Genomic DNA, 53,146 nt, shown 5'->3' on the forward strand with positions numbered 1-53,146 from the left:
GTTCAAACGGAACCCCTTGCAGAACCTTAAGACTAAATTTAAACTCCATGGTGGAGCAACAGGTTTAAACACAGGCTTGATTTCTAACTAAAGCCTGACAAAACGCCTGAACATCTGGAGTATCAGCCAGACGCTTGTGCAAAAGAATAGACAAGAGCAGAAATCTGTCCCTTTAAGGAACTAGCTGACAATCCTTCTCCAATCCTTCTTGGAGAAAAGATAATATCCTAGGAATCCTGACCTTACTCCATGAGTAACCTTTGGATTCACACCAATGAAGATATCTACACCATATCTTATGATAGATTTTCCTAGTGACCGGCTTTCGAGCCTGAATTAAGGTGTCAATGACCGACTCAGAGAAACCGCGCTTTGATAAAATCAAGCGTTCAATCTCCAAGCAGTCAGACGCAGAGAATTTAGATCTGGATGGTTGAAAGGACCCTGAAGTAGAAGGTCCTGCCTCAGCAGCAGAGTCCATGGTGGAAGGGATGACATGTCCACCAGATCTGCATACCAAGTCCTGCGTGGCCACGCAGGTGCTATCAAAATCACTGAAGCTCTCTCCTGCTTGATCTTGGCAATCAGACGAGGGAGCAGAGGAAACGGTGGAAACACATAAGCCAGGTTGAAGGATCAAGGCGCTGCTAGAGCATCTATCAGCGCTGCCTTGGGATCCCTGGACCTGGATCCGTAACAAGGAAGATTGGCGTTCTGATGAGACGCCATGAGAACCAGTTCTGGTTTGCCCCAAAGTTGAATCAACTGTGCAAATACCTCCGGATGGAGTTCCCACTCCCCCGGATGAAAAGTCTTAGAAAATCCGCCTCCCAGTTCTCTACTCCTGGGATATGGATAGCTGATAGATGGCAAGAGTGAACCTCTGCCCATAGAATTATTTTTGAAACCTCCAACATTGCTAGGGAACTCCTTGTTCCCCCTTGATGGTTGATGTAGGCTACAGTCGTGATATTGTCTGACTGAAATCTGATGAACCTGACCGCAGCAAGCTGAGACCAAGCTTGAAGAGCATTGAATATCGCTCTTCGTTACAGAATGATTATCGGAAGGAGTGCCTCCTCCTGAGTCCACGAGCCCTGAGCCTTCAGGGAGTTTCAGACTGCACCCCAGCCCAGAAGGCTGGCATCTGTCGTTACAATTGTCCAATCTGGCCTGCAGAAGGTCATACCCTTGGACTGATGGACCCGAGATAGCCACCAGAGAAGAGAGTCCCTGGTCTCTTGATCCAGATTTAGTAGAGGGGACACATCTGTGTAATCCCCATTCCCCTGACTGAGCATGCAAAGTTGCAGTGGTCTGAGATGTAGGCGGGCAAACGGCACTATGTCCGTTGCCGCTACCATTATCAGGTAAATCTTCATTTCTACAGAATCTATCAGAGTTCCTAGGAAGGAAACTCTTGTGAGAGGGGATAGAGAACTCTTTCCTTCGTTCACCTTCCACCCCGTAAAGATTCTTTGTGCCGTAGCTAACCCAAAGGAAAGAGCCACAAACTGGTAATGCCTGTCTAGAAAGGCAAACCTGAGAAACCGATGATGATCTCTGTGTATCAGAATGTGAATATAAGCATCCTTTAAATCCACGGTAGTCATATATTGACCCTCCTGGATCATAGGTAGGCTGGTTCGAATAGTCTCCATCTTGAAGGATGGGACCCTGAGAAATTTGTTTAGGATCTTGAGATCTAAGATTGGTCTGAAAGTTCCCTCTTTCTTGGGAACTACAAACAGATTTGAATAGAAGCCTTGCCCCTGTTCCTCCTTTGGAACTGGGTGGATCACTCCAATAACTAGTAGGTCTTGAACGCAATGTAAGAATGCCTCTCTCTTTATCTGGTTTGCAGATAATTGTGAGAGATGAAATCTCCCTTTTGGGGAAGAAGCTTTGAAATCCAGAAGATATCCCTGGGACACAATTTCTAAAGCCCAGGGATCCTGGACATCTCTTGCCCAAGCCTGGGCAAAGAGAGAAAGTCTGCCCCCTACTAGATCCGTTTCCAGATCGGGGGCTGATCCTTCATGCTGTTTTAGAGGCAGCAGCAGGTTTTTTGACCTGCTTTCCTTTGTTCCAAGCCTGGTTAGGTCTCCAGACCGGCTTGGACTGGGCAAAATTTCCCTCTTGTTTTGTATCAGAAGTTGAAGTTTCGAAAGGAACGAAAATTAGTCTGGTCCTTAATTTGTTGGACCTATCCTGAAGAAGGGCGTGACCTTTTCTTCCAGTAATATCAGAAATGATCTCCTTCAGTCCAGGCCCGAATAGGGTCTGCCCCTTGAAGTGAATGTTGAGAAGCTTAGACTTTGAAGTAACGTCAGCTGACCAGGATTTGAGCCATAGCACCCTACGCGCCTGAATAGCAAAACCTGAGTTTTTAGCCGTTAGCTTGGTTAAATGAACAACGGCGTCAGAAACAAATGAATTGGCTAGCTTAAGAGCTTTAAGCTTGTCAAGGATATCATCCAACGGGGTTTCTACCAGTAGATCCTCTTCTAGAGACTCAAACCAGAAGGCCGCAGCAGCAGTGACTGGGGCAATGCATGCAAGGGGTTGGAGAATAAAACCTTGTTGAATAAAAATTTTCTTAAGGTAACCCTCTAATTTTTTGTCCATTGGATCTAGAAAAGCACAACTGTCCTCGACAGGGATAGTAGTACGCTTTGCTAGGGTAGAGACTGCTCCCTCCACCTTAGGAGTGTGAAGATATGGACTAGTGCCTACTCTATTCCCTATAGGCTTGAGGGGGGGTGATACCTAGTAACCACCAATAGGAATCGACTAAATTTGAGAGACCCCCAAGCGCCTACCAGAGGAGGCAAAGGGATATGAGGTGATGGAAAAATGTAGAATGTAAAATCTTAATTTATAAAATCTTAATTTATAAAATCTTATTTAATTTACACATATTGCATTAAAACAAATAGGTACAATTCATGGATCCATGAAGAAAAAATGTTATACAATGAAAATGGTATACAATAAATGTCCAATGACAATATGTAAAAATGTAATAAAAACTGTAATAAAAACAGTAATAAAAACAATGGTTTATCACATGAATCACAGGCTCCAAAAAAAAGTCCAAATATTTAAATGTTCCAATGGTGTGGGGTCAGGGACCCGAAAGGAAATTTAGGAAAAATGTCTTTAAAATAAACTCCTGTGCGGTGGTGTCAAAAATAAACACAAATATAAACACAAATGAATCCGGTGATCAAAAAGGTGGTCAGTGCAACAATAAAGATTGGTGTGAAAAACTGGTGATGATGACAAAAAGGAAAAAAAATGAAAAAAAAAAATGTGTAAAAAAGTGTTAATCAATAAAAAATATATGTTAATCCAAAAAAAATGGTAAAAAACAGTAAAAAACAGTTGTTACCCAGATAGTACTCAACGGATCTCCAGAAGCGTTGCTGTGTTCAAATATGTGAGGGATGAAGAGGTGTGGGGCCCACCAAAATGGACCTGATGATCAAATGTCTATGTAAACCAAACAAGGAGAAATGGTATCCACCTAAAAATGTGAAAAAACAAATATAGTGCAGATAACTCCAGATTAGTAGTACATAAATGGAATAGAGCTTACCAAAAATCAGTCGACGCGTTTCGGCCTTAATCTAGGCCTTTATCAAGACTGATTTGTTTGGGAAGTGTGTATCCTTATAAAGGGTATCTTAACCAATGGGTGTGTGTAAATTTTGCGCCAAAAATGGGCTCATAAATGTGATGAAATATGTAATTAACATATGGTGCTTAAAACCATAACCTCAGTTGATAAATGCTATAACTTCGAGAGCGATAAACATAATACATGAGATTACACTTATCATAGATGGTATCATTTCTAATGTAAACAAACTGAGAACCGTATCCGGTTCATAAATGGTTTACTGTTACTTCCGGTTTCGGTACATCGTAATGTCATTTCCGGTTACGGCTTTCATTGTAAAGCCTTGTATGGGGATTTACTGTAACTTCCGGTTTCGGCACATCGCAATGCCATTTCCGGTTATGGCTTTCATTGTAAAGCCTTGTCTGGGAATTTTAGGACTCAATAATATGTTGATCCAAACCATAAACTAATGGATCAGGGTAAATGAAATCTATTAGCGCAAAAGAGATACCACGAGTGTAAACATTAGGTCACTTCCGGTTACGGCAAGTTGTAATAGTGGTATTTCCGGTATATATCGGAGAGGGACTTAGAATCGATCAGTACAAAAGGGCATTCAAGATAAAGCAGTATATGAAAGAACATAGATCCTATGTGTTAGTGTGCAGTTTCATGTTATCATGTTATAAACATGCTAGTCAGATCAGAGACCATTAGGGGAATGATGTCAATCCGGTTCCGGAAGTAAACAACTAATACTAACCAAATGAATACTTATCTAATATCAGATTCAGGTGGCAAAATGTTTTCCTAATATCAGACTTAGATGGTATATTTTATGCTGTTGGATGTTTAGTAGAAGAGTGGATCACCAATCATGTCAGAATAACACCAACAACAGAAATATTGTTTGGCAACAGAGGTATTTGCAACTATATAGATGATATAAATAATCATGAGGATAACATAGCCAGGAATATAAAAGAGTGGATTCTAATTTAGTATGTCCCATATTGTATAAATATGGGTTAATGATGCCCAAGGCCGTGACGTCACTTCCAGTGTGTTGTCTAATCAGACCATACTATCAAGTTTTCGATAACTAGTAAATTTAGTACATAGTACAGGGAAGACACCTGATTCACTTAGTACCAGGGCTAAATTTGCATACATGATTTAAAAGCGAATTATGCCAATCAATGGCTTCTTACATGGGTCGTGACATCACGCCCAAAATGCCAACTCTATTGGTGGTTAGTGCCTAGGGGTATGATCAACCTCTAGGGTGATCAAATTAGAATGCTTAGATTGATTAATTCATTGTGGCGATGGAAAGGACTGTGATGAATAGTCGATCATATTATGTATTGACACTATAATATTCTTATAATACTATATACCCATACGGGTCTAGACCTTTGCTACATTAAAGTTCGCTGTGTAGATTCATATATGTCTATGTATAGTGCCATATGTAAACTGACCCTTTATTTAAAGAGAAAGGTTATAAGGGTTATTCACTTTTTGTTTTCCATTTTCTGTTTTCCATTTTTGTTATAGAGAGAGAGGGGAGTACCATAATATCAGGGCAGTAAACTACTCAGAAACACAGCCTACATAATGTTGCTATCTTTTAGTGAAAGTGCTATGTGTTTTAACCCTGATCTTGATCTTCGGTTTAGGCTAAACAAGATGTTGATGTCTTAACGGGTATATGTTGGTAGGTTTTGGCAGCAGAGTGATCACAGACTTGATACGGGAGCATTTAGAGAGTGGCGAGAGTTATGTCATCTTAAAGAGGTGGGAGAAGTCGTCCTTGTTATTAAGTCCCTTTGGAAATAGACAGTCCAAAGTAAAAATCCATTTGGATTCGGTAATTAGTAGTTTCCTCTCAAAGTTACCTCCTCTCCAGCCTTTATTGACCTTTTGGATACCCATAAATGTCAAATCTCTAATGTTCCCATTGTGTTTCAGGGTGAAATGTTTATAGAGAGAAGTCTCCATGTTGCATTTTTCAATTAACAACAGATGTTCGCGTATCCTGTCTTTTAAAGGTCTCGTCGTTTGGCCCACATACTGAAGGCCACATGGACATTGCAACATATATACAATCCCTTTATCTTGGCATCGTATCATATCTTGAATCTTATGTGTCACCCCTGTATTGTGGCATTTAAATGTTGTCGATTTTAGTCCACATTTACATGCCTTACAGGAAGGACAAGGGAAGAATCCTCTTATATTTTTCCCGAAGACATCTTTTACCCTGCCAGGTTCTTTCTTACATATACTCGGTGCGATCTTGTTTCTTAAGTTCTTAGTTTTCCTATATATGAATTTCGGTCTAAGAGGTAGTTTCTTACCGATCAGCTCGTCATCCTTTAGGAGTGCCCAATGTTTATTGAAGATGTTCTCGATTATTTTTCTGTTCTGGCTGTACTCAGTAATCATTGGGATGTCTAGGAGGTCATTTTCCTCTCCTTTTGTTTTTATCCTGTACTTAGTTAGATCTGTGCGTTTTATCTTGCCTATTTCTGATATTTCTTGATCCAACAGATCTTCAGTATATCCTCTCTCTAGGAATTTTGATTTAATTAATTGGGACTGTTCTTCCCATTTTTCATGTGTTGAGCAGTTCTTTCTCATCCTGAGCAATTGCCCTTTAGGTATGTTCTTCTTCCAGGTACTGTGATGGCAGCTCATCATGTGGATATAGTTGTTGCTATCCACATCTTTGAAGTATGTGGAGGTTTCTATCTTGCCATCATTGATCTTTATCTTTAGGTCTAGGAAGCTCAATTCGGTATTGCTCCATTCATACGTGAATTTTAAGTTGTTAACGTTGTCATTCATCATTTCGATAGTGAAATCCAGATCTTCTTTAGTCCCTTTCCATACCATCAGGATATCGTCAATGTAGCGACGGTAGAGGACCAGGTCCGCGCTTGCTGGGCAGGACTCCCAGAATAAGTGTTTCCACCTCCCCATATAGAGGTTCGCATAACTTGGCGCGAACCTGGTCCCCATAGCCGTGCCACAGACTTGTTGGTAATAAATTCCATTATCATAAAAATAGTTGTGGTTCAAAATGAATCTGATACTTTCCAATATAAAATCCATCTGGTCTACTGGCATCTTCTGCTGGTGTGGGATGCTGGTGTACAGGGATGCGACATCACATGTAACCATGATGAATCCTTCTTCCCAGACCAATTCTTCTAATAGGTTTAATACCTGAGTTGAATCCTTCAGGTAAGAAGGAAGCTGTCTTACGTACTTTTGTAACTGAAGGTCCACGTATTCGGACAGGTTGCTACTTAGGGAGCCGATCCCAGATATTATCGGTCTCCATGGTGGACTCTGAAGAGATTTGTGGATCTTGGGAAGATGATACATCACTGGGGTAATGGGGTAGTTAACATTAATGTAGCTGTATTCTTTTTCGTTCAAAATTCCTATTTCTTTTGCTCCATCCAACATGTTTACCAGTTCTCTTTTATACGTTTCTACTGGGTTCGATGGTAATTTTCTATAAGTACTATGATCACCCAGAATCCTCTCATTTTCTTTTCTGTAGTCACTCTCATTAAGGATGACGATGCCTTTGTCGGCTGGCTTGATGATTATATTGTGATTTTTCTCCAAATCTTTAATGGTTCTGATCTGTTGGTCCGTAAGATTGTGTTTCTTAATCTTCAATTGCTTAGGTTGCAAATCCTTAATTTCCTTACAAACGATGGTTTCAAAAGCTTTGATTGCTGTTCCTTTACTGTTGGTCGGATAAAATACTGATCTGGGTTTGAGTCCAGTATGTAAGTAAGGATCTCCCTCTCCCAAATGAGTTTGTTTCTTTGATGTCCAAATTGGTCTCTCCATTGGTGATTTGGCAAAAAACCTCTTCAAAGTAAGTTTTCTGACAAATTCCTTTATGTTAATAAAGGTTTGGAATTTGTCGAGGCTTCTCGTGGGGGCAAATGATAGCCCAAATTGTAGAATAGATGTCTCATCTTGTGTCAGCGCATGACTACTTAAATTGAAGATGCCATTAGCATTCTTCTGACTTTCTGTGTCATTGTCATTCTCCTGATTTTTTGTATCTGTCATATTAACATTGGATTTCTTCTTTAATTTGACCCCTCCTCTACTTCCTCTATGGGTCCTCTTCCTGTACGTGAGGACGTCGGTCTTTCCCATTCCACAGTCAGTGGTGGTCTCGGGAATTTTTCTTTTTCTTTGTAATGGGTGTGATCCACCCCTAAAAAAGAGGAAGATGATTCTGTTCCAGTATCGGTATGGTTTATCCGGTCAGTCCTTGTTTCCATCTTTCTTATATGTTGCTGGGTGTTTGACTCATCTCTTATATTCATACTTCTTGGAGATCCTTCGGTTTGTTTATCGATGGCTCTCGTAGATCCTCCTTTCCATACAGGGGTTCTGTATGCATCTCTATTATCATAGTCATTACTGACTCAAGGCATATAACAAATTTAGTTAAAAAGTGCCCAATCCATAGCTGAAAGTGTCTTATACAATAAAAGTATATACTTACCGTGTAAGACACCCATCGACATATAGCAGACAGCCAAACCAGTACTGAAACATATCAACAGAGGTAATGGTACAAGAGTATATTGTCGATCTATAAAGGGAGGCAGCAGATGAATCCCTGCGACCAATTTACAGAAAGCCATCATGCAATACTCCCTTCACATCCATCATACAAACACTGCACTTAGAGAGGAGCTGGGCTTCAATATGCTTAGAAGCGCCTTTCACAGAAGAAATCAAGGAGGCAAAGTTTTTAAAACTGAGGTATGAGTGAGGTGGGAGGTTTATTTATAGGCATTTGAGGTTTGGGAAACTCTGCCCCCTTCTGGTAGGAATGTATATCCCATCAGTAACTAGCTTGTGGACTCTCGCCACCTATATGAAAGAAACAATATTTATGCAATATTCATTTTTAATAAAGTCTTATACTGTGTATTTATTGTAATTTTTTTAAATAGATATTCCTATATACCGTATTTGCTTGATTATTAGATGACCCTGATTATAAAAGACAACACCCCAAACTTTCATGTATCAGGGGAAAACGTTTAATATACATATTTTTTCAGCAATGACATTTGAGCACTTTAGTATATTCAATCACACTTTCTATTTCAAATCAATATAGACACATGTCCCAATGCTGAGCTGTATGAAACGAAGTGCAATTCTCAAAGTATTGTAAGAAATACCAATATTGTTAAGTTACCACACATACCGGTATATTATCTGATAGCCTACAGACTGTGTGCACTTCTCTTTACATTATATGTTGCCTGTAGGACCCCACCCAGTCATTAGTCAGTCTATCATTCCTTTTGCCCTGCACCCTCCATCAGGTAGGCTTTCCCAGGAAACAACAGACTTACAAGGTCAGTGCTTAGCAGGGTGAGCGGTAATGCGCTAAACAGTCTATATGTTTGTGAAAACAGGTAATAGAAGCGCTTTCCCACCCGGTTCCTGGAAACGTTTGAATGTCACTGCAGCTCCTGTGCTGTATGCTCTTCCTGTTCATCCTCCAATATGGGACCCGCTGTATGCTCTTCCTGTTCCTCCTCCAATATGGCGCCCTCTATTCAGCACTTCTCAAGTTTGAAAGTAAGACGACCTTGATTATAAGACAAGCTCGTTTTTTTCAGAGGTTTTTTTTCTGAAAAACAAAATTTATGCTTACCTGATAAATTTATTTCTCTTGTGGTGTATCCAGTCCACGGATTCATCCATTACTTGTGGGATATTCTCCTTCCCAACAGGAAGCTGCAAGAGGATCACCCACAGCAGAGCTGTCTATATAGCTCCTCCCCTAACTGCCACCTCCAGTCATTCGACCGAAGACAAGCAAGAGAAAGGAGAAACTATAGGGTGCAGTGGTGACTGTAGTTTAAAAATAAAAAACACCTGCCTTAAAATGACAGGGCGGGCCGTGGACTGGATACACCACAAGAGAAATAAATTTATCAGGTAAGCATAAATTTTGTTTTCTCTTGTAAGGTGTATCCAGTCCACGGATTCATCCATTACTTGTGGGATACCAATACCAAAGCTATAGGACACGGATGAAGGGAGGGACAAGGCAGGCGCTTAAATGGAAGGCACCACTGCCTGTAAGACCTTTCTCCCAAAAATAGCCTCTCGAAGAAGCAAAAGTATCAAATTTGTAGAATTTAGAAAAAGTATGAAGCGAAGACCAAGTCGCCGCCTTACAAATCTGTTCAACAGAAGCCTCATTCTTAAAAGCCCATGTGGAAGCTACCGCTCTAGTGGAATGAGCTGCAATTCTTTCAGGAGGCTGCTGGCCAGCAGTCTCATAAGCTAGGCGTATTATACTTCTTAGCCAAAAAGAAAGAGAAGTTGCAGAAGCCTTTTGGCCTCTCCTCTGTCCAGAGTAGACCACAAACAAAGCAGATGTTTGACAAAAATCCTTCGTAGCTTGTAAATAAAATTTTAAAGCACGAACCACATCAAGATTGTGTAATAGAGGTTCCTTCTTTGAAGAAGGATTAGGACATAGTGAACGAACAACAATCTCCTGATTGATATTCTTATTAGATACCACCTTAGGAAGAAAACCAGGTTTGGTACGTAACACTACCTTATTTGCATGGAAAATTAGATAAGGGGAATATAATTGTAAAGCAGATAACTCCGAAACGCTTCGAGCCGAGGAGATAGCTACCAAAAACAGAACTTTCCAAGACAAAAGTTTAATATCTATGGAATGGAAAGGTTCAAACGGAACCCCTTGCAGAACCTTAAGAACTAAATTTAAACTCCATGGTGGAGCAACAAGTTTAAACACAGGCTTGATTCTAACTAAAGCCTGACAAAACGCCTGAACATCTGGAATATCAGCCAGACGCTTGTGCAAAAGAATAGACAGAGCAGAAATCTGTCCCTTTAAGGAACTAGCTGACAATCCCTTCTCCAATCCTTCTTGGAGAAAAGATAATATCCTAGGAATCCTGACCTTACTCCATGAGTAACCTTTGGATTCACACCAATGAAGATATCTACACCATATCTTATGATAGATTTTCCTAGTGACCGGCTTTCGAGCCTGAATTAAGGTGTCAATGACCGACTCAGAGAAACCACGCTTTGATAAAATCAAGCGTTCAATCTCCAAGCAGTCAGACGCAGAGAAATTAGATCTGGATGGTTGAAAGGACCCTGAAGTAGAAGGTCCTGCCTCAGCAGCAGAGTCCATGGTGGAAGGGATGACATGTCCACCAGATCTGCATACCAAGTCCTGCGTGGCCACGCAGGTGCTATCAAAATCACCGAAGCTCTCTCCTGCTTGATCTTGGCAATCAGACGAGGGAGCAGAGGAAACGGTGGAAACACATAAGCCAGGTTGAAGGATCAAGGCGCTGCTAGAGCATCTATCACCGCTGCCTTGGGCTCCCTGGACCTGGATCCGTAACAAGGAAGATTGGCGTTCTGATGAGAACCAGTTCTGGTTTGCCCCAAAGTTGAATCAACTGTGCAAATACCTCCAGATGGAGTTCCCACTCCCCCGGATGAAAAGTCTGTCGACTTAGAAAATCCGCCTCCCAGTTCTCTACTCCTGGGATATGGATAGCTGATAGATGGCAAGAGTGAACCTCTGCCCATAGAATTAATTTTGAAACCTCCAACATTGCTAGGGAACTCCTTGTTCCCCCTTGATGGTTGATGTAGGCTACAGTCGTGATATTGTCTGACTGAAATCTGATGAACCTGACCGCAGCAAGCTGAGACCAAGCTTGAAGAGCATTGAATATCGCTCTTCGTTACAGAATGATTATCGGAAGGAGTGCCTCCTCCTGAGTCCACGAGCCCTGAGCCTTCAGGGAGTTTCAGACTGCACCCCAGCCCAGAAGGCTGGCATCTGTCGTTACAATTCTCCAATCTGGCCTGCAGAAGGTCATACCCTTGGACAGATGGATCCGAGATAGCCACCAGAGAAGAGAGTCCCTGGTCTCTTGATCCAGATTTAGTAGAGGGGACACATCTGTGTAATCCCCATTCCACTGACTGAGCATGCAAAGTTGCAGTGGTCTGAGATGTAGGCGGGCAAACGGCACTATGTCCGTTGCCACTACCATTATCAGGTAAATCTTCATTTCTACAGAATCTATCAGAGTTCCTAGGAAGGAAACTCTTGTGAGAGGGGATAGAGAACTCTTTCCTTCGTTCACCTTCCACCCCGTAAAGATTCTTTGTGCCGTAGCTAACCCAAAGGAAAGAGCCACAAACTGGTAATGCCTGTCTAGAAAGGCAAACCTGAGAAACCGATGATGATCTCTGTGTATCAGAATGTGAATATAAGCATCCTTTAAATTCACGGTAGTCATATATTGACCCTCCTGGATCATAGGTAGGCTGGTTCGAATAGTCTCCATCTTGAAGGATGGGACCCTGAGAAATTTGTTTAGGATCTTGAGATCTAAGATTGGTCTGAAAGTTCCCTCTTTCTTGGGAACTACAAACAGATTTGAATAGAAGCCTTGCCCCTGTTCCTCCTTTGGAACTGGGTGGATCACTCCCATAACTAGTAGGTCTTGAACGCAATGTAAGAATGCCTCTCTCTTTATCTGGTTTGCAGATAATTGTGAGAGATGAAATCTCCCTTTTGGGGAAGAAGCTTTGAAATCCAGAAGATATCCCTGGGACACAATTTCTAAAGCCCAGGGATCCTGGACATCTCTTGCCCAAGCCTGGGCAAAGAGAGAAAGTCTGCCCCCTACTAGATCCGTTTCCGGATCGGGGGCTGATCCTTCATGCTGTTTTAGAGGCAGCAGCAGGTTTTTTGGCCTGCTTTCCTTTGTTCCAAGCCTGGTTAGGTCTCCAGACCGGCTTGGACTGGGCAAAATTTCCCTCTTGTTTTGTATCAGAAGTTGAAGTTTCGAAAGGAACGAAAATTAGTCTGTTTGGTCCTTAATTTGTTGGACCTATCCTGAAGAAGGGCGTGACCTTTTCCTCCAGTAATATCAGAAATGATCTCCTTCAGTCCAGGCCCGAATAGGGTCTGCCCCTTTAAGTGAATGTTGAGAAGCTTAGACTTTGAAGTAACGTCAGCTGACCAGGATTTGAGCCATAGCACCCTACGCGCCTGAATAGCAAAACCTGAGTTTTTAGCCGTTAGCTTGGTTAAATGAACAACGTCGTCAGAAACAAATGAATTGGCTAGCTTAAGAGCTTTAAGCTTGTCAAGGATATCATCCAACGGGGTTTCTACCAGTAGATCCTCTTCTAGAGACTCAAACCAGAAGGCCGCAGCAGCAGTGACTGGGGCAATGCATGCAAGGGGCTGGAGAATAAAACCTTGTTGAATAAAATTTTTCTTAAGGTAACCCTCTAATTTTTTGTCCATTGGATCTAGAAAAGCACAATTGTCCTCGACAGGGATAGTAGTACGCTTTGCTAGGGTAGAGACTGCTCCCTCCACCTTAGGGACCGTTTGCCACAAGTCCCGTGTAGCGGCATCTATAGGAAACATCTTTTTAAAAACAGGAGGGGGAGAGAACGGTACACCTGGTCTATCCCATTCCTTAGTAATAATTTCTGAAAACCTCTTAGGGATTGGAAAAACATCAGTGTAAACAGGCACTGCATAGTATTTATCCAATTTACACAATTTCTCTGGGACTACAATGGCGTCACAGTCATCCAGAGTTGCTAAAACCTCCCTGAGCAACACGCGGAGGTGTTCAAGCTTAAATTTAAATGTAGACATATCAGAGTCAGGTTGAAGTGTCTTCCCTGAATCAGAAAAATCACCCACAGATAGAAGCTCTCCTGCTTCGGCTTCTGCACATTGTGAGGGTATATCAGACATAGCTACTAAAGCGTCAGAGAGCTCTGTATTTGTTCTAGCCCCATAGCTGTCTCGCTTTCCTTGTAACCCTGGCAGTTTGGACAATACCTCTGTAAGGTTATGATTCATAACTGCCGCCATGTCTTGTAAAGTATACGCAATGGGCGCGCTAGATGTACTTGGCGTCCCCTGAGCGGGAGTTATAGGTTCAGACACGTGGGGAGAGTTAGTCGGCATAACTTCCCCCTTGTCAATTTCCTCTGGTGATAAATCTTTTAAAGCCAGAATATGGTCTTTAAAATTTATAGTAAGATCAGTGCATTTGGTACACATTCTAAGAGGGGGTTCCACAATGGCTTCTAAACATAATGAACAAGGTGTTTCCTCTATGTCAGACATGTTTAACAGACTAGTAATGAGACCAGCAAGCTTGGAAAACACTTTAATAAATGTGAAAAAGCAGAATATAAAAAACAAACACATAAACTGCAAAACAGTGAAAAAAAGCAGTAAACTCTACAAAATTTTTACAGTGTGTATAATAGACTAAAATAGCATTGCACCCACTTGCAAATGGATGATTAACCCTTCAGACTAAAAAACGAAGCAGAAAAACGGGAAAACCGTTATAAACAGTCACAAGCAATCTGCCACAGCTCTACTGTGGCTCCTACCTGCCCATAAAATGACTTTTGTAGGCACAAAAACCCTTTACAGAGGTCCTATATGTCAGGGGACTCCTTCAGGGAAGCTGGATGTCTCATACTGTAAAAACGACTGCGCAATTAGAGTGCAAAACTAGGCCCCTCCCACCATGCACTCAAAGTGAAAGGGCCTTAAAAAACTACTCCTAGGAGAAATCTAGTCAGCCATGTGGAAAACTAGGCCCCAAATAAAGATTTATCACCCTCAGTAAAAAACGTTTTTTATATATCATGCAAACGTTTAACATACTAAGTAATAAGAGCAAGTAATATGACTATTACCCTTTACTGCAAGCATGATCCCAGTCGTTTGTTAAATCACTGTAATCAGGCTTACCTTAAATATATCAGGCACTGTCAGCATTTTCTAGACCTTATCGTCTCTCTAGAAAAAAAAATATACTGAGCATACCTCAGAGCAGTTAATTCTGCAGGCCATTCCCCCAGCTGAAGTTTTCCCATACTCTTCAGTTATGTGTGAGAACGGCAGTGGACCTTAGTTACAACCTGCTAAGATCATCAAAAACCTCAGGCAAAACTCTTCTTCTAATTTCTGCCTGGGGTAAAAACAGTACAACGCCGGTACCGTTTAAAAATAACAAACTTTTGATTGAAGATAAACTACACTATCACCACATCTCTCTTGATACTTCCTTTCTTGTCGAGAGCTGCAAGAGAATGACTGGAGGTGGCAGTTAGGGGAGGAGCTATATAGACAGCTCTGCTGTGGGTGATCCTCTTGCAGCTTCCTGTTGGGAAGGAGAATATCCCACAAGTAATGGATGAATCCGTGGACTGGATACACCTTACAAGAGAAACCTTGTTTTATAATCGAGCAAATACTGTATATATATATATATATATATATATATATATACACACACATACATACACAGTATATATACACAAACCTCATTTAAATACAGTTAGGTCCGTAAATAATTGGACATTGACACCATTTTCATAATTCTGGCTCTGTACAACACAACAATGGATTTGAAATTAAACAACCAAGATGCAAGTGAAGTGCAGACTTTCATCTTTAATTCAAGGGGTTGAACAAAAATATTGTATGAAACGTTTAGGAATTGCAACCATTTTCATACACAGTCCCGAAATTTTAGGGGCTCAAATGTAATTGGACAAATTAACAAATCATAAATAAAATGTTGATTTTTAATAATTCATTGAGAATCCTTTGCAGGCAATGACTGCTTAAAGTCTGGAATGCATGGACATCACCAAACGTTGGGTTTCCTCCTTTGTGATGCTTTGCCAGGTCTTTACTACAGCGGTCTTCAGTTGTGTTTTGTTCGTAGGTTTTTCTGCATTAAGTTCTGTCTTCAGCAAGTGAAATGCATGCTCTATTGACTGGGCCATAACATAATATTCCACTTCTTTGCCTTGAAAAACTCCTGGGCTGCTTTTACAGTATGTTTTGGGTCATAGTCGATCCCTATACACTTTAGAATTCATGTGGTTGCTTCTGTCACATCATAAACACTAGTGACCCATTGTCATTGGAAGCCATGCATGCCCATGCCATCACACTGCATCCACCGTGTTTTACATATAATGTGGTAGTCTTCAGATCACAAGCTGTTCCAAGTCTTCCCCATACTTTTTTCTTCCCATCATTCTGGTACAGGATGATCTTAGTGCCATCTGTCCAAAGAATGCTGTTCCAGAACTGGGCTGGCTTTTTTTTTTTATATTTTTTGGCATAGTCTAATCTGGCCATTCTATTCTTGAATTATATGAATGGTTTGCACCTTGTGCGGAACCCTCTATATTTGCTCTTGAGAAGTCTTCTCTTTATAATACATTAGGATAATTATATGCCTACCTCCTGGAGAGTGTTCTTCACTTGGCTGAATGTTGTGAAGGGTTTTTCCTTACCATGGAAAGAATCCTACGATCATCCACCACTGGTGTGGACTTCCAGGCCTTTCTGTGTTGCAGAGAGAGTGTATATTTCTCAGAATGTACCAAACTGATGATTTGGCCACTCCCAATGTTCCTGCTATCTCTCTGACGGATTTCTTGTTATTACAATTTAAATAAACAAGGTTGTAAACAAAACAGTGAGATTTTCTTTTTCAACTCTATAGTCAAAACCGTTGTAGATCTATAGTTGTATTAGGCAACATTTCTAAAATAAGCAGAAATTAAAAATAACATGGAGGCTCCAGGTGCTCCCTTGGCTATTCAAACCTACATAGGGACCCTGGATTAAAGTTACATTATAATCCAAAGGTTATTAATCCTGAAATATAGATTAGTTTTTAATTATATAGCAAGATGCTGTTTATTCATTACTGTAATGTTTTTATTAATTAATTCCATTAATCTATTCACAATATCATGCTCTCCAAAAGGTTTCTGTCAGATTATTTTGGAGAATTTTTTAATCTTAATGATATTATCACATGATTCATTCTGTAGTTCTCGTCCTGGGAACTTGTGTCTGCAGAAATAACATGCACAGCAAAATGTTCTAAAAAAATAAACATACAGAGTTGATAAATAGACCTTAAAGGGACATAATCATGAAAGATAACTTTTGGGTTTTAGATAGAACATAACATTTTTAGATTTACTTATATTATGATATTTGCTTCATTCTCTTGGAATCTTTTGTTGAAGGAGAGCAATGCTCTACTGGGGACTATCTGAATACAATGGGTGAGACTGTGACAAGCAGCTAGCTCACAGTAGTGCACTGCATTTTAGTGAGCCTACCTATGCAGGCTTTTTAACAATGGATACCTAAGGAACAAAGCAAATTAGATAAGAGAAGTCAATTGGAAAATTGTTAAAAATTCATGTTCTTTCTGAATCATGAAACTTTAATTTTGACTTCACTTTCCTTTAATGCCATTGCTCCCCTGCAAATCTATATACACATAATTAACCCATATTAAGTTTCAAGAAGCTCACTGAATAGAAGATTGTTTGGAGTGGAATAGATCTGCACAAGGACCTAAGTGTGAGGAGGGAGGGCCAAGCATTAAAAATGAAAAATAATGTTATTGTTTTAGTAAAATAAAACTATTTATATTGTTATTAATGTAATAATTTTCCTACTTCCAATAAAGTACAGGTGAAAAGTTGATAAAATGTGAATGATTAACCAATTAAACTGGAGATAATTCACCTCCAACTAATTTCATTCATTTCAATGATCTATCTATGCATATCTAATGATATATAACCAATTTAGTAATAGCCTGGTATAACTATAAACAAATAATCTGAAAACATTCTAAACATGAAAACCATGATCTAAATTGGTCTTACAGACTAGTGATTTAAATCATAATTTTTAAATCAAATCATCCCTGGGGTCACCTCATAAATGCTTGCAGAAGGGACCTCAAACAGCTCCAAAACTGCAGGCCCCAGGGGGTCACATGCAGTCATCAGCACTTGGTATTGTGTGGGTGACAACTACCATATTATTCCTCTTCAGTTAGAAGGTTAAACTCTGATTTCTTTTAATATGAGTTTTCTGATGCCTAATAAGATGTGATTTCAGGATAAAACATTTTCCACATTTAGAACATGTAAATCCTTTTTCCCCAGTATGAATTTTTTGATGAATAAGAAGAGTTGATTTCCGAGTAAAACATTTTCCACAGTCAGAACACAAAAATGCTTTTTCTCCTGTATGCGTTTTCTGATGGCTAAGAAGATGTGATTTCAGAGTAAAACATTTCCCACAGTCAGAACATGAAAATGCGTTCTCCCCTGTATGAATTTTCTGATGCCTAATAAGATGTGATTTCAGAGTAAAACATTTCCCACAGTCAGAACATGAAAATGCTTTCTCCCCTGTATGAATTGTTTGATGCCTAATAAGAGTTTGTTTCAGAGTAAAACATTTCCCACAGTCACAACATGAAAATGCTTTCTCCCCTGTATGAGTTTTCTGATGCATAATAAGAGCTGATTTCACAGTAAAACATTTCCCACAGTCAGAACATGAAAATGCTTTCTTCCCTGTATGAATTTGTTGATGCATAAGAAGAGTTGATTTCCGAGTAAAACATTTTCCACAGTCAGAACATGAAAATCCTTTCACCCCTGTATGAATTTTCTGATGTGTAATGAGATTTGATTTCTGAGTAAAACATTTCCCACAGTCAGAACATGAAAATGCTTTCTCCCCTGTATGAATTTTCTGATGCCTACTAAGATGTGATTTCAGAGTAAAATATTTTCCACAGTCAGAACATGAAAATCCTTTCACCCCTGTATGAATGTTCTGATGTGTAATGAGATGTGATTTCTGAGTAAAACATTTCCCACAGTCAGAACATGAAAATGCTTTCTCCCCTGTATGAATTTTCTGATGCCTAATAAGATGCGATTTCAGGATAAAACATTTTCCACAGTCAGAACATGAAAATGCTTTCTCCCCTGTATGAATTAGTTGATGCATAAGAAGAGTTGATTTCCGAGTAAAACATTTTCCACAGTCAGAACATGAAAATGCTTTCTTCCCTGTATGAATTTGTTGATGCATAAGAAGAGTTGATTTCCGAGTAAAACATTTTCCACAGTCAGAACATGAAAATGCTTTCTTCCCTGTATGAATTTGTTGATGCATAAGAAGAGTTGATTTCCGAGTAAAACATTTTCCACAGTCAGAACATGAAAATCCTTTCTCCCCTGTATGAATTTTCTGATGAGCAACAAGAATGTTTTTACAGTTAAAACATTTCCCACATATAGGACAGGAAAATTGCTTTTTTCCTGTATGAATTTTTAGATGTTTAAGAAGATGTGATTTCTTAAGAAAACATTTCCCACATTCAGTACATAAATTTCCCATGTGGCTTCTTTGATTTTGAAGATTTAAAGAAGCATTTGGACTCTGATCATGACTAGGATTATTGCAGTTTGTAAATTCACCTGTCAATAAGAAACACAATGGAACTAATGTTATTAATTACATAATTATTTTATCATGAGAACATATAAACTGTTCTGATTTAATCAGTCCCCTACACTTGTAGTAGACACTGTGACAACTAGACCTTTTCTATGCTAAGGCTTAAGGGCAGTTTACTGGACATTAGGGACTATTTCTAATAATTCACACTTAGTCAAAGACTGAACTAACTTTAATATAATGTTGTTGTTTTTCTACCTAATATATCTATTCCTTTTAATATTGTGTCCACAAAAACTTTTAGTAATATAAAGATTAGTTTATGGGCTAAAATAATTTTTACTACTGCTTTTGAAAATGGCCCCAGGTGGTGTAGTATATCTAAGCAATATATAAAATCTTCATCATAGAGAAGAATCTCACTCACGTGTCAACTACACCTTCTGGGATAATCAGCAGCTCCCCAGCCAGCTGTATTACTCAGGCAATTATTATCAGGTATTTGTAGAGCGCCAACAGGTTTCGCAGCTCTATGAACATACGTGGTATATAAAAAAAAATACCGGGATAAAAGTGGTAGAGGGTCCTGCTGAGAGTTGCACTGTTGTAGTCGGCTCTTATGAAGGTGAACTACAAACAGCTGGGCTCATAGGCTTACGTGCCATGGAGTTTAAGGGAATAGCAGTGGAGATAAGTAAGGTTAGTGTAGGTTGTATGTGTCCCTGAATAGTAGACTCTTCAGGAAGCACTTGTAGTAGGAGATCATGAGCGGAGCGAAGGGGACGGGAGGGAGAGTATCAGGAGACAAGATCTGAGATGTAGGGGGGAGCAATGCAGTGGAGGGCTATGTGTGTCAGAGTGAGAATTTTGTGTTTAATCCTGGAGGCAAGAGGAAGCCAGTGAAGGGATTGGCAGAGAGGTGCGGCAGATGAAGAGCGAGGTGTAAGGAAGTTGAGCCTGGCAGAGGCATTCATTATGGATTGTAAAAGAAGCTAGGTGGCAGCTAGGGAGACCAGAGAGGATGGAGTTGCAGTAGAGGAGGCGGAAAGGATGAGAGTGTGGTTTAAAATCTTAGTTGTGTCTTGTGTAAGGAAATGTCTAATGTAAGCAATGTTTTTAAAGTGGAAGCCGCAGGCTTTAGCCAAGAACTGAATGTGAGGAGTGAAAGATCTGAGTCAAGTGTGACCCCAAGACGGCATGTGAGGAAATGATGTAGTTATCAACAGTTATAGAGTCATGGGGGGTGGAGATTTTGGAAGAAGGGTGGAAGATAAGGAACTCAGTTTTGGAGAGTTTTAGCTTGAGGTAGTGAGAGGACATCCAAGATGAGATATGAGAGAGACAGTGACACGGGTTAGCAAGGAAGGAGATAGTTCTGGTGCAGAGAGGTAAATTTGGTAATTATTACAAGGTATACTGACAAGATAATTTTTGTAGTATCGAGAGGCACTGCAGCATAACAGGTTCACAGCATAGAGGTAACTAAAAGGTAATCACTGCTGTTTAGCGGTGTGAATATAGGGAAATATTAGAATCATGGTATTATAGTGGATACAAACGGAAGGGATTTGATACTTTCTTAAAACAATCCAACTATTCCAAACAAGCTACAAGTGACTGAAACTCATATATTGATTGTAGACAGTTTAAATAAACGGCAGAGCAATTCAGTTTTTCTCTGTATTTTCCAAGTCTGCAGCTAGAAAGCTTATAAACAGGTATTAGCCTGAAGCTAACTGTAACGTTATAGCAGAAGAACATAGGAGGTACAAGCGAATCAAAATTTACCACACCCTACAGCTAGAAGGTTATACATAGCGGGGACATTAGATGATAACCACATAGCAGACCAAGTAAAACTGAATAAGTTAAAGCTTCAACACATAGTGATAATATCGTTAACCATTGGTTTAATAGGAAATTTTTCCTCAGTTTAACCAGAAGATACAAAAATAGTAGCTGGCTATAAAGACACACAGTGAAACCAATAGAGAATAATTCACAATATAGTACTCACTGGTGTTGCGTTATAAGAAAGTATCATTATTAATATTTAAGGGGCAGCAAACCATGACCATATTTACATACAGTGCAATGGCATATCAATACTTTCTAAACCCCTATTAAAGATATACCCAAAAGGTTACCCCCAAAAATACAAACAGGATTATCTAACCAATTCAGAGCTGATATTATTTACACTCTAAACAGCTAAAAACACTGATATTCAAAAGCTATTTGTATATTACAAGGGTAATGGTGACCATCTTATGTCACAATAATAATCAGCTAAAATAAAAATTATTTGGATATGAGAGTAAAAGATACCGGACATTATAGTCCACATAAATAATTTTGTCAACCAGCAGCTCAATAAAATACGGTCTTGTTAAATTTGTATCGTCTGCATACGAATGATAATTAAACCTTTGAGACTTTATTAAGGAACCTAATGAGGATGTGTAGATTGAGAAGAGAAGGGGACTGAGGACAGAGCCTTGCGGTACCCCAACAGAAAGAGGTAACGGGGCAGAGCATGCCCCAGAGAAGGCTACACTAAAGGTATGGTTAGACAGATAGGAAGAGAACCAAGAGAGAGCTGTGTCGCAGATGCCAAAGGATTGGAGGGTATGGAGCAAAAGAGGGTGCTCCACAGTATCAAAGGCTGCAGGCAGATCAAGGAGGATAAGTAGAGAGAAGTGGCCTTTGGATTTTGCTGTAAGTAGGTCGTTGGTAACCTTAACAATTGCTGTCTCTGTTGAGTGAAAGGGACAAAATCCGGATTGCAGTGGGTCAAGGAGGGAGTTTAATGTAAGGAAATGGGCTAGACGTGCATATACTAGCTTTTCAGGAAGCTTTGAGGCAAAAGGGAGTAGGGAAATAGGGTGGTAGTTGGATGGGGAGGTTGGATCGAGAGAAGGTTTTTTTGAGTATAGGTGTGACTAATGCATGTTTCAGAGATGTGGGAACTATACCAGTGCTGAGGGAGAGGTTGAAGATGTGTGCGAGTATAGAGGTAAGGGTAGAAGAGAGGGAGGGGAGTAGTTGTGAGGGGATGGGGTCGAGGGGACAGGTAGTGAGGTGAGAGGATAGTATAAGGGCAGAAACTTCTTCCTCTGTAACAGGGGCAAAAGAGCTAAATTTATGGCTATGTGGGTTTTGGATGATTGTGAGCTTTTGAGGGGGTGGGGGACTGGTAGTATGTTGAGAGCAGATTTCATTTCTGATGGGAGTCTATTTTATTGTTAAAGTAACTGGCAAAATCTTGAGCTGAGAGAAAAGTTTTGGTGGGAGGTGGGGGTGGGCGGAGAAGAGTATTGAATGTGGAGAACAGACATTTTTGGGTTTGAAGAAAGAGTAGAGATAAAAGTAGAGAAGTAATGTTGCTTATATAGATTAAGGGCAGAATAGTAAGCGTTCAAGATGAACTTATAGTGAAGAAAGTCAGCAGAACTCTGAGATTTCCTCCAGTGTCGCTCAGCAGTACGGAACATCTGCGTAGGTACCGTGTCAGAGGAGTATGCCAGGGCTGAGGATGAGTGTATGTTTTCTGACCTATGGTAGGTGTGGCCAGATTATCAAGAACCGATGTAAGGGTGGAGTTGTAGTGGCAGATAGATTCATCAGGACAAGAAAAGGAGCGGTTGGAAGAGAGAAGAGGTTCGAGAGAGCTAGCAAGCTGTTGCTGATCTATTGACTTAATACTGCTGTGAAGTTTAGTGTGAGAGGTAGAAGGAGGGAGAATTATAGGGAGGGAGGTGATGTTACAAGTGAGGAGGTGGTGGTCAGAAAGAGGAAACGGTGAGTTTGTGAAGTTTGAGATAGTGCATCGATAGCTGAAAAACAGATCAAGGGAGTGACCATCTTTGTGAGTGGGAGAGTCAGTCCATTGTGACAGGCCTAAAGAGGAAGTGAGTTGCAGAAGTTTTTTGCATAGGAGGCAGTGGGATTATCAACAGGGAGGTTGAAGTCACTGAGAATGAGGGAAGGGGTATCTGAGGAAAGGAAGTAAGGTAGCCAAATCTGTAATATCATATAGATGAGGAGTATTTAGCTGAAAAGGCTTAAAATTCCCCAATACAAATAAACCAAAAGGATATCAACTTGTAACAAATTTCCAAAATAACATCAAACCACCACAGCTATTGAGTTAACGTAAAAAAGGCTAAGAGCATTTACATCACAGAAAAGAGGGTTAATATGTAACATAAAGGACCATTAAATACAATTGCATAATTAACAAATGCATAATAAAAAGACAAGACAATAATACCTACTCTGAATTTCAAATAAGCAGTAAAAAAAAATTGTCAAATTTATTTTTTTCTACCCTTTTTCCGCCTCCCTTTATCATGTGACAGACATGAGCCAATCACAGACTAGTATACATAAACCCTGTGAGCTTGTGCACATGCTCAGTAGGAGCTTGTTCCCCAGAAAGTGTGTATATAAAAAGACTGCAAAATTTGATTATGGAAGTAAATTGGAAAGTATCATAAAACTGAATGCTCTTTCTGAATCATAAAAGTTTATTTGAGTGTCCCTTTAAATAATTATTGCTATAAGCACAAAACATTTAGTTTTATTTTTTTTAGAATGTTGCATTTATGCCATATATTCTTTACTTGTAATGAAAACCAAAGTATCACTTTATATAAAAAGTAATATATAATATGTAAAATAAACTATTAGTGAACATACACATCAGACATGTACACTCACCTGTGCCCTGTTTCCCGCAGACGCATCTCACACGTACACTCACCTGTGCCCTGCAACCCTCACATGTCGCACACATACACTATCTGTGCCCTGTTTCTCACAGACATGACACAAACACTCACTTTGCCCTACATCCCTCTCAAGTGTCACACATGTAAACTGCGTCCCTCAGACATGTCACACTTGTACACTCACTTGCACCCTGCGTCCCTCAGACATCTCACACACGTACACTCACCTGTACTTATATTGGCACACATTTCCTGCTCTGATGGTTGGACATTTCTTAGCCACTGATCTTTTGTTTGTCCCTTGTTACATGAAATCTTAGCATCGTTTTTACCTGGGGGAAAAAAAAAGAATAAATAAATAAATCACTGAAATTTCAAAAATAACATCAAACTCCTACAATTAACTTAAAGGGACAGTTCACACAAAAAGTAATACATTTTTAAACATAATAGCAGAAAGTTAAGTATGGTAGTTCGGAACATTCTGTGTGAATCGTCTGCATTTATAAATATTTTTTTAAATGTCTGTTTACAAAGTACAATGCCTAAGCCCCTTAGAATATTTTCTGGACGTGCGACCAGTCAGGTATTACTCCCTTTAGCGCATTGCGCATGCGCCGCCCCTCAAGATTGTTATTCCCTCTTATGTCAGAGCTATTGTAACAAGCTTTTGTTAACCAAAGTTTGGATGAAGATAGAAGATGCCGTCTGGGTGAAGACTTCTGCCCGTCTGGAGGACCACTTCTGCCCGGTTGGATGAAGACTTCTCCCGGCTTCGTTGAGGACTTCGGCCCGGATGGGTGAAGACGTCTCCCGGTAAGGTGATCTTCAAGGGGTTAGTGTTAGGTTTTATTAAGGGGGTATTGGGTGGGTTTTAGAGTAGGGTTGGGTGTGTGGGTGGTGGGTTTTAATGTTGGGTGGGGGTATTGTACTTTTTTTTACAGGTAAAAGAGCAGATTACTTTGGGGCAATACCCCGCAAAAAGCCCTTTTAAGGGCTATTTGTAATTTAGTATAGGGTAGGGCTTTTTATTATTTTAGGGGGCTTTTTTTATTTTATTAGGGGGATTAGATTAGGTGTAATTAGTTTAAAAATCTTGTAATTATTTTATTATTTTCTGTAATTTAGTGTTTTTTTTCCGTACTTTAGATAATTGTATTTAATTGTAGTTAATTTAGGGAATTAATTTAATTATAGTGTAGTGTTAGGTGTAATTGTAACTTAAGTTAGGTTTTATTTTACAGGTAAATTTGTCTTTATTTTAGCTAGGTAGCTATTAAATAGTTAATAACTATTTAGTAACTATTCTATCTAGTTAAAATAAATACAAAGTTGAACTGTAAAATAAAAATAAACCGTGAGATAGCTACAATGTAACTATTCGTTATATTGTTGCTAGCTTAGGGTTTATTTTATAGGTAAGTATTTAGTTTTAAATAGGAATAATTTAGTTAACTGATTTATTTAAATTATATTTAAGTTAGCGGGGTGTTAGGGTTAGACTTAGATTTAGGAGTTAATAATTTTAATATAGTGGCGGCGACATTGGGGGCGGCAGCTTAGGGGTTAATAAATGTAGGTAGGTGTCGGCGATGTTAGGGACAGCAGATTAGGGGTTAATAAAATTTAACTAGTGTTTGCGAGGCGGGAGTGCGGCGGTTTAGGGGTTAATATATTTATTATAGTGGCGGCGATGTCCGGTTCGGCAGATTAGGGGTTAAAAAATTTATTATAGTGTTTGCGATGTGGGGGGCCTCGGTTTAGGGGTTAATAGGTAGTTTATGGGTGTTAGTGTACTTTTTAGCACTTTAGTTAAGAGTTTTATACTACGGTGTTAGCCCATAAAACTCTTAACTACTGACTTTAAAATGCGGTACCAGGCTTGACAGGAGAGGGTCTACCTCTCACTTTTTGGAAGACTCGTAATACCGGCTCTATGCAAGTCCCATTGAAAAAATAGGATACGCAATTGACGTAAGTGGATTTGCGGTATTTTTGAGTCTGGCCGAAAAAGTGAGCGGTACACCTGTACCTGCAAGACTTGTAATACCAGGGGGCGTTAAAAATCAGCGTTGGGACCTCTCAACGCTGCTTTTTAAGCCTAACGCAAGCCTCGTAATCTAGCAGTATGTAAATGTTAAATATCTGTCTATCTACGAGTGTCTTTGTCTATATGGGGTATTGTAAGACTGACAAATTTGTACAAAACGAGGCAGCCCAAGAATCCAGAAGCCAGTAATTTTGCAGTGGCTACATGATGACTTAACCCTCGATTTCTCAAAGGACTCTACACCAGTCTCAGTAAATCCTGTATTATTTAGAAGGTAAATTAAAATGAGAACATGGCCTATAAATATAAAAAAGATAAAACAATTCTATATTAGAAATCTAGCATTTTGAAATTTACTGCTAAGGCACACGTACCCTCTGCAGTGCGGTGTCATATGATAACTTAAGTCTTGCTAATGATCTATAGCACACGGCAAACAAATGTCACAGAATCACTGCTGGTGCACGGTGTAAACTCGTCCATAGAGGCGCCTAGCAACCAGTAAAAAGGAGACTTATTTACATGTTTAGGACTAAGCTAGCACAGCAGTCAAATAACAAGTTAGTTCTTTAAAAAAATGTGTTTATAATGCTATTTATGTATGCACAATTTTATGAGAAACTTATAGGCTACTTTACTGGGAGTTCCATGGTCAGACACGTCACACACGTACACTCACCTGTGCTCAGCGTCCCTCAGAAACATCACACACGTACACTCACCTATGCTCAGCGTCCCTCAGAAACATCACACACGTACACTCACCTGTACCCTGTATCCCTCAGACACATCACACACGTACACTCACCTTTGCTCTGCGTCCCTCAGACACATCACACACGTACACTCACCTGTACCCTGTATCCCTCAGACACATCACACACGTACACTCGCCTTTGCTCTGCGTCCCACAGACACATCACACACGTACACTCACCTGTACCCTGTATCCCTCAGACACATCACACACGTACACTCACCTGTGCCCTGTATCCCTCAGACACATCAAACATGTACACTCACCTGTGCCCTGTATCCCTCAGACACATCCCACACGTACACTCACCTTTGCTCTGCGTCCCTCATACACATCACACGTACACTCACCTGTACCCTGCGTCCCTCAGACACATCACACATGTACACTCACCTTTGCTCTGCGTCCCTCAGACATATCACACACGTACACTCACCTGTACCCTGCTTCCCTCAGACACATCACACATGTACACTCACCTGTGCCCTGCGTCCCTCAGACACATCACACACGTACACTCACCTTTGCTCTGCGTCCCTCAGACACATCACACATGTACACTCACCTGTGCCCTGTATCCCACAGACACATCACACACATACACTCACATGTGCCCTGTATCCCTCAGACACATCACACACGTACACTCACCTGTGCCCTGTATCCCTCAGGCACATCAAACATGTACACTCACCTGTGCCCTGTATCCCTCAGACACATCACACATGTACACTCACCTGTGCCCTGTATTCCTCAGACACATCAAACATGTACACTCACCTGTGCCCTGTATTCCTCAGACACATCTCACATGTACACTCACCTGTGCCCTGTATCCCTCAGACACATCACACACGTACACTCACCTGTGCCCTGTATCCCTCAGGCACATCACACACATACACTCACCTGTGCCCTGTATCCCTTGCGTACACTCACCTGTGCCCTGTATCCCTCAGACACATCAAACATGTACACTCACCTGTGCCCTGTATCCCTCAGACACATCACACACGTACACTCACCTGTGCCCTGTATCCCTCAGACACATCACACACGTACACTCACCTGTGCCCTGTATCCCTCAGGACACATCACACACGTACACTCACCTGTGCCCTGTATCCCTCAGACACATCACACACGTACACTCACCTGTACCCTGTATCCCTCAGACACATCACACATGTACACTCACCTGTGCCCTGTATCCCTCAGACACATCACACACGTACACTCACCTGTGCCCTGTATCCCTCAGACACATCACACACGTACACTCACCTGTGCCCTGTATCCCCTTAGACACATCACACATGTACACTCACCTGTGCCCTGTATCCCTCAGTCACATCACACACGTACACTCACCTGTGCCCTGTATCCCTCAGACACATCATACACGTACACTCACCTGTGCCCTGTATCCCTCAGTCACATCACACACGTACACTCACCTGTGCCCTGTATCCCTCAGACACATCACACACATACACTCACCCGTACCCTGTACCCCTCAGACACATCACACATGTACACTCACCTGTACCCTGTATCCCTCAGACACATCACACACGTACACTCACCTGTGCCCTGTATCCCTCAGACACATCACACACGTACACTCACCTGTACCCTGTATCCCTCAGGCACATCACACATGTACACTCACCTGTGCCCTGTATCCCTCAGACACATCACACATGTACACTCACCTGTGCCCTGTATCCCTCAGACATGTCACACACATACACTCACCTGTACCCTGTACCCCTTAGACACATCACACACATACACTCACCTGTACCCTGTACCCCTTAGACACATCACACACATACACTCACCTGTACCCTGTACCCCTCAGACACATCACACACGTACACTCACCTGTACCCTGTATCCCTCAGACACATCACACACGTACACTCACCTGTGCCCTGTATCCCTCAGACACATCACACACGTACACTCACCTGTACCCTGTATCCCTCAGGCACATCACACATGTACACTCACCTGTGCCCTGTATCCCTCAGACACATCACACACGTACACTCACCTGTGCCCTGTATCCCTCAGACACACGTCACACTAGTACACTCACCTGTGCCCTGTATCCCTCAGACACATCACACACGTACACTCACCTGTGCCTTGTATCCCTCAGACACTCCCCAGTTGTGAGGAATAGTACACCCTCCAGTTGGATTAGCAAGTGCCTTTCCTGGGAGAGCAGCCCAGAGAGGAAAGAGCTACTGTTTTGGAACCGGCCTCGGAAAACTTTGCATTGGGTAACTATCCCTGCACCCCGGGCGCAGGGGATGAAGGCCAGCGGGAAACACCATGGATGCCTCAAGTCCAGGAGGGATGGGATGACCTCTCCCAGCAATCGACAAGTAGAGGGCCACCGGACAGCCCCAGGCTGACCAGTTAATGATCTAGCCAGGTCTGCTGAACTGGAAGGGGGGAGATGTCACGGATACCAGTCCGCCAAGGCTACCCCCACCCCCTTACTACATGGCTCACTCCGGTTTACATTAGTTTTGGCCCGTTCATGGCTACAGGATATCCCAGGCTCTTGCTATATGTTGGTTGTGCTATGTGTACCTGATCAGGAAAGAGCTGATATCTGACTGGGAAATAGGGGTGTTGAAAATAATCGGCACCACGATGCATCGCGATGCAGCCTTTAACGATGCTGCATCGATGCAGTGAAGAGCCGAATCGATTAACACGTCACGTGACCCTGCCCGGCAAGACTAGGAACTTTCTCCCTTTATTTCCTCCTACAGACCAGCCTATTGCTTTCCAGAAGCACGCCTTTCGGACAACATCCCTCAGATTGCGTAATGGTCTCACCCGAAAACTTCTGTCTTTCCCAATATGGTTGACTAAAGAACCCATACTCTGCTCTGTTGTCTACGGTTGCGGGGATCCCTAAGTCGCGCCTGTGCAGTGAGATGGTTGAGGTCTTGCACAAGTGCTTTCCTCTGGGGATAGAGGAGCATGAATGGAGCAAGATGGCAGACCCTGTGCAGGTGAGGGGGTTCTTGAGCAAAATGAGGTGATGTGTTGCGATGTTACATGGAGCGCATGCGACGTTATTGTGAGTACAGTTTACAGATCGGTTGATATTCAATGCGTGTGTAAATACAGGGACACAGCTTGTAAACACAGTGTGACAAGCGTCTTGTGCCTGGTGTGTGTATACAGTGTGTATAAACAGTGTGGGGGTGCTGTGTAAATATAAAAATATAGAGGTACCAAATATAATATATTCCTATACGGTAGTGTATAATGAATTCACTTTATGATAAGAACTTTTAGGCTTATGTTTATACAAAGATGCTGTGTGTAAAGTGACAGGAGACAGCATTTACTACCTATATAGTGAATTATGTTCCTTTAGAAAAGTTTGAGTACTTTTTATACTTATATCTGTATTAAAGGCTATGGACTTTTGTTTGTTAAAGATTGATGCAAACATTTTTTATTGAATATAATTTATATATTGTTAGCATGTATATAACTATGTGTGTATATATATATATATATATATATATATATATATATTATAATATACACACATTTAGCATTTACTGTTCTAAACAAAAATATGAATTTGTTGATGAAAACCATGGGTAGTAATCGTGATGCATCGTGGAATCGAATTGAATCGTTGACATGATAATCATAATCGAATCGAATCGTGAGACCAGTGAAGATGCGCACCCCTACCGGGAAAGCCCTTCTAGGCTGGCCGGGCTCCTGGAACTGCCGGCCAGCCGCATTAAGCCAGACACCCGCTAACTTTACCCCTAGTCGCTCCAGCAGCCCTTTGCCCCAGAGCTCCACTCTTTTGGGGACTGGTAGCCTCTGGGGAGGACAAGAGGTAGGGAAATTACCGTAAGGGAGCTACTTTGGGAACAGGGGGTTTTGGACACCCCTACCCCCCTATCTTTAATGGGCTGTAACTCCGGTTCCCAGTAATGAATCACATCGATTTTTGGACTGTGGCATCTGGGGACCGAGAGCTTTCAAATGACACCCTGAAAACACTACCTCTGTGTCCGGGGACTCTGTGGGACTGTGGCTGCTATGGCTGACGCCAGCCTGTCTGGAGGGGCAGGAATGGCGGGAGATTTGGGAGTGAGATAAGACTGTGTTTTTGTAAGGAGTGTGTGTGTTTACCAATAAAATCAGTTCCTTTTTTCACCTGAATGCTAGTCTGTCTAGTTATTTTTGGTGGTGATTGATATTTTCACTTTCCCCGCTACATAGCGGCTTGTTCCAGGTTCTGGTTGTCAGAAGGAACCGTTTGACAGAGCTACCTAGTCGGGGTAGCCAGAGTCTGCCACTTTATCTGCTACATAGTGACCTGTTGTCAGGGAGAGGAAGGACCCTTTGGCAGAGCTACCCTGTCGGGGGAACCAGAGTCTGTCACAGGGTGGAAGCCTGAATACTGGTGTTGTCGGGTATCAGGCTGGGCTACTGGCTGTAATCACTTGGCGGCTACACAGCTGCAGTCAGCAGGGAGGAAGCAGGACCCTTTGGACGGAGCTACCCAGTCGGGGTATCCCTCACAAGCGAAAATGTACTTTTTTTTTTGTGACACTGTGTTTCCCAAAACAGTTAACCAGGGCTCTGAGGATGCGGTAATCATTCTAGAGTACTTTCAACTTGTAATACGGGCGGATGCCAGCAAATAGCCGAGATAAAATTCCTTATCACCCATGTATAAATGTTAACGTGCCCCTCGTAATCTGGCCCTAAATGTATCTAAAATAAATGTTTCACCTACGGGCTGCATGCCTGCATTTGCTTGTGTGTCTTCACAGCTCATTAAAACATGCAATTCAACTGCGTACACTATTGCAGTGTGTGATTGAGGTGACACCCTGACTGATAATATAATGTACAGTACTTACAGACAACAAGCTATAAAAAAACAGGTAATACCCTATAAAACAGAAAACACGTCACACACGCACTTACCTTCATTGTCACTGTCACACATTTCCTTAATTGCCAGCTGACACGTTACACTCAGATCTTCTGCTTTAACATCTACGTCAGTATTAATGTCATCTGTAAGAACATTTATTGCAGACAATATTTCAAGGTTTAGGATTTTATTTCACCCCAAAGGCAACTATTGTTTAACACAGTAATGGGTACTTAATTGCCATACACTTAAAGGGAGAATCTACTTGAAAATTATTATTGTTTAAAAAGATAGACAATCCCTTTATTACCCATTCTACAGTTTTGCATAACAAACAATGTTATATTAATACTTTTTACCTCTGTGATCACCTTGTACCTAAGCCTATGTAGATGGCCTCTGTATCTCAGTTTATTTCACAATCTTGCATTTCAACCAATTAGTGCTGTTCCTGCATAATTATTATCAGTCTACACAGGAGTGCGCACAATGTTATCCATATGACACACATGAACTAGCACTGTAAAAGGCTAATAAAAGGCACTGAGATAAGAGATGGCCTGCAGAGGCTTAGAAACAGATAAATTAAGGTTATAAAGTATATTAATATAACAATGTTGGTTTAGCAAAGCTGGGGAATTGGTAGTAAAGTCGTTATCTATCTTTTTGAACAAAAATAAAAAAAAAGTAGATTGTCCCTTTAATATTTGGTGCATATTGAGGTTGATCAATAACATCAAAAATGTAATTTTATTACATTTGTACGTTTAGATGTTACGTTAAATATTTCAAATATATTGCAAATTTGAAGGTACGAGTATGAAGCATAAACACCCAAAACTTATTTCAGAACTGAAAAGAACATTCCAGCCAAAATTAGAATCCACATGGGTGCATTTCAGTTTTGAATAGAAGCATCTTTGTAATATAGATGTACAGGTAAACCTCACTTTACAGCGCTGCGCTAATACAGCGCTTTGTGGAGCTAAAGGTTCAACCTCCAATGATTTTGAAAAAGTGCTGTAATCTTCGTGAGATTGCGAGGAAAGTGACTGGCACCATTGTGTTATGCACAGTTCACTCTGTTTACAGCATCACAGTGCAATCTGTGTCTCAGTGCTATAGTCTGGCAAATTTTACTACAGTAATTGTCACTATTTTACAGGTGCAGTATTTATTGAATACTAATTTAATACTGTGCTGTGCTAGTGTTAAACTAAACGTAGCGCTATTGCACCCCTAATAAATGTTAGTTCAAACATATTTTCAAGTTTTTAAACGCACTGGCAAGTACAGCGGGGCTCCGGTCCCTAACACGCTGTATGAGCGAGGTACACCTGTATTAGCGAAATTGCTTCTAATAAAAGCTATAGCTGTTTCAAACATGTATTTAAAGGGACACTAAACCCAAATTGTTTCTTTCATGATTCAGATAGAGCATGCAATTTTAAACAACTTTCTAATTTACCCCTATTATCAATTTTTATTTTCATTCTCTTGCTATCTTTATTTGAAAAGCAAGAATGTAAGTTTAGAAGCCGGCCCATTTTTGGTTCACAACCTGGGTTGTGCTTGCTGATTAGTGGCTAAATGCACTCACCAATACACCAGTGCTGTCCAGGTATATGAACCAAAAATTATCTAGCTTCTTAGATAGCAAGAGAACAAAGAAAAATTGATAATAGGAATGAATTAGAAAGTTACTTAAAATTGCATGCTCTATCTGAATCATTAAATAAAAAAACTGGGTTTAGCATCCCTTTAAGTATGCACCGTGCACCAGCATTTCAAACACAGCACTTGTTCAGAGAACCTAAGGTGCTTTTACCATCTGGTGATGACTCAATTTGTTAATTGCTGACATGATACAAGCCCCGCAGGTGCTCTGAGCAGCTGCTGTATTTAAAATGCTGGTGCACTGAGAATATCTAGCTATGCTTCACATGCACGAGCAGAGACAAATGCTAACACTAAAACAGTGATAACTTTTACTATAGGTATTTTTGCCAATACATTTATATTGCAAATATGTTTCTATTCAAAGATGTAACTAATTTATGTGTTTTTACATTTTCACCGGAATGTCCCTTCAAAATTTATATATAATAGTCTGTAGATTAAATAATGTTCCACTACTGTCATCGTATTTATTCCTATATTTAATCTTTATTAATGGCCCAAATGTCTGAGTTCACAATAAAATAAGAGTTTTCAGAAAACCATTTAATGAACTAGAAGTGGGATAGAGAGGGCACATGTGTGTATCATTTACATGAAGCAGAGCGTGAAGAAAAAAAAGGGAAGATAGGGCATGCGTGTGTATCATTTACATGAAGCAGAGTGTGAGAGAGGGCATGTGTGTGTGCCATTTATATGAAGCAGAGGGTGAGAGAGAAGGGAAGAGAGGGCATGTGTGTGTGTGTGTGTGTATCATTTACATGAAGCAGAGTGTGAGAGAGGGCATGTGTGTGTACTATTTACATGAAGCAGAGGATGAGAGAGAAGGGAAGAGAGGGCATGTGTGTGTGCCATTTATATGAAGCAGAGGGTGAGAGAGAAGAGAAGAGAGGGCATGTGTGTGTATCATTCACATGAAGCAGAGTGTGAGAGAGGGCATGTGTGTGTGCCATTTATATGAAGCAGAGGGTGAGAGAGGGCATGTGTGTACCATTTACATGACGCAGAGGGTGAGAGAGAAGGGAAGAGAGGGCATGTGTGTGTATCATTTACATGAAGCAGAGGGTGAGAGAGAAGGGAAGAGAGGGCATGTGTGTGTATCATTCACATGAAGCAGAGTGTGAGAGAGGGCATGTGTGTGTGCCATTTACATGACGCAGAGGGTGAGAGAGGGCATGTGTGTGTGTGCAATTTATATGAAGCAGAGGGTGAGAGTGAAGAGAAGAGAGGGCATGTGTGTGTATCATTCACATGAAGCAGAGTGTGAGAGAGGGCATGTGTGTGTGCCATTTATATGAAGCAGAGGGTGAGAGTGAAGAGAAGAGAGGGCATGTGTGTGTATCATTTACATGAAGCAGAGGGTGAGAGAGGGCATGTGTGTGTATCATTTACATGAAGCAGAGGGTGAGATTGAAGAGAATAGAGGGCATGTGTGTGTACTATTCACATGAAGCAGAGGGTGAGAGAGAAGGGAAGAGAATAGAGGGCATGTGTGTGTACTATTCACATGAAGCAGAGGGTGAGAGAGAAGGGAAGAGAGGGCATGTGTGTGTGTACCATTTACATGAAGCAGAGGGTGAGAGAGAAGAGAAGAGAGGGTGTGTGTGTATGTCATTTACATGAAGCAGAGGGTGAGAGAGAAGGGAAGAGAGGGCATGTGTGTATGTCATTTACATGAAGCAGAGGGTGAGAGAGAAGGGAAGATAGGGTGTGTGTGTGTCATTTACATGAAGCAGAGGGTGAGAGAGAAGGGAAGAAAGGGCATGTGTGTGTACTATTCACATGAAGTAGAGTGTGAGAGAGAAGGAAGAGAGGGCATGTGTGTGTATCATTTACATGAAGCAGAGGGTGAGAGAGAAGGAAGAGAGGGCATGTGTGTGTATCATTTACATGAAGCAGAGGGTGAGAGAGAAGGGAAGAGAGGGCATGTGTGTGTATCATTTACATGAAGCAGAGGGTGAGAAAGAAGGAAACAGAAGGTGTGTGTGTACTATTGACATTAATCAAAATTGAAAGAGAAGAAAGGGCATGTGTGTGTATCATTTACATGAAGCAGAGGGTGAGAGAGAAGGGAAGAGAGGGCATGTTTGTGTATCATTTACATGAAGCAGAGGGTGAGAGAGAAGGGAAGAGAGGGCATGTGTGTGTATCATTTACATGAAGCAGAGAGGACGAGAGAGGGAAGAGAGGGCATGTGTGTGTAACATTTACATGAAGCAGAGGGTGAGAGTGAAGAGAAGAGAGGACATGTGTGTGTATCATTTACATGAAGCAGAGGGTGAGAGAGAAGGGAAGAGAGGGCATGTGTGTGTATCGTTTACATGAAGCAGAGGGTGAGAGAGAAGGGAAGAGAGGGCATGTGTGTGTATCGTTTACATGAAGCAGAGGGTGAGAGAGAAGGAAGAGAGGGCATGTGTGTGTATAATTTACATGAAGCAGAGGATGAGAGAGAAGGGAAGAGAGGGCATGTGTGTGTACCATTTACATGAAGCAGAGAGGACGAGAGAGGGAAGAGAGGGCATGTGTGTGTAACATTTACATGAAGCAGAGGGTGAGAGTGAAGAGAAGAGAGGGCATGTGTGTGTATCATTTACATGAAGCAGAGAGGACGAGAGGGCATGTGTGTGTAACATTTACATGAAGCAGAGGGTGAGAGTGAAGAGAAGAGAGGGCATGTGTGTGTATCATTTACATGAAGCAGAGGGTGAGAGAGAAGGGAAGAGAGGGCATGTGTGTGTATCGTTTACATGAAGCAGAGGGTGAGAGAGAAGGGAGGGCATGTGTGTGTATCATTTACATGAAGCAGAGGGTGAGAGAGAAGGAAGAGAGGACATGTGTGTGTATCATTTACATGAAGCAGAGGGTGAGAGAGAAGGGAAGAGAGGGCATGTGTGTGTACTATTTACATGAAGTAGAGAGGACGAGAGAGGGAAGAGAGGGCGTGTGTGTACTATTTACATGAAGCAGAGAGTGAGAGAGAAGGAAAGAGAGGGCATGTGTGTGCACTATTTACATGAAGCAGAGGGTGAGTGAAAAGAAGAGAGGGCATGTGTGTGTACTATTTACATGAAGCAGAGGGTGAGAGAGAAGGAAGAGAGGGCATGTGTGTGCACTATTTACATGAAGCAGAGGGTGAGAGAGAAGGGAAGAGAGGGCATGTGTGTGTACCATTTACATGAAGCAGAGGGTAAGAGAGAAGGGAAGAGAGGGCATGTGTGTGTGTATCATTTACATGAAGCAGAGGGTGAGAGAGAAGGAAGAGAGGGCATGTGTGTGTGTGTATCATTTACATGAAGCAGAGGGTAAGAGAGAAGGAAGAGAGGGCATGTGTGTGTATCATTTACATGAATCAGAGGGTGAGATTGAAGAGAATAGAGGGCATGTGTGTGTACTATTCACATGAAGCAGAGGGTGAGAGAGAAGGGAAGAGAATAGAGGGCATGTGTGTGTAATATTCACATGAAGCAGAGGGTGAGAGAGAAGGGAAGAGAGGGCATGTGTGTGTGTACCATTTACATGAAGCAGAGGGTGAGAGAGAAGAGAAGAGAGGGCATGTGTGTGTAACATTTACATGAAGCAGAGGGTGAGAGAGAGAAGGGAAGAGAGGGCGTGTGTGTGTGTCATTTACATGAAGCAGAGGGTGAGAGAGAAGGAAGAGAGGGCATGTGTGTGTATCATTTACATGAAGCAGAGGGTGAGAGAGAAGGGAAGAGAGGGCATGTGTGTGTGTACCAATTACATGAAGCAGAGGGTGAGAGAGAAGGGAAGAGAGGGCATGTGTGTGTGTACCATTTACATGAAGCAGAGGATGAGAGAGAAGGAAGAGAGGGCATGTGTGTGTATCATTTACATGAAGCAGAGGGTGAGATTGAAGAGAATAGAGGGCATGTGTGTGTACTATTCACATGAAGCAGAGGGTGAGAGAGAAGGGAAGAGAATAGAGGGCATGTGTGTGTACTATTCACATGAAGCAGAGGGTGAGAGAGAAGGGAAGAGAGGGCGTGTGTGTGTGTGTCATTTAAATGAAGCAGAGGGTGAGAGAGAAGGGAAGATAGGGTGTGTGTATCATTTACATGAAGTAGAGGGTGACAGAGAAGGAAGAGAGGGCATGTGTGTGTATCATTTACATGAAACAGATGGTGAGAAAGAAGGAAACAAAAAGGTGTGTGTGTACTATTGACATTAATCAAAATTGAAAGAGAAGAGAGGGCATGTGTGTGTATCATTTACATGAAGCAGAGGGTGAGAGAGAAGGAAGAGAGGGCATGTGTGTGTATCATTTAAATGAAGCAGAGGGTGAGAGAGAGAAGGGAAGAGAGGGCATGTGTGTGTGTGTGTGTGTGTGTGTGTCATTTACATGAAGCAGAGGGTGAGAGAGAGAAGGGAAGAGAGGGCATGTGTGTGTGTGTGTCATTTACATGAAGCAGAGGGTGAGAGAGAAGGGAAGAGAGGGCGTGTGTGTGTATCGTTTACATGAAGCAGAGGGTGAGAGAGAAGGAAGAGAGGGCATGTGTGTGTATCATTTACATGAAGCAGAGGGTGAGAGAGAAGGAAGAGAGGACATGTGTGTGTATCATTTACATGAAGCAGAGGGTGAGAGAGAAGGGAAGAGAGGGCATGTGTGTGTACTATTTACATGAAGTAGAGAGGACGAGAGAGGGAAGAGAGGGCGTGTGTGTACTATTTACATGAAGCAGAGAGTGAGAGAGAAGGGAAGAGAGGGCATGTGTGTGCACTATTTACATGAAGCAGAGGATGAGAGAGAAGGAAGAGAGGGCATGTGTGTGTATCATTTACATGAAGCAGAGGGTGAGAGAGAAGGAAGAGAGGGCATGTGTGTGTATCATTTACATGAATCAGAGGGTGAGATTGAAGAGAATAGAGGGCATGTGTGTGTACTATTCACATGAAGCAGAGGGTGAGAGAGAAGGGAAGAGAATAGAGGGCATGTGTGTGTACTATTCACATGAAGCAGAGGGTGAGAGAGAAGGGAAGAGAGGGGGCATGTGTGTGTACTATTTACATGAAGCAGAGGGTGAGAGAGAAGGGAAGAGAGGGCATGTGTGTGTGCACTATTTACATGAAGCAGAGGATGAGAGAGAAGGAAGAGAGGGCATGTGTGTGTATCATTTACATGAAGCAGAGGGTGATTGAAAAGAAGAGAGGGCATGTGTGTGTACTATTTACATGAAGCAAAGGGTGAGAGAGAAGGGAAGAGAGGGGGCATGTGTGTGTATCATTTACATGAAGCAGAGGATGAGAGAGAAGGAAGAGAGGGCATGTGTGTGTATCATTTACATGAAGCGGAGGGTGAGAGAGAAGGGAAGAGAATAGAGGGCATGTGTGTGTACTATTCACATGAAGCAGAGGGTGAGAGAGAAGGGAAGAGAATAGAGGGCATGTGTGTGTACTATTCACATGAAGCAGAGGGTGAGAGAGAAGGGAAGAGAGGGCGTGTGTGTGTGTGTGTGTGTACCATTTACATGAAGCAGAGGGTGAGAGTGAAGAGAAGGGAGGGCATGTGTGTGTATCATTTACATGAAGCAGAGGGTGAGATTGAAGAAAATAGAGGGCATGTGTGTGTACTATTCACATGAAGCAGAGGGTGAGAGAGAAGGGAAGAGAATAGAGGGCATGTGTGTGTAATATTCACATGAAGCAGAGGGTGAGAGAGAAGGGAAGAGAGGGCATGTGTGTGTGTACCATTTACATGAAGCAGAGGGTGAGAGAGAAGAGAAGAGAGGGCATGTGTGTGTAACATTTACATGAAGCAGAGGGTGAGAGAGAGAAGGGAAGAGAGGGCGTGTGTGTGTGTCATTTACATGAAGCAGAGGGTGAGAGAGAAGGAAGAGAGGGCATGTGTGTGTATCATTTACATGAAGCAGAGGGTGAGAGAGAAGGGAAGAGAGGGCATGTGTGTGTGTACCAATTACATGAAGCAGAGGGTGAGAGAGAAGGGAAGAGAGGGCATGTGTGTGTGTACCATTTACATGAAGCAGAGGATGAGAGAGAAGGAAGAGAGGGCATGTGTGTGTATCATTTACATGAAGCGGAGGGTGAGATTGAAGAGAATAGAGGGCATGTGTGTGTACTATTCACATGAAGCAGAGGGTGAGAGAGAAGGGAAGAGAATAGAGGGCATGTGTGTGTACTATTCACATGAAGCAGAGGGTGAGAGAGAAGGGAAGAGAGGGCGTGTGTGTGTGTGTCATTTAAATGAAGCAGAGGGTGAGAGAGAAGGGAAGATAGGGTGTGTGTATCATTTACATGAAGTAGAGGGTGACAGAGAAGGAAGAGAGGGCATGTGTGTGTATCATTTACATGAAACAGATGGTGAGAAAGAAGGAAACAAAAAGGTGTGTGTGTACTATTGACATTAATCAAAATTGAAAGAGAAGAGAGGGCATGTGTGTGTATCATTTACATGAAGCAGAGGGTGAGAGAGAAGGAAGAGAGGGCATGTGTGTGTATCATTTAAATGAAGCAGAGGGTGAGAGAGAGAAGGGAAGAGAGGGCATGTGTGTGTGTGTGTGTGTGTGTGTGTGTCATTTACATGAAGCAGAGGGTGAGAGAGAGAAGGGAAGAGAGGGCATGTGTGTGTGTGTGTCATTTACATGAAGCAGAGGGTGAGAGAGAAGGGAAGAGAGGGCGTGTGTGTGTATCGTTTACATGAAGCAGAGGGTGAGAGAGAAGGAAGAGAGGGCATGTGTGTGTATCATTTACATGAAGCAGAGGGTGAGAGAGAAGGAAGAGAGGACATGTGTGTGTATCATTTACATGAAGCAGAGGGTGAGAGAGAAGGGAAGAGAGGGCATGTGTGTGTACTATTTACATGAAGTAGAGAGGACGAGAGAGGGAAGAGAGGGCGTGTGTGTACTATTTACATGAAGCAGAGGGTGAGAGAGAAGGGAAGAGAGGGCATGTGTGTGCACTATTTACATGAAGCAGAGGATGAGAGAGAAGGAAGAGAGGGCATGTGTGTGTATCATTTACATGAAGCAGAGGGTAAGAGAGAAGGAAGAGAGGGCATGTGTGTGTATCATTTACATGAATCAGAGGGTGAGATTGAAGAGAATAGAGGGCATGTGTGTGTACTATTCACATGAAGCAGAGGGTGAGAGAGAAGGGAAGAGAATAGAGGGCATGTGTGTGTACTATTCACATGAAGCAGAGGGTGAGAGAGAAGGGAAGAGAGGGGGCATGTGTGTGTACTATTTACATGAAGCAGAGGATGAGAGAGAAGGAAGAGAGGGCATGTGTGTGTGCACTATTTACATGAAGCAGAGGATGAGAGAGAAGGAAGAGAGGGCATGTGTGTGTATCATTTACATGAAGCAGAGGGTGATTGAAAAGAAGAGAGGGCATGTGTGTGTACTATTTACATGAAGCAGAGGGTGAGAGAGAAGGGAAGAGAGGGGGCATGTGTGTGTACTATTTACATGAAGCAGAGGGTGAGAGAGAAGGAAGAGAGGGCATGTGTGTGCACTATTTACATGAAGCAGAGGATGAGAGGGCATGTGTGTGTGTACCATTTACATGAAGCAGAGGGTGAGAGAGAAGAGAAGAGAGGGTGTGTGTGTCATTTACATGAAGCAGAGGGTGAGAGAGAAGGGAAGAGAGGGCATGTGTGTATGTCATTTACATGAAGCAGAGGGTGAGAGAGAAGGGAAGAGAGGGCACGTGTGTGTACTATTCACATGAAGTAGAGGGTGAGAGAGAAGGAAGAGAGGGCATGTGTGTGTATCATTTACATGAAGCAGATGGTGAGAAAGAAGGAAACAGAAGGTGTGTGTGTACTATTGACATTAATCAAAATTGAAAGAGAAGAGAGGGCATGTGTGTGTATCATTTACATGAAGCAGAGGGTGAGAGAGAAGGGAAGAGACGGCATGTGTGTGTGCCATTTACATGAAGCAGAGAGGACAAAAGAGGGAAGAGAGGGCATGTGTGTGTACCATTTACATAAAGCAGAGGGTGAGAGTGAAGAGAAGAGAGGGCATGTGTGTGTATCATTTACATGAAGCAGAGGATGAGAGAGAAGGGAAGAGAGGGCATGTGTGTGTATCATTTACATGAAGCAGAGGATGAGAGAGAAGGAAGAGAGGGCATGTGTGTGTATCATTTACATGAAGCGGAGGGTGAGAGAGAAGGGAAGAGAATAGAGGGCATGTGTGTGTACTATTCACATGAAGCAGAGGGTGAGAGAGAAGGGAAGAGAATAGAGGGCATGTGTGTGTACTATTCACATGAAGCAGAGGGTGAGAGAGAAGGGAAGAGAGGGCATGTGTGTTTATCATTTACATGAAGCAGAGGGTGAGAGAGAAGGAAGAGAGGGCATGTGTGTGCACTATTTACATGAAGCAGAGGATGAGAGAGAAGGAAGAGAGGGCATGTGTGTGTATCATTTACATGAAGCAGAGGGTAAGAGAGAAGGAAGAGAGGGCATGTGTGTGTATCATTTACATGAATCAGAGGGTGAGATTGAAGAGAATAGAGGGCATGTGTGTGTACTATTCACATGAAGCAGAGGGTGAGAGAGAAGGGAAGAGAATAGAGGGCATGTGTGTGTACTATTCACATGAAGCAGAGGGTGAGAGAGAAGGGAAGAGAGGGGGCATGTGTGTGTACTATTTACATGAAGCAGAGGGTGAGAGAGAAGGAAGAGAGGGCATGTGTGTGTGCACTATTTACATGAAGCAGAGGATGAGAGAGAAGGAAGAGAGGGCATGTGTGTGTATCATTTACATGAAGCAGAGGGTGATTGAAAAGAAGAGAGGGCATGTGTGTGTACTATTTACATGAAGCAAAGGGTGAGAGAGAAGGGAAGAGAGGGGGCATGTGTGTGTATCATTTACATGAAGCAGAGGATGAGAGAGAAGGAAGAGAGGGCATGTGTGTGTATCATTTACATGAAGCAGAGGGTGAGAGAGAAGGGAAGAGAATAGAGGGCATGTGTGTGTACTATTCACATGAAGCAGAGGGTGAGAGAGAAGGGAAGAGAATAGAGGGCATGTGTGTGTACTATTCACATGAAGCAGAGGGTGAGAGAGAAGGGAAGAGAGGGCGTGTGTGTGTGTGTGTGTGTACCATTTACATGAAGCAGAGGGTGAGAGTGAAGAGAAGGGAGGGCATGTGTGTGTATCATTTACATGAAGCAGAGGGTGAGATTGAAGAAAATAGAGGGCATGTGTGTGTACTATTCACATGAAGCAGAGGGTGAGAGAGAAGGGAAGAGAATAGAGGGCATGTGTGTGTAATATTCACATGAAGCAGAGGGTGAGAGAGAAGGGAAGAGAGGGCATGTGTGTGTGTACCATTTACATGAAGCAGAGGGTGAGAGAGAAGAGAAGAGAGGGCATGTGTGTGTAACATTTACATGAAGCAGAGGGTGAGAGAGAGAAGGGAAGAGAGGGCGTGTGTGTGTGTCATTTACATGAAGCAGAGGGTGAGAGAGAAGGAAGAGAGGGCATGTGTGTGTATCATTTACATGAAGCAGAGGGTGAGAGAGAAGGGAAGAGAGGGCATGTGTGTGTGTACCAATTACATGAAGCAGAGGGTGAGAGAGAAGGGAAGAGAGGGCATGTGTGTGTGTACCATTTACATGAAGCAGAGGATGAGAGAGAAGGAAGAGAGGGCATGTGTGTGTATCATTTACATGAAGCGGAGGGTGAGATTGAAGAGAATAGAGGGCATGTGTGTGTACTATTCACATGAAGCAGAGGGTGAGAGAGAAGGGAAGAGAATAGAGGGCATGTGTGTGTACTATTCACATGAAGCAGAGGGTGAGAGAGAAGGGAAGAGAGGGCGTGTGTGTGTGTGTCATTTAAATGAAGCAGAGGGTGAGAGAGAAGGGAAGATAGGGTGTGTGTATCATTTACATGAAGTAGAGGGTGACAGAGAAGGAAGAGAGGGCATGTGTGTGTATCATTTACATGAAACAGATGGTGAGAAAGAAGGAAACAAAAAGGTGTGTGTGTACTATTGACATTAATCAAAATTGAAAGAGAAGAGAGGGCATGTGTGTGTATCATTTACATGAAGCAGAGGGTGAGAGAGAAGGAAGAGAGGGCATGTGTGTGTATCATTTAAATGAAGCAGAGGGTGAGAGAGAGAAGGGAAGAGAGGGCATGTGTGTGTGTGTGTGTGTGTGTGTCATTTACATGAAGCAGAGGGTGAGAGAGAGAAGGGAAGAGAGGGCATGTGTGTGTGTGTGTCATTTACATGAAGCAGAGGGTGAGAGAGAAGGGAAGAGAGGGCGTGTGTGTGTATCGTTTACATGAAGCAGAGGGTGAGAGAGAAGGAAGAGAGGGCATGTGTGTGTATCATTTACATGAAGCAGAGGGTGAGAGAGAAGGAAGAGAGGACATGTGTGTGTATCATTTACATGAAGCAGAGGGTGAGAGAGAAGGGAAGAGAGGGCATGTGTGTGTACTATTTACATGAAGTAGAGAGGACGAGAGAGGGAAGAGAGGGCGTGTGTGTACTATTTACATGAAGCAGAGAGTGAGAGAGAAGGGAAGAGAGGGCATGTGTGTGCACTATTTACATGAAGCAGAGGATGAGAGAGAAGGAAGAGAGGGCATGTGTGTGTATCATTTACATGAAGCAGAGGGTGAGAGAGAAGGAAGAGAGGGCATGTGTGTGTATCATTTACATGAAACAGAGGGTGAGATTGAAGAGAATAGAGGGCATGTGTGTGTACTATTCACATGAAGCAGAGGGTGAGAGAGAAGGGAAGAGAATAGAGGGCATGTGTGTGTACTATTCACATGAAGCAGAGGGTGAGAGAGAAGGGAAGAGAGGGGGCATGTGTGTGTACTATTTACATGAAGCAGAGGGTGAGAGAGAAGGAAGAGAGGGCATGTGTGTGTGCACTATTTACATGAAGCAGAGGATGAGAGAGAAGGAAGAGAGGGCATGTGTGTGTATCATTTACATGAAGCAGAGGGTGATTGAAAAGAAGAGAGGGCATGTGTGTGTACTATTTACATGAAGCAAAGGGTGAGAGAGAAGGGAAGAGAGGGGGCATGTGTGTGTACTATTTACATGAAGCAGAGGGTGAGAGAGAAGGAAGAGAGGGCATGTGTGTGCACTATTTACATGAAGCAGAGGATGAGAGGGCATGTGTGTGTGTACCATTTACATGAAGCAGAGGGTGAGAGAGAAGAGAAGAGAGGGTGTGTGTGTCATTTACATGAAGCAGAGGGTGAGAGAGAAGGGAAGAGAGGGCATGTGTGTATGTCATTTACATGAAGCAGAGGGTGAGAGAGAAGGGAAGAGAGGGCACGTGTGTGTACTATTCACATGAAGTAGAGGGTGAGAGAGAAGGAAGAGAGGGCATGTGTGTGTATCATTTACATGAAGCAGATGGTGAGAAAGAAGGAAACAGAAGGTGTGTGTGTACTATTGACATTAATCAAAATTGAAAGAGAAGAGAGGGCATGTGTGTGTATCATTTACATGAAGCAGAGGGTGAGAGAGAAGGGAAGAGACGGCATGTGTGTGTGCCATTTACATGAAGCAGAGAGGACAAAAGAGGGAAGAGAGGGCATGTGTGTGTACCATTTACATAAAGCAGAGGGTGAGAGTGAAGAGAAGAGAGGGCATGTGTGTGTATCATTTACATGAAGCAGAGGATGAGAGAGAAGGGAAGAGAGGGCATGTGTGTGTATCATTTACATGAAGCAGAGGATGAGAGAGAAGGAAGAGAGGGCATGTGTGTGTATCATTTACATGAAGCGGAGGGTGAGAGAGAAGGGAAGAGAATAGAGGGCATGTGTGTGTACTATTCACATGAAGCAGAGGGTGAGAGAGAAGGGAAGAGAATAGAGGGCATGTGTGTGTACTATTCACATGAAGCAGAGGGTGAGAGAGAAGGGAAGAGAGGGCGTGTGTGTGTGTGTGTGTGTACCATTTACATGAAGCAGAGGGTGAGAGTGAAGAGAAGGGAGGGCATGTGTGTGTATCATTTACATGAAGCAGAGGGTGAGATTGAAGAAAATAGAGGGCATGTGTGTGTACTATTCACATGAAGCAGAGGGTGAGAGAGAAGGGAAGAGAATAGAGGGCATGTGTGTGTACTATTCACATGAAGCAGAGGGTGAGAGAGAAGGGAAGAGAGGGCGTGTGTGTGTGTACCATTTACATGAAGCAGAGGGTGAGAGAGAAGAGAAGAGAGGGTTTGTGTGTGTGTGTCATTTAAATGAAGCAGAGGGTGAGAGAGAAGGGAAGATAGGGTGTGTGTGTGTCATTTACATGAAGTAGAGGGTGACAGAGAAGGAAGAGAGGGCATGTGTGTGTATCATTTACATGAAGCAGAGGGTGAGAGAGAAGGGAAGAGAGGGCGTGTGTGTGTGTACCATTTACATGAAGCAGAGGGTGAGAGAGAAGAGAAGAGAGGGTGTGTGTGTGTGTGTCATTTACATGAAGTAGAGGGTGACAGAGAAGGCAGAGAGGGCATGTGTGTGTATCATTTACATGAAGCAGAGGGTGAGAGAGAAGGAAGAGAGGGCATGTGTGTGTATCATTTACATGAAGCAGATGGTGAGAAAGAAGGAAACAGAAGGTGTGTGTGTACTATTGACATTAATCAAAATTGAAAGAGAAGAGAGGGCATGTGTGTGTGTATCATTTACATGAAGCAGAGGGTGAGAGAGAAGGAAGAGAGGATGTGTGTGTATCATTCACATGAAGCAGAGGGTGAGAGAGAAGGGAAGAGAGGGCATGTGTGTGTACTATTTACATGAAGCAGAGAGGACGAGAGAGGGAAGAGAGGGCGTGTGTGTACTATTTACATGAAGTAGAGAGTGAGAGAGAAGGGAAGAGAGGGCATGTGTGTTTATCATTTACATGAAGCAGAGGGTGAGAGAGAAGGAAGAGAGGGCATGTGTGTGCACTATTTACATGAAGCAGAGGATGTGAGAGAAGGAAGAGAGGGCATGTGTGTGTATCATTTACATGAAGCAGAGGGTAAGAGAGAAGGAAGAGAGGGCATGTGTGTGTATCATTTACATGAAGCAGAGGGTAAGAGAGAAGGAAGAGAGGGCATGTGTGTGTATCATTTACATGAATCAGAGGGCGAGATTGAAGAGAATAGAGGGCATGTGTGTGTACTATTTACATGAAGCAGAGGGTGAGAGAGAAGGGAAGAGAATAGAGGGCATGTGTGTGTACTATTCACATGAAGCAGAGGGTGAGAGAGAAGGGAAGAGAGGGCATGTGTGTGTGTGTACCATTTACATGAAGCAGAGGGTGAGAGAGAGAAGAGAAGAGAGGGTGTGTGTGTGTGTGTCATTTACATGAAGCAGAGGGTGAGAGAGAAGGGAAGAGAGGGCATGTGTGTATGTCATTTACATGAAGCAGAGGGTGAGAGAGAAGGGAAGAGAGGGCATGTGTGTGTATCATTTACATGAAGCAGAGGGTGAGAGAGAAGGAAGAGAGGGCATGTGTGTGTACTATTCACATGAAGTAGAGGGTGAGAGAGAAGGAAGAGAGGGCATGTGTGTGTATCATTTACATGAAGCAGATGGTGAGAAAGAAGGAAACAGAAGGTGTGTGTGTACTATTGACATTAATCAAAATTGAAAGAGAAGAGAGGGCATGTGTGTGTATCATTTACATGAAGCAGAGGGTGAGAGAGAAGGAAGAGAGGGCATGTGTGTGTATCATTTACATGAAGCAGAGGGTGAGAGAGAAGGGAAGAGAGGGCATGTGTGTGTGCCATTTACATGAAGCAGAGAGGACAAGAGAGGGAAGAGAGGGCATGTGTGTGTACCATTTACATAAAGCAGAGGGTGAGAGTGAAGAGAAGAGAGGGCATGTGTGTGTATCATTTACATGAAGCAGAGGGTGAGAGAGAAGGGAAGAGAGGGCATGTGTGTGTATCATTTACATGAAGCAGAGGATGAGAGAGAAGGAAGAGAGGGCATGTGTGTGTATCATTTACATGAAGCGGAGGGTGAGATTGAAGAGAATAGAGGGCATGTGTGTGTACTATTCACATGAAGCAGAGGGTGAGAGAGAAGGGAAGAGAATAGAGGGCTTGTGTGTGTACTATTCACATGAAGCAGAGGGTGAGAGAGAAGGGAAGAGAGGGCGTGTGTGTGTGTGTGTACCATTTACATGAAGCAGAGAGTGAGAGTGAAGAGAAGAGAGGGCATGTTTGTGTATCATTTACATGAAGCAGAGGGTGAGATTGAAGAGAATAGAGGGCATGTGTGTGTACTATTCACATGAAGCAGAGGGTGAGAGAGAAGGGAAGAGAATAAAGGGCATGTGTGTGTACTATTCACATGAAGCAGAGGGTGAGAGAGAAGGGAAGAGAGGGAGTGTGTGTGTGTGTACCATTTACATGAAGCAGAGGGTGAAAGAGAAGAGAAGAGAGGGTGTGTGTGTGTGTCATTTACATGAAGCAGAGGGTGAGAGAGAAGGGAAGATAGGGTGTGTGTGTGTCATTTACATGAAGTAGAGGGTGACAGAGAAGGAAGAGAGGGCATGTGTGTGTATCATTTACATGAAGCAGAGGGTGAGAGAGAAGGAAGAGAGGGCATGTGTGTGTGTATCATTTACATGAAGCAGAGGGTGAGAGAGAAGGAAGAGAGGACGTGTGTGTATCATTCACATGAAGCAGAGGGTGAGAGAGAAGGGAAGAGAGGGCATGTGTGTGTACTATTTACATGAAGCAGAGAGGACGAGAGAGGGAAGAGAGGGCGTGTGTGTAATATTTACATGAAGTAGAGAGTGAGAGAGAAGGGAAGAGAGGGCATGTGTGTTTATCATTTACATGAAGCAGAGGGTGAGAGAGAAGGAAGAGAGGGCATGTGTGTGCACTATTTACATGAAGCAGAGGATGTGAGAGAAGGAAGAGAGGGCATGTGTGTGTATCATTTACATGAAGCAGAGGGTAAGAGAGAAGGAAGAGAGGGCATGTGTGTGTATCATTTACATGAAGCAGAGGGTAAGAGAGAAGGAAGAGAGGGCATGTGTGTGTATCATTTACATGAATCAGAGGGCGAGATTGAAGAGAATAGAGGGCATGTGTGTGTACTATTTACATGAAGCAGAGGGTGAGAGAGAAGGGAAGAGAATAGAGGGCATGTGTGTGTACTATTCACATGAAGCAGAGGGTGAGAGAGAAGGGAAGAGAGGGCATGTGTGTGTGTGTGTACCATTTACATGAAGCAGAGGGTGAGAGAGAGAAGAGAAGAGAGGGTGTGTGTGTGTGTGTCATTTACATGAAGCAGAGGGTGAGAGAGAAGGGAAGAGAGGGCATGTGTGTATGTCATTTACATGAAGCAGAGGGTGAGAGAGAAGGGAAGAGAGGGCATGTGTGTGTATCATTTACATGAAGCAGAGGGTGAGAGAGAAGGAAGAGAGGGCATGTGTGTGTACTATTCACATGAAGTAGAGGGTGAGAGAGAAGGAAGAGAGGGCATGTGTGTGTATCATTTACATGAAGCAGATGGTGAGAAAGAAGGAAACAGAAGGTGTGTGTGTACTATTGACATTAATCAAAATTGAAAGAGAAGAGAGGGCATGTGTGTGTATCATTTACATGAAGCAGAGGGTGAGAGAGAAGGAAGAGAGGGCATGTGTGTGTATCATTTACATGAAGCAGAGGGTGAGAGAGAAGGGAAGAGAGGGCATGTGTGTGTGCAGAATTTACATGAAGCAGAGAGGACAAGAGATGGAAGAGAGGGCATGTGTGTGTACCATTTACATAAAGCAGAGGGTGAGAGTGAAGAGAAGAGAGGGCATGTGTGTGTATCATTTACATGAAGCAGAGGGTGAGAGAGAAGGGAAGAGAGGGCATGTGTGTGTATCATTTACATGAAGCAGAGGATGAGAGAGAAGGAAGAGAGGGCATGTGTGTGTATCATTTACATGAAGCGGAGGGTGAGATTGAAGAGAATAGAGGGCATGTGTGTGTACTATTCACATGAAGCAGAGGGTGAGAGAGAAGGGAAGAGAATAGAGGGCTTGTGTGTGTACTATTCACATGAAGCAGAGGGTGAGAGAGAAGGGAAGAGAGGGCGTGTGTGTGTGTGTGTACCATTTACATGAAGCAGAGAGTGAGAGTGAAGAGAAGAGAGGGCATGTTTGTGTATCATTTACATGAAGCAGAGGGTGAGATTGAAGAGAATAGAGGGCATGTGTGTGTACTATTCACATGAAGCAGAGGGTGAGAGAGAAGGGAAGAGAATAGAGGGCATGTGTGTGTACTATTCACATGAAGCAGAGGGTGAGAGAGAAGGGAAGAGAGGGAGTGTGTGTGTGTGTACCATTTACATGAAGCAGAGGGTGAAAGAGAAGAGAAGAGAGGGTGTGTGTGTGTGTCATTTACATGAAGCAGAGGGTGAGAGACAAGGGAAGAGAGGGCATGTGTGTATGTCATTTACATGAAGCAGAGGGTGACAGAGAAGGAAGAGAGGGCATGTGTGTGTATCATTTACATGAAGCAGAGGGTGAGAGAGAAGGAAGAGAGGGCATGTGTGTGTGTATCATTTACATGAAGCAGATGGTGAGAAAGAAGGAAACAAAAAGGTGTGTGTGTACTATTGACATTAATCAAAATTGAAAGAGAAGAGAGGGCATGTGTGTGTATCATTTACATGAAGCAGAGGGTGAGAGAGAAGGGAAGAGAGGGCGTGTGTGTGTATCATTTACATGAAGCAGAGGGTGAGAAAGAAGGAAACAGAAGGTGTGTGTGTACTATTGACATTAATCAAAATTGAAAGAGAAGAGAGGGCATGTGTGTGTATCATTTACATGAAGCAGAGGGTGAGAGAGAAGGAAGAGAGGGCATGTGTGTGTATCATTTACATGAAGCAGAGGGTGAGAGAGAAGGAAGAGAGGGCATGTGTGTGTATCATTTACATGAAGCAGAGAGGACAAGAGAGGGAAGAGAGGGCATGTGTGTGTACCATTTACATGAAGCAGAGGGTGAGAGAGAAGGGAAGAGAGGGCATGTGTGTGTATCATTTACATGAAGCAGAGGATAAGAGAGAAGAGAAGAGAGGGCATGTGTGTGTACCATTTACATGAAGCAGAGGGTGAGAGTGAAGAGAAGAGAGGGCATGTGTGTGTATCATTTACATGAAGCAGAGGGTGAGAGAGAAGGAAGAGAGGGCATGTGTGTGTATCATTTACATGAAGCAGAGGGTGAGAGAGAAGGAAGAGAGGGCATGTGTGTGTACTATTTACATGAAGCAGAGGATGAGAGAGAAGGGAAGAGAGGGCATGTGTGTGTATAATTTACATGAAGCAGAGGGTGAGATTGAAGAGAATAGAGGGCATGTGTGTGTACTATTCACATGAAGCAGAGGGTGAGAGAGAAGGGAAGAGATTAGAGGGCATGTGTGTGTACTATTCACATGAAGCAGAGGGTGAGAGAGAAGAAAAGACAAGGTAGGGGTGTGAACCAAATAGATTTTATTATTACAATCTGTCTGTGCTGAGGCTCATCATTAACATAGGGGGAAACATTTCAGAATCTGAGTTTTCTAACTGTGAATCTTATACCATAGATCACTCACTTGCAGATACATCTGATGGCTGAATATTCTGTAGGTCTCCTTGTGCTCCTGTGTATAGATTTTCATCACTGTGACCTGTTAGATCTAATAAAGAATACAATTAGTTTTATGGTTATATGGATTTAAGTGCAGTTATCTCACACAATCTAATTATACAGTAATATTACACAACACATCATTATTTGAAAACATTACTAGTAACTTCTGCCATAGATCTGTTACCTGCAGAGACGTCTGATGGGGTCTCCACTGGCTGAATATTCTGTACAAGTTCTCTATGTGCTCCTGTGTCTAGATTTTCATCTCTGTGACCTGTTAGTTCTAATAAAGAATAAAATCAGTTTGTTTTGTTAAAGGGACAATTATACAAAAGATTTTTCTTTGCATAAATGTTTTGTAGATGATCCATTTATATAGCCCATACAGTTTTTTTCTTCTTCTTTTTTTAAATGTATAATTTATTTTTAAATAACATTGCTTTGATTTTCAGAATCCTAAACAAGCCCCAAACTTTTAGGAGAATACTGATGTATACCTACTCCAGCTTGCTCCTGTTTGTGTAAAGGGTCTTTTCATATGCAAAGGAAGGGGGCGTGTCTGATATTTCCCACTTGCAATGGGCGTTCTAGCTACCTTTTTAACAGAGCTAAACTGGGAGCTTCTAAGTAACTTTTTAAATGGTTTTAAACTGAATTTTTAAATCGGTATCTGTGCATATTTATAGTAGTGTCTATTACATGCAGTTATATGAAAATTGGTGTATACTGGGGGCGGAGCTAGCACCGCAACAAGATGGCGGCTTTTCTTTGAAGCTCCGTGTTTCAAAAGCCTTATTAGCCGTCTCACCTGGTTCTCATCAGCCTAAAAGCAGACCAAATGTTAGGTGAACACTAACAAAAGGATGCTGTTCCTGTGTAACCAACTTGGATCTCCTGATAGCCTGCACATCGCTCCGTCGTTGAGACCTATTTCCCAAGTGCACCATAAAAGCATGATCACCGCATAACTCTGCCAGAGGGCCCCAGCCTGCAGTCGACAACTACAGAGAAGTTACGGTTCAGCAGACAGAATAACAGCTGAATAAAGCCACTGAGGTCGCCGATCTCAAGGTAACTAAGCAGAGTGATTGCACAGGACAGCGACCTCAGTCAGGCACATTGCAGAGCTGCCGTAACATTGATCACAGGCTACAAGTGAATATACACTAAAAATCAAGCAATCTCCCAACGCTGCTCAGAGTAAGACACACGCATATATCCTGATTGCCTCAGACACCAACGGTCACAAGTACCATCCACTATGGAGACTTCCATCAATAACTTGTTGCGCAGCTTAATCATCATCAGCAAGCTCTCACTCTGGAGATCAGATCTGCCTTTCACTCGTTTCCGGACAGATCAGAGGTAGAAATGTCAGATGACAGCAGCCAGTTTACCTCTGATTCCCCAACCCTAAGTCAGCTATCTGAAGTCGCTCAATCTGAAGGAGACACAGCTGTTCCTGAGTCATATGAGGCAAGAGGACGGTCTAATAAATTATATATATGAGAGCTCCTGGCCAGCTCTCAAAGTGACATTTCCGGAAAGATCACATCCCTGGCCCATTTACACCTCTTCTGCTGAACAAACAGCGTTGCTCATGTTTATATGGAATGACTTGGACTTTTGCACAGTATATGACTCCCAGAAAAAATAGTCCGCCTGCCATCCCCAAGAAACTAACCTGAACAAGAACTTTCAACGACTGTTTGAGATCTCTTATGTGAGAGCAGGAGTGGGATAGCTTAACACAGTTTAGATGTTATACCCAACTGACATATGTTACTCAAGAAACCATTTCATTTTTGCTCCCCAAAGTTAGGGGTTTATTATATCATTGCATTATAAGCCTCTTAATATTTGATTGACTGAGACTCTTTTCCTCCTTTCCCTGATCCTAAGGTTGTATAAATCTAACTTTCGTGGTGATGTATATTATGAGAATTTGCAAAGTTTAATGAGTATGCCTAGTATTGTTTTTAAACGCCAGAATCTCTAACTCCTTAATGTAGCATTATTTACCCTAACGGAGTGCAAGTATATGAGGACTGCTTATTATAAGGCTACACAACATCATTAGGAGACTCCTATACATGAACATGGTACGTATAAAATAGCTTTCAATGTGTATTTTTGAGAGATTCCAATAGGTTTATCCTGCTTTAGGGGACATGGCCTCACCAAACAGTATCTCTCTAATCCAGAATTCTGTTAATCAAGGTGTTTATTCCTAAATAGTTTAATGCAGTCAGCTCGTGCACAACTAAGTTTTTCTATACCAAATCATTGTCCTCTCTAGTACCTTAAGATTCTAAAGTGACCGTATATATATTTAG

The 53,146-nt window shown here is 42.3% G+C and overlaps 1 protein-coding gene across 1 annotated transcript; it reads right to left on the reverse strand.

The window, feature by feature from the left end:
• Positions 1-16,448: 16,448 nt before the first annotated feature.
• LOC128644595 (gastrula zinc finger protein XlCGF26.1-like) lies at positions 16,449-51,089 on the reverse strand. The gene is made up of 5 exons (XM_053697142.1): positions 50,995-51,089; positions 50,773-50,856; positions 31,612-31,704; positions 24,037-24,141; positions 16,449-19,096 (listed from the first exon to the last, which is right to left on the reverse strand). The coding sequence occupies exons 3-5, from the start codon at positions 31,631-31,633 to the stop codon at positions 17,652-17,654; spliced, it is 1,572 nt and encodes a 523-aa protein (XP_053553117.1). The 5' UTR covers positions 31,634-31,704; positions 50,773-50,856; positions 50,995-51,089; the 3' UTR covers positions 16,449-17,651.
• Between the last annotated feature and the right edge of the window lie 2,057 nt (positions 51,090-53,146).

Source organism: Bombina bombina, unplaced genomic scaffold, assembly GCF_027579735.1.
Source record: "Bombina bombina isolate aBomBom1 unplaced genomic scaffold, aBomBom1.pri scaffold_1653, whole genome shotgun sequence".
NCBI classification, from domain to species: Eukaryota; Metazoa; Chordata; class Amphibia; order Anura; family Bombinatoridae; genus Bombina; species Bombina bombina.

Bases quoted from the DNA above. Each gene is read 5' to 3' on its own strand.
- LOC128644595 (XM_053697142.1), bottom strand. From the start codon at position 31,633: ATGTGTGACAGTGACAATGAAG. The intron at 24,142-31,611 runs GTAAGTGCGTGT...TTTTTCCCCCAG, and splicing joins GTGTGACAGTGACAATGAAG to GTAAAAACGATGCTAAGATT. The intron at 19,097-24,036 runs GTGAGTGTACGT...TCTTATTGACAG, and splicing joins GTGTGCCAATATAAGTACAG to GTGAATTTACAAACTGCAAT.